This window comes from Vicia villosa, unplaced genomic scaffold, assembly GCF_029867415.1.
Source record: "Vicia villosa cultivar HV-30 ecotype Madison, WI unplaced genomic scaffold, Vvil1.0 ctg.000406F_1_1, whole genome shotgun sequence".
NCBI classification, from domain to species: Eukaryota; Viridiplantae; Streptophyta; class Magnoliopsida; order Fabales; family Fabaceae; genus Vicia; species Vicia villosa.
In genome coordinates this window covers 284,297-356,385 of record NW_026705184.1, presented here as the reverse complement: position 1 = coordinate 356,385, position 72,089 = coordinate 284,297, and the positions used below count along the sequence as shown (strand labels likewise).

Below are 72,089 nucleotides of genomic sequence, written 5' to 3'. Positions count from 1 at the left end.
AACAGGTTTTATTCCGGGGAGACTTATTCATGAGAACATAATTATTGCTAGAGAAGCAATGCACACAATGGAAAAATGAACGGCAAAACTGGTTATTTTGCTATAAAGGTTGACATGTCTAAAGCATATGACAAAACAGGTGGGATTTTGTTTGGCACACTATGCAAGAAGCAAAATTTCCTGAAAACCAGAGTAAAATTATAATGCATGCAATAACAAGTGTTGAAACAAATGTGAATTGGCATGGTAATCAAAATGAGTTTTTTCGACCTTAGAGAGGTATCCGACTGGGCGACCCATTATCTCCGTATCTTTTTGTGATGTGTATGGATAAGCTCTCGCATATCATTGAAGAGGAAGTGGATGCCAAGCGTTGGAAGAGTCTGAACTTGGTATGAATGGTGTGAGGATATCACATTTAATGTTTGCGAAATTCCGGTTATGTAATCTTGGTGTTCAAATTCCTGATAACCTTAGAGGAGCAAAAATGCGTGACTTAATAAATGAAAATGGAGAGTGGAACTTTTATTCACTTTCTGCATGGCTTCCGCGGATGTGGATTGACAAGCTTTGCGCGTGTGTACCACCTAACACGGATCATATTGCTGACTATTTTTGTTTTGCAGGTACAACACCAGACATGTTCTCGATTAAAGCTATGTACAAAGAGATGGAGGAAAGTGATGTTGAGATAGAAGATGGGGATTGGAAAAAGATATGGAAGGCTAATGTCCCTGAGAGGTGCAATTCATACGTTATGGTGGAGTAATTTTTGGATCATGGCATGTCATACGTTATGGATCATGGCATGTCATACGTTATGGTCATGGCATGTCATACGTTATGTCATACGTTAATCTTGACTACCAGAATGTGAATATTCGTTGGTGGAGTGATTTTTGGATCATGGCATGTCATACGTTATGGTATTGGAGAAACTTAGAAGAGCATGATACAACTTTTGAGAGACCTCACAATCCTATTTTCCATATATTCTGCATGAAGCAGGAGTATGCTAGTGCAATTATGACAACAAGACATCACAATGAAGATGACGGGAGCAGTAAGTTCATGGGGTGGAAACCGCCAACCACTGATATGTGGAAACTTAATACTGATGGGGCTTGCAAATTGGGGCAGGAAGCTGGGTGTGGTGGAATCGTAAGAGATAGTAGTGGTACGTGGCAAGGAAGTTTCTGTAAATACTTGGGAAGGTGTAATGCTATTGTCGCTGAATTCTGGGGAGTTTTTGAAGGGCTGAAATATACACTCTCTTTGGGTATTAGACGAGTGGAAGTTAATGTGGACGCCTCGATAGTGGTTAAAGCTATTGAGGAAGGTGTTACCGGATTAGTGGACTGTGTTACAATCCTAAGGAAGATAAAGGAGCTCATCGAGTTACATGAGTTGGTTATCATATCGTATGTGCATCGATCTACGAACATGTGCGCAAATGCTCTAGCTAGTAGGGGTTGTTTATATATGAGAGATTTGATTCATTCGGCTGCACCTGAATTTCTCTAGCCGCTGCTGGCATCAGATTCATTAGGGATTAGCAATCTTTTTGTTGATCTTAGTGTTTCTTTATTTTGGGCTTAGGCCCTCCATCGTATAAAAAAAACGTCAAATATATAAAAATATAATATTAGACGAGTTTATTATAATAAAACAAAAAACAAAAAATCTTAATTTTATCAAAATTGTGCTCAACTATTTTGAGATAAATAATTTTAATGGATTTTGTATAGTGATAACACATTCCTTTTTATTAACATCTATGGAATTTAAAATTTGATTTCAAATAATAATTTTATTATTTTAAGAGTTTTCACATTCTTTTCCTTTATAAATAAACAATTTTATGCTACCACACCGTTGTCATTTAGGCTAAAAAATAATACAACTTTGAAAAACTAAATAACACAATTTATATAAAAATTTGATCGTGTTTTTCCTAGTGGGATTTTGTATCTTGTTGCGAGAACTTTGGTTCTCTTATTAATATATATCTTGCTTATAAAAAAAACATAAAATTAATTATTCTAAAGATTGATGCAAATGAAGCTTTATTTATACTTGGATGGAAAGGTAGTATAATTAGTTTAACCTAGATGGATATAAATTGTTGGTTCTAGTTCAACCTCTAACATTCAATTTTATTTATATTTAAGTTTTAAAAACATAATATATTATAGTAACATAATTAATTACCACAATCGCCCCCAGGTCCTCCAAATTGGATAACATGTCCATATTCACTCCCTTCATCTCCATAGTATTCAGCACGATAGCAATTAGGTGCATCGGAGAATATTCTTGTCGATTCCTTGTTAGGTTCTTGGTTCGTTCTAGATCCATCTTGATATGAAATATGTGTAAAATAACTTGCATGAACAATATTTCTATCAGGATATGATCCAGAACCCATTGGAGGACTACGAGCATTCACAGGAGCTCTTGTCTGACCAGTCCACCCTACTTCAACAGCAGAGGCCAAGTTGGGGACTATAGATGATGGAAAATATCCCAACATCTTATTTGTGTTGTATATCCACCAATTTTTTGTTTTAGGATCCTGGTACCACAACATATTAAATTAGTAAATATATAACATCTAGCCTTTACACACTAACTCTAATATTTTTCTATTGAGTAAATTTTATAGTATAAAGATGACCTGATAAATAGATATTTCAATTTGGATCATCTCTCCATTTTGGGTAGATGTTTTATCAAATCGTCCACCAAGTTGTGAATCACTGCTAGTTTGAACAAAACCCGGACATTGTAAATTGTAACATCCGGTCTTTTTAAAATTATCTGCCTGTCATTTTTTAACATCACGTTATAAAAGAAATAAAACTTACTTTTTCAATTAACATGAAATTAAGAAAATTGAAAGAAAAGTTGTAAATTGAAAAGCCATAGGTAGAATTCGCCAACTATAAATTATAAATTGGAGACATAATTTCCTACCGTCCATACTACATAGAAATGAGTTCCATCATCGTTGTATAATTCGGGAGCCACCTAATATCAATGCACAATATAAAAAAATTAAATTTAAGTGTGAAATATATATATATATATATATATATATATATATATATATATATATATATATATATATATATATATATATATATATATATATATATATATATATATATATATCAACAAAATAAAACTTACATGCCATCCAACACCAATATAATTTGTGTTGTCTGAAGATCCACCTTTAACCCATATCACCGCTGCACTTGATTGACCTTTTTCTACTTTTATACTGTAAACACTACTTGTGGCACCAACTCCATAATAAGTTCCAGGTACAAGAGTTACTTCTGCAACCTAAAAATACGATATATACTTATAATAAATTTATAGTTAAAAAAATTATAGGTGATTAAAAAAATTAAAATGATATATATATATATATATATATATATATATATATATATATATATATATATATATATATATATATATATATATATATATATAAAAAGAAAATCTTACATGTTTACCGGGAATCTCTTTAGATAAAATATTGTCTAAATATAATTTTCCTCGAAATAAATCATCTGATGTTGTTCTCCTAATAGGAATCGTTCCTATTGGACATTGGTCTATGTGAAATCCAAGAGAATTTGATGAATTCTTTCTTCTATTTAAAAAGCTGGGTTTTTTCTACATTTAATAAAAATAATAAGAGACATTTGAAAATAAAACTAAAATATATTTATGTTGTTGTGATTAGAAATAATTGAGTTAAAACCTGCAACTTATGATTCATTAGCAATGGATGATCAAAGGCCGGTTGCTTATTAATATCAATACAATCAATAATGTAACCAAATTGTGTCTGCAGAAACCATAAAACCATAGTCATACAAAAGCAAATTATTAAAAAATGTAACAAGATAAAATTCTAACAAAAAAGTATAATTCATGTAAGGAGTTTGGAATACATGAATACTCTTGATAGGAGTCTTATTGATAACTTTGAGTTCTTTCTCTATCTCCAAATCCTTTTCCAATGTTAATTGCATACTATCAAACCTATGGCCAGTAATACTAGCCACCAAACACATGAGAAAAAAAATGATACTCATCATTTTTTTTAATTATCTTCTAAAATAAAATGAATCAATGTTGTAAAAAAATTTAGTATTCTCTCTTTTATAGATATTTTTGAGGTACGTTTTTGTGTTTCAAAAGTGATAACGGGAATGTTAATATTGGTCAATGGTTTGAACGGCTCAATCAGATTATTTTATCACTTCATTTTGAAATCACATAAAACAATCACTTTTTTAGAAATAATTTTATTCTTAATATAAAAAAAAAAAATACATTGTGATATTTCCTATTACATGCCATCTCCAAGACATAACTTTAAAGCAATCAAATGTTGTAAAGTTAATATAATTGTCTCAATACTAAATATTGACGTTTTTATGATAAAAATAAATAGAGATCATTATAATCCAAAAAAATAAATTATTAATAATAATTACATCGTGATATTTTCTCAATATTTTCAAATAAAAAATAAATTTTATATTAATTTTTTTAAACTTTATTATATACCTTGAATAAGCTATATTTTCTTGACGTGTCATTTTTATCAATTTCTATTCTTAAATACAATGATATCATATTAAAAAAGTTTTTTTCCTTTAAATTTAAAAACGCTGTATAAAAAATAAAAAAATATTCTCATATTCTAATTGAAATTTTTTATATATATATATATATATATATATATATATATATATATATATATATATATATATATATATATATATATATATATATATATATATATATACACTTTTGACTATTAGCTATTATTGTATATATTTAGAAATTATTGTAAGTTTTTTCCTTTGTTTAAACAATATTTTTACATTATTAGCTATTATTGTGTGTATATATATATATATATATATATATATATATATATATATATATATATATATATATATATATATATATATATATACTTTTTAATGAGAATAAAAAATTCAGTCTCTTTCTTATTCTGATTGTAAATAATTATTTTAGCAATATATAGTTAAAATAATATAGTCTTTTTCCTTTGTTTAAACAATATTTTTACATTATTAGCTATTATTGTATATTTAGAAATTATATATATATATATATATATATATATATATATATATATATATATATATATATATATATATATATATATATATATATATATATATATATATATATATATATATATATATATATACTTTTTAATGAGAATAAAAAATTATGTCTCTTTCTTATTCTGATTGTAAATAATTATTTTATCAATATATAGTTAAAATAATATTTAATTCTAAAGTTGTATGTAATATATAGCATTTTCACATTATTATCTTTTAAAAGTATTAATTTTTCGAGAGTTTTAGAGTCAATACAATTGTCTAATTGCTAAATAGTGAAATTTATCTTCTCAAAACAAATAATGATCTTTTTCTTTGTAAATAATTTAAAAAGTGATGATAATTATATTGTGCTATTTTTTCTTTGTAAATATTATTTATTTTGAAGATATAAATAATCAAATTTATATTTTGATGATATTTTGACTAATTTTTGTTTTATGTTTTTAAGTTTATAATTTATAAATAACCAAAATTTATTCACATTAATATATAAAAAAAAATATTGCCATCAAAAGATGAATCACAAACCACTTGTTTACACTCCTTTAATTCATTTAACACGTATTAGTTTAGCTACCCCTCACTTCCGTTTAAATTTATGAAAGTTTATTATTATTTAAGTAACAAAAATTATTTTAGATAAAATAAAATACACTTATGCTTATGTGTCTTTTTTAAGAAACTCTTATTTTTTTAATATTATAATGCAATTTTTCAAAACCTTTTTCCATAAATTTTTATAATGTTATATAATAAAAATTAAAAAATAAAATCCTAATAAAAGCTCATCTAGAGAGAAAAAATTCTACATGATAGATGTAATGTAATACCCTGGGTCTAATGATCCTATTTTAATGATGAATAATCTCTTGCTACCTAGCAAATTGAACCATATTTATATAACCAAGGCATCATTAGAAATATCTTTAAGAATCAAGGATATTATTGTCAATAAGCCAACTATTTAAACTCCATCGCAAGGCTAAAACATAATTCTTGTTATAAATCTTAGGTGCTAAAGATTAATTCTTAACATTGAGGCATGCATTATTTCAAGTTTTACTTTTTCACTTAGAAAATTTTCAACCTTGTAAGTTGATAAATGGATTGGATGGTATCCTCTAAGCCTAAGGTGCACAAGTCAAAAACATGGTTTAGTTCATTTTAAACTTGTTAATATGCATGTGGGTTAGTTTTACAAGTCTAAAATATGGTTTTGGGTGAATATGCATACCATAGGTCGATGCATAGCTCTTGGAGGTCGACCTCCATTGAGCTAGGAAAGGAAAATTTCATGAAAAACACTTCTTCCAGCCAAAGGTCGACGCACAGAAGTTGTAGGTCGACGCATAACATGTTATAGGTCGACCCATGTCATGCAAGAGGTCGACGCATGTTTTGCATTTTCTTTCCAAACCCCATTGCCTTGCATATGTCGACCCACAGAAGGTGTGGGTCGATGCACAAAAGTCCAGAGGTCGACGCATATTGTGTTTCTCACCTCAAGAACCTCACTGCCTTGTAAAGGATGACACGCAAGGTGTTGGCGGTCGATGCATAGCTCATATGGTTTTCTAGTTTTTTCCTCATTTCTCACACACATATAAATACAATCATGCATCTTTTTCAACACTATTTTGAAACCTGGAAGAGAAAAAGTTGCTTCTCATCTTCATTCTTTCTCTTGCTCATTCATCAAATACACATAATCATTTTTTCTTGAGTGATCATAGATTGAGAGTGATAACGACCAAGGTTAGGAATTTGTAGATTTTGATTAGGTGAAGAATTTTGGGGGATTAATTGAATAAAACCATTGTGGTTTTATCCTCCAAGATCGGATTGATTTGTGGGTTTTTGATATAAAGCTTTGGCTTCTATTCAGTCGAGTGAAAGCCTTGAAGAACGGAGGGTTCGATCAAGGGAGTAATGGTAGATGAATGATCATTCAAAGTTCTTAGGTGACAATAATTTCAATTTAGCCGAGTGAAACCTTGAAGAACGATGGGTTCAGTCAAGGGAGTAATTGTAACTGGAGTATCGATTCGATATTGTTGGGAGACTTGATCTTACATAAGATCAAGGGGAGAGAAGATAAATAATCGACATCAAAACTGAGTTTGTTTATTTATTGCTTTAACTTCTCTTGTAATAACATTTTGAAAAGAAATAAGAACTATCTCAATTACCGTTTGGAATTGGGGGCTTTTTTATTTTGAGTCAGCTTGCGTACGTCGCATGACCCTACGGGTCTGTATCCCATTTAGTTGCAATTTTGGTCATTACTCTAATCATTGGAAGCTAACGTGTTAGCTATAGATTGGCTCATGTTTGTTTTTGTCTTCTAGCCACTTAAATTCCATTGACCCATTGATATCACAGTCATTTATTTTCATGTCACGTTCCACATATAAAAATCATAGTATAAAATGTGTGCATGCTGAATGAAATAAATGCTTAATAATAAAAATGATATACTGAGAGCAATGTGGGATATTTTCTAATTCTGAAAATACTTACATAGACACAACCATAACACATGTACTTACACAACCAATCAAATTTTTTTCTTAAAAATACTTCTCAACCACCCCCATGATGCTAATTAAAAACGAAATTAAAATATAAATAAATTTAAATTCTTTCTCTTTTCATTGGTTGTTCCTAAAAATATGGATTTAGGTTCGTATCCATGCAAGTATTTCTCTTCTCTTTATATCATTCCTATATCATGTTTTGTATCATTTTTGTATGATTGTAATACTTGTTTCCTCTCCCACCTTTTGTGGTTCTCTTTCTTTGGGTTTCATTATGGTTTAGTCTCTCTTAGGAGTAGACTTGGTTAGAGGCTCAAAGCTCCATCACAAACCCCTAGACTTGGATTTTCATTTATTTTTCTTCAGTTTCAAATCACACTCTCTTCATCCTCTATTCCCTCCCAGTCTCTCACTTCATCTTCTTCATTTTCTCCCAACAACCATAACAAACTTCTCCAATCATAACAAACTCCTCAGTAACCGTTTCACCACCACCATCAATCTTCTTCATCTTCATCATTCAACCTCCACCACAACCACGATCTTACCTCTTCTCTAGATCATCACCACCACTAAGCTTCAAACCAGCATCATCATCACCTTATCTCTGAGCCATGATCGTCATCATCACTTAATATCTTCCTCATTCGTGAATCATCATCACCACCATGGCTTCATCACTATTTTCCTGAAGCAAGACTTTATCTCTCTAAAGCTGCAAAAACCTTGAGTTTATTTCTCAAGGATTGGATTAAGATTCAAAGCCTTCCATCTTCATCTTCAAGATCTACACATCAAGAAGCAAGTAGAGTTTTCTTATTCCTTTCGATTTAAGAACTATCCAGGTAAGTTCTCCGAATCTTTCTCAGCATGAATAGAAGTATGCTAGGACATGAATGCTTGATGAATTGAGTTTTCTTGCCGGTTCGAATGTATTGATTCATATATGCGAAATGTGTTGTTTCGTTGGATGTAAATGTTGTATCTGGACTCATTGTATTGTAATGAATAGTTTAGGCTAGCATAAATCCAGTGTTGTGATTTCCCGCGAGTTAGGGCATACGACTTTGTGCTCGGTTTTGGTGTATGAAGGCTTGTATGGTGAAACTAAACTTGGATTCGTCTTCTACACGAAAAACCGAGTGGATCAGCATGCATCTTTGCGATTTCTGGGCGTGTTCATGTTATGACGGTGGTGGGGATGGCCAGAAGAGGTGACCGGAGGCGGAGCTCCGGCACCTGGGTTTTCATTTTTATTTTGAGTCAGCCTGCGTACGTCGCATGACCCTACGGGTCTGTTTCCCATTTAGTTGCAATTTTGGTCATTACTCTAATCATTGGAAGCTAACGTGTTAGCTATAGATTGGCTCATGTTTGTTTTTGTCTTCTAGCCACTCAAATTCCATTGACCCATTGATATCACAGTCATTTATTTTCATGTCACGTTCCACATATAAAAATCATAGTATAAAATGTGTGCATGCTGAATGAAATAAATGCTTAATAATAAAAATGATATACTGAGAGCAATGTGGGATATTTTCTAATTCTGAAAATACTTACATAGACACAACCATAACACATGTACTTACACAACCAATCACATTTTTTTCTTAAAAATACTTCTCAACCACCCCCATGATGCTAATTAAAAACGAAATTAAAATATAAATAAATTTAAATTCTCTCTCTTTTCATTGGTTGTTCCTAAAAATATGGGTTTAGGTTCGTATCTATGCAAGTATTTCTCTTCTCTTTATATCATTCCTATATCATGTTTTGAATCATTTTTGTATGATTGTAATACTTGTTTCCTCTCCCACCTTTTGTGGTTCTCTTTCTTTGGGTTTCATTATGGTTTATTCTCTCTTAGGAGTAGACTTGGTTAGGGGCTCAAAGCTCCATCACAAACCCCTAGACTTGGATTTTCATTTATTTTTCTTCAGTTTCAAATCACACTCTCTTCATCCTCTATTCCCTCCCAGTCTCTCACTTCATCTTCTTCATTTTCTCCCAACAACCATAACAAACTTCTCCAATCATAACAAACTCCTCAGTAACCGTTTCACCACCACCATCAATCTTCTTCATCTTCATCATTCAACCTCCACCACAACCACGATCTTCCCTCTTCTCTAGATCATCACCACCACTAAGCTTCAAACCAGCATCATCATCACCTTATCTCTGAGCCATGATCGTCATCATCACTTAATATCTTCCTCATTCGTGAATCATCATCACCACCATGGCTTCATCACTATTTTCCTGAAGCAAGACTTTATCTCTCTAAAGCTGCAAAAACCTTGAGTTTATTTCTCAAGGATTGGATTAAGATTCAAAGCCTTCCATCTTCATCTTCAAGATCTACACATCAAGAAGCAGGTAGAGTTTTCTTATTCCTTTTGATTCAAGAACTATCCAGGTAAGTTCTCCGAATCTTTCTCAGCATGAATAGAAGTATGCTAGGACATGAATGCTTGATGAATTGAGTTTTCTTGCCGGTTCGAATGTATTGATTCATATATGCGAAATGTGTTGTTTCGTTGGATGTAAATGTTGTATCTGGACTCATTTTATTGTAATGAATAGTTTAGGCTAGCATAAATCTAGTGTTGTGATTTCCCGCGAGTTAGGGCATACGACTTTGTGCTCGGGTTTGGTGTTTGAGGGCTGGTATGGTGAAACTAAACTTGGATTCGTGTTCTACACGAAAAACCGAGTGGATCAGCATGCATCTTTGCGATTTCTGGGCGTGTTCATGTTATGAAGGTGGTGGGGATGGCCGGAAGAGGTGACCGGAGGCGGAGCTCCGGCACCTGGGTTTTCATTTTTATTTTGAGTCAGCCTGCGTACGTCGCATGACCCTACGGGTCTGTTTCCCATTTAGTTGCAATTTTGGTCATTACTCTAATCATTGGAAGCTAACGTGTTAGCTATAGATTGGCTCATGTTTGTTTTTGTCTTCTAGCCACTTAAATTCCATTGACCCATTGATATCACAGTCATTTATTTTCATGTCACGTTCCACATATAAAAATCATAGTATAAAATGTGTGCATGCTGAATGAAATAAATGCTTAATAATAAAAATGATATACTGAGAGCAATGTGGGATATTTTCTAATTCTGAAAATACTTACATAGACACAACCATAACACATGTACTTACACAACCAATCACATCTTTTTCTTAAAAATACTTCTCAACCACCCCCATGATGCTAATTAAAAACGAAATTAAAATATAAATAAATTTAAATTCTCTCTCTTTTCATTGGTTGTTCCTAAAAATATGGGTTTAGGTTCGTATCTATGCAAGTATTTCTCTTCTCTTTATGTCATTCCTATATCATGTTTTGTATCATTTTTGTATGATTGTAATACTTGTTTCCTCTCCCACCTTTTGTGGTTCTCTTTCTTTGGGTTTCATTATGGTTTAGTCTCTCTTAGGAGTAGACTTGGTTAGGGGCTCAAAGCTCCATCACAAACCCCTAGACTTGGATTTTCATTTATTTTTCTTCAGTTTCAAATCACACTCTCTTCATCCTCTATTCCCTCCCAGTCTCTCACTTCATCTTCTTCATTTTCTCCCAACAATCATAACAAACTTCTCCAATCATAACAAACTCCTCAGTAACCGTTTCACCACCACCATCAATCTTCTTCATCTTCATCATTCAACCTCCACCACAACCACGATCTTCCCTCTTCTCTAGATCATCACCACCACTAAGCTTCAAACCAGCATCATCATCACCTTATCTCTGAGCCATGATCGTCATCATCACTTAATATCTTCCTCATTCGTGAATCATCATCACCACCATGGCTTCATCACTATTTTCCTGAAGCAAGACTTTATCTCTCTAAAGCTGCAAAAACCTTGAGTTTATTTCTCAAGGATTGGAGTAAGATTCAAAGCCTTCCATCTTCATCTTCAAGATCTACACATCAAGAAGCAAGTAGAGTTTTCTTATTCCTTTCGATTCAAGAACTATCCAGGTAAGTTCTCCGAATCTTTCTCAGCATGAATAGAAGTATGCTAGGACATGAATGCTTGATGAGTTGAGTTTTCTTGCCGGTTCGAATGTATTGATTCATATATGCGAAATGTGTTGTTTCATTGGATGTAAATGTTGTATCTGGACTCATTGTATTGTAATGAATAGTTTAGGCTAGCATAAATCCAGTGTTGTGATTTCCCGCGAGTTAGGGCATACGACTTTGTGCTCGGTTTTGGTGTTTGAAGGCTGGTATGGTGAAACTAAACTTGGATTCGTGTTCTACACGAAAAACCGAGTGGATCAGCGTGCATCTTTGCGATTTCTGGGTGTGTTCATGTTATGAAGGTGGTGGGGATGGCCGGAAGAGGTGACCGGAGGCGGAGCTCCGGCACCTGGGTTTTCATTTTTATTTTGAGTCAGCCTGCGTACGTCGCATGACCCTACGGGTCTGTTTCCCATTTAGTTGCAATTTTGGTCATTACTCTAATCATTGGAAGCTAACGTGTTAGCTATAGATTGGCTTATGTTTGTTTTTGTCTTCTAGCCACTTAAATTCCATTGACCCATTGATATCATAGTCATTTATTTTCATGTCACGTTCCACATATAAAAATCATAGTATAAAATGTGTGCATGCTGAATGAAATAAATGCTTAATAATAAAAATGATATACTGAGAGAAATGTGGGATATTTTCTAATTCTGAAAATACTTACATAGACACAACCATAACACATGTACTTACACACAACCAATCACATTTTTTTCTTAAAAATACTTCTCAACCACCCCCATGATGCTAATTAAAAACAAAATTAAAATATAAATAAATTTAAATTTAAATTCTCTCTCTTTTCATTGGTTGTTCCTAAAAATATGGGTTTAGGTTCGTATCCATGCAAGTATTTCTCTTCTCTTTATATCATTCCTATATCATGTTTTGTATCATTTTTGTATAATTGTACTACTTGTTTCCTCTTTCACCTTTTGTGGTTCTCTTTCTTTGGGTTTCATTATGGTTTAGTCTCTCTTAGGAGTAGACTTGGTTAGGGGCTTGATTAAGTCACCAACCATGGGTTTCACTTGCGATTATATTTTTCTTTGCTTATGCTTGCCATGTTCCCTTAGGGTGGTGACTTCAATCTTCATTAAGATTAGTCACATAAAACGACTTAGGTTAAATTTTATGCATGTTAACATAGGTAGAGATCCCCTTCATCCTCGATATTAGTGCCACCATTGTATGATAACATTAGGTTAGAGATTCTCCTTTGTTAGTCATTTCCCTTCTTCATCTTTTTCTTTTTCAACTTTAAAACATCTAATCAATGTCGACGTGAATCATACTACTATTTCTTTTATAGTAGGAAAAAAATGATTAGGGTGTAGACCCTAGTCTATTTCTTTGTTACTTTCTACTTTGGTGGGAGAGAAATGATTGGGGTGTAGACCCTAGTCTATTTCTCTACTACTTAGAGAAACAAGTGGGGTGTATATCCTAGTCTGTTTCTCTAATACTTCAACTTTTTTGTATGATTCAAATCACCAATTAATTCCCCTTAAAAAACACCTAATAAAAAAAAACATTGAAAACACTTAATAAATATTCAAAGTTTAAACAAAGTAAGGAAGTGGTGTGAAGCCTAGTAGTGGATTCCGTTCATCGTGGATCTACCTCAAAAAACATAAACCAATGTTCCTTTTGCATCTAAGAGCACAATTGTAAATAATTCTTTCTTTTCCCCGTGTTTCTTTTGCATGCATTCGCATTTAGGATTTAGACATAGTTTCACACCCTTTAGATAGAAACAAACATAGTTGGATCCCGTCGAGTACGACGGACGTGAGAGGTGCTAACACCTCCCCCTCGCGTAACCGACTCCCGTACCTAGTTTCTCTGGTTGTAAGACCTTATTCTTATTATTTTCTAGGTTTTCTTATATTCCTTTCCCTCGATGGGATAAATATATTAGTGGCGATCCTGTTTCATTTTTCGCAGTAGCGACAGCTGGCGACTCTGCTGGGGACGTCGACCTGTTGTGGGTCCGTACTTAGCGATTCGATCCTAGCCTTTTTTTGTTTGTTTGTTTATTGGGTATGCCTATATATTGCTTATGTGATGCATCATTCATTGTATATCTTCATATCATGTTTATTTTCTCTCGCATTTTGGATATACCGTTGTGCCACTGTGGTGGCTTGTTTTCTGTTTGGCGGGTGGGGTGTTACTGTGAGGTAAAAGGTCCACTACCTAGACCAAGTATAACTTATATTAGCGTGGATAGTTATGTTGGCTCTCGTGGCGCCTGGCACGTAGATTTGGCATAACATACCACAACCAGGAGAGAACTCGGTGAGGCGATCGCTGCCCAGCATGCTTATTGTCCTAGGCAGGCGCTCTCATTGTTTGTTCGAAATTCTTGGCGACCATTAGGGACATCCTGCGTGTGTTTAGGATTCCTACCTGTGAGGTTTGGGATGGGACAAGAAACCTTGGCTCCTACATACCATTGCTTCTTCAGATTTGAGGTCGGATCTTTATTTGGTATGTTCTAATTGTGCTTGATATTCTGGTATTCCAAAAGGCGTCGAACCTTTGATCCTGTGACATTTGACATATACAGAGGTGTTACATCAGTTATTCAGAAGAGTGCTCAGTGGTTATTAAGATTATGTGGACCGTTGATCCCATGCTTTTGTACTGCATAACATCATTGCTTCATCCACTTGATTTGTGGGGATCCTAAAGTTTGTTTCCAAAGGAAAAAAAGAAGAAGAAAAAAAATTCTATACAAAACAAAGCCTTGATTTAAAAAAAGAAAAAGAAAAAAGGAAAGAAAAGAGAAACAAAAAGTGTGTGACAGGACGTTAGGATCCCTTGTAATTTGGCTAGCATATTTTAGATAAATTAGTAACCATGGATTGGGCTTATTTAATTTGCATCGAACGCTACTATAGATTAATTATTTAATAATCAATTAGAATCAAGATTGAAGAAAATATCACTGTTGATTGTCAGAAGAAATAGAGTGACAAAAATCTATCATTTATAAATCATAAAAAATGAGTTGCATTGTTGATAGTTATGAACTCCATTTCTCAAGAATTGTATTGTAGTCCAATTTCAAGAGTGTTAAAATCAATATAAAATCAGATTTGCTATTCCTACACTTATTCCTACATTACACCGTATACTGTTGTTAATTTCTACCAAAATATTAATTAAATAATCATGCTTCCCATACGTGGGGCTACCAATATGAAATCAATATCATTTATGTTTCTCTCTCTTAACAACAATCACATGTTCACTTTAATCATGCCTTCTACTTCTTTCTCTTCCGCGTCATTTTATTACTCTTCTCCCACCATTCTTTTCTTTTCATCTCCAAACATACTCAATCCAATATATATTGTATCAAGAAAAATCATTAAGAGCACTGAAGATGAAGATTTAACTCATTCACCTTCTACGTATCATTTTAGTTTCATCCAATAATATCAATTTTTTTTAATCATATTTTGTATTGTTTATAATGAAAGATGAATAAAGAATGTTATTGATTTCATGATTGTTCAATAACTATGTTCTAACCTGTATTGACCAACTTTGATCACAATGTTAACCACATTTATTCACTGTCAAACAATTTCATATATTTACTCATATATTCGTTAATCATTTTTGTAACTATATTGACCAACTTGTGTTACACTATTAACCAACTTTATAATAAAGAATGTTCTAAACTTATAGTTATGTCTGGGCGTTTATTAACCAAATTATACATAACATTAACCATCTTTTTGCATACTGTTAACCAACTTTATTATAAATTAATATTATACATCTAATTGACATATTTTATGCAGTTTTTGTGTCATAATGGACACTTCAAACATTTTGATAGATTATGCTAGTAGTCAAAGGAAAAATGTAGAAGTTGATCATAGTGATGGTGATGATGATTCATGTTGGATTCTTGCAATTGAGATGTGTTTTTCTTGATACATAATAAAAATAAGCATATGAAGTTGATTAATGCACTGCAAAAAGTTGATTAATGTCATTTAAAATTTAGTTAATATAGATACCGACTTAAAACTAGAGTTGGTTAATATAGTGCATTATGATTTTAGTTCTATTTTCAAAACAAAATACCAAATATTATCCATTTGTTTTGTTTTAGGTTAAATCTAACATTCAAGTCAAAACTACCCATTTGCCCTTATTTATTAGGTGAATTACATAAAAACCAGTATTTAAAAACAATATGTACAGTGTAGGACTAAATGTCAAGATATCATTTCTGATATAAAATAGGTTGTGTGCAATTGGATTTGGAAAGATAATAAATTAATTATTAAAATTCAAAACTTAAGTTAAATATGCGGTTCAGTTCGGTTTGGTTCGGTTTTGTGAAATAAAAACCGCAAACCAAACTGAACCGCGCGGTTTAGTCCAAAAATCATCCAAAATCATCCAAACCAAATGCGGTTTTTTGCGATTTCGGTTTGGATTGGTTCGATTTGCGGTTTTGCTTTTAGATTGGTTCGGATACGATCACCCCTAGTTGGTCATATAGGAGTATAAATACACTTTTGAGAATAATATATTATATTGATTAAAGCTAGCTTTTGACCCCAGCACCCAATGATTGCATCAAATTTAATGTCTTCATGCACTACAAATGCCACACATAGCTTTGTCAATAGCTTGTCATTAAATTCCCTAAAAACCTTAGCACACGTGACCATAAACACAATAAATTGTTCTGTTTCAAATTCATTTTTATTTTGATTATGCAATTTCTCTCAAGTCTACTTGCATGCACTCATTGTAAATTAGTCACCAAAAATTTCTAGACTTCTCATATATGTAAAGTAGTCAATAATATCAAGGGAATAAAATGCATTTGTTTTATGATTAGCAATCAAACAAGATTTTGCAATTTTCCAGCAATAATCTATACTAAGTAATCTTCCATCTTAAAAAATACAAAAATCTCACAACGTTTCCCGGCGACAATGAATATTAGCAACAATAGTAGCAACTCAACAAGGAAGAAAGGCAGAGAAATAACAACGGTGATTCAAAAAGACAACAACCATAATTTATCTTGATCCGGTGAATATTGAGTTTTAAGATTACTCGATTTCTAGGAAGAGAGAATTTAGGGAAGATGATTGTTTTTATTTTAAACAAAAAAATATTTATTTTTAACTTTTAATCCCAGCCGTTGAATTTAAAGTTCACACATGTTATTCATCTATAATGTAAACGGGAAAACTAGACATATGTGTGACTGGAAGAGATCTAAACTCCCCAAAATTAAACACATTCCTCATTCATAATTCATAGAGAAAACAAATATAAAGAAGACAGTGAACAACAAGCAAAATATAATAAGTCAATTAACATTGAAGAAAAACTTCTATTACCCCATATCTCAACCTTTGCATGAATCCATCTTCCAATGTTAGACATTTATAATTGATATCCATTTGATTTGGCGAATAAATTCTACCTAACGTTTAAGAAAAAAACTATTCAAAAAGAAATTGACATAAATTTTTATAGACTAAACTTACACAAATCATCAACAATATCATAATATTTTCACTGTCTTCCGGATGCCCTTTGTTACATATGAAGTAAACATTGTACGGTGATTGAGAAAATAAGAAAAGAAATCCTATCGATGAGGTGGAGATAACACAACCTCCGGTGGCCGCTCGATCACCACCCGGCGTTTTGGTGGGTTGTTGACCCGGTAGATAATCCATGCCACAAAACTAAGCAGGAGAAGTGCCACAATAACTGCAGCAATAATGATCCCTTGCATGGGATTGCTTTGCTTGTGGTGGACCGGAAGGAGGGGGTTGGTGGTTTGGGAAGGAGTAGATGTATCCAAATCCATTTGGATACTTGATCAAGATTTCTGGGTAACTAACAGTCTGTTTGGTACAAGAGAAGTTAGAAAGAGAGAGAATGGAGGGAGAGAAGTTGAGAAGAAAGGTTGAATTTCACTTGCTTGCTTAAGAAAAACAGAAGAGAGAGACAAAAACTTGTGGACCCCACGCCTATATCTTTTTTCTTCAAAATAGCGAAGAAAACAAGTAGAGACTCTGTGAAATATTTCTTTTCCGTATTTGTCCCTGATGCTTACTATATGTATACTTTTATGAGAAATGCTAGCAACACTCTCTTTTGAACACTCTCTTAAACACTTACTCTTTTATTGGTTGAAACATGTGTGGGTCCTACTACTTTATGTGGGACCTATTTTCAAAGTGGTGGGCCCACACATGTCTCAACCAATAAGAAAGTGAGTGTTTGAGAGAGTGTTCAAAAGAGAGTGTTGCTAGCACTCCTCATACTTTTATTTTCACCGCGCATACACGTTATGGTTGGGGAGTGATAAAGAAGCTCCATCAGATATATTTCCCTCTCAATTGGTTCCTCATTTTAATTGTTATGTTTTAATTTTCAAATATTTTTTTATTAATTGAAGCATGTTAATTAGGTTATACGTCCTAAAAATAAATTGTATAAAATAAAAGTAGATTAAAAAATGTATAGTAAGTGTTAACTAAAGGAACATTATTGTTATTTAATAAATAGTTTTTCTATATTTTTTCACTATTATACTTGTCAAAAACACATTTTTTTTGTTGAATATATTTTGCTAAAATATATTACCATAAAAATCAATTAATTAAAATAAATACAAAATAATTTTCATTTAAAATTTTTTAATTAGGGGTATTTTAGTATTTTTAAAATTAATCAACACCTCTTTCTCTTCTATTTCTTCTATATCTCTCTTACACCAAATAATACATCAAATCATCTTTATTTCTCATTTATTTCTCTCTTCTCACTCTCTTTTTCATCTCTTTCTCTCTTCACAACTTCTCCTCACTTCCAAACATACCCTAACTAAAGATAGTTGATGGAGATTTCTGGGTAAATAATTAAGAAGAGAGAGATATTTTCAATTTAAAAAGATATCCTAATGAATATGCATCTTTATTCCTTTCCTTTTTCCATTTTTTTTGATATATTTCTTGTTGGAACATTATGTCATTATTTCAAAATAGGGGGATGAATTGAAAAAGTTCATAAGTCAAGTCTCACATTGTGTGTTAATTGAAAATACTCTTTAGTCCCACATTGCTTAGATTAGAAATCTTGGTTAGTTTACTTCATTATATAAGGAAGACACTTGTTTCATTCCAAAACACATCAAAAACTTATTTTAAGTTTTTTCTTTCTCACTCTCATAACTCCGTGTCTTTCGAATTGTCGAAACGCCAACTTCTCCCCCTTTCTTTCTACTAGTTGAATTTTCCGAGTACTTTCTTGAATTCTCCTTAGAGAGTAATGTTAATTTCTCCTCGTTTGAGTTGAGAAATTATCAAGTATAATTTTTTCTTGGATTCTCTTTAGAGAATTATTGAATTTCTCTTGGTTTGAGAAATTACTATGACTGGTCGTTATACCAGCTACTAAGATGGTATTTATACCATATTTGGTCCTAGTGCCATCTGAGGGTATATTTCTAGAGCGATTGTTGTTGGAATTAGACTCTCAAACCTTTGAGTAATTCCTTATCCTTAAAGATAACAATGAAGAAAATAAGAACAAAAGTAGGATTAGGGTTTGCGGAAATTAAAAGAGAAGAAGAAAGTATTTTTTGCAGAGTTTCTCTCTGTCCACAAACTGTGCAAATTTTGTTATTCACTTGCAACTGCAACTTTTGTGAATACAAGTTATTGACTTGATTACAAATAATGAGGGTTACTTCCTATTTAAAGATTTAGGTTAGCTTTCTCCCTAAGCCAAAGCCCAAAACTATAAAAGCCCAAAATACCTATTTTGGAGCCAAATCTAATCTAATCTATTTTAAATCTAAATCAAATCTATCTAGATCTAAAACAAAATTATGTGTAACAAACTATTACACACTTCGAGACACCTTGTGTTCGAGTAACAACCTACTTCGACACAAGGAATTATAAATTAACACACCACCTAATTCATTGTGTCTAAGTTATCTACATTCATCATAGCTCTTAGTCTTCTGAATATTTCAACCAGCACTCCCTTCGTCATGATATCTGCAATCTGATTCCCAGTTCTGCAGTATTCCAAATTCATCTTCCCTTTAGCTACATGTTCTCGAAGATAGTGGAACCTCATTTCGATGTGCTTGTTTCGACCATGTGCTATCGGGTTCTTCGCCGGATTAATAGTTGACATGCTGTCGATCTTCATGGTAATTGCTCCATGATCTTTACTTGTTATCTCTTCGACCAAGTTCATGTTGCTTGACATGCACAAAGAGAAGCAACTATGTACTCTGCTTCGCACGATGATAGTGCCACTACTGGTTCCTTTCTCAAACTTCAAGCAACTGGTGCACCACCTAGCATAAACACATATCCAGCTGTGGATTTTCGATCCTTAGCATCACTACACCAACTCGAGTCGGTGTAACCCACTAATTTGCATTCTTTTCCCTTATCAGCTGCAAGAAACAGAATGCCATAGTCGAGAGTTTCTTTCAGATACCTCAGTATCCTCTTCGTCGCTGCTAGGTGCGATACCTTTGGCTTCTGCATGAATCTACTTATCATACCTACAATGTATGTTAAGTCAGGTCTTGTGTGACAAAGGTATCTCAATGACCCAATAAGTCTTCTGTATTGGGTTGGGTCGACATCCTCTTCATCTAGGTTCTTCGACAGTTGCAATCTTATTTCAGCAGGTGTCGAAGTCGAATTGCATTCTTCCATCTCAAATCTCTTGAGAATTTCACTTGCATATCTTCTTTGATGCATCATCAAGCCTCTACTACTCTGGTAGAATTTGATGCCAAGGAAGTATGAAATTTCGCCCAAATCTGACATTTCGAATTCCTTGCTAAGATCACCTTTGAAGCCTTCGATCTCTTTCTTGCAGCTACCTGTTATTAACAAGTCATCAACATAGAGACATAGTATAAGCAATTCACTCTTGCTTCTTCTTACATATACCCCATGTTCAGTTGTGCACTTCACAAATTCTTTCTCCCTTAGGAAAATGCCGATCTTCTTATTCCAAGCTCTTGGAGCTTGCTTCAGTCCATACAGGGCTTTATGCAGTCTGTACATTTTTCTCTCTTCGCCGTGTTTCACAAATCCAACTAGTTGTGCAACATAGACTTCTTCGTCCAAGGGTCCATTCAGGAATTCACATTTAACGTCCATCTGACACATGTGCCAATTGTTCATGTTCACCAGACCAACAACCAACCTGGTCGTTTTGATCCTGGCAACAGGTGCAAAGACCTCATCGAAGTCAATTCCTTCTTTCTGAAGAAAGCCTTTTGCCACAAGCCTTGCCTTGTGTCGAGTCACTTCACCTTAGGGATTACACTTCACCTTGTATACCCACTTCACATCAATTTCCTTCTTGCCTTGAGGCAATTCGACAAGTGACCAAGTATTGTTGTCTTCGATGGACTTCAATTCTTCATCCATAGCTTTCACCCACTTCGAATCCTTCAATGCGTCAGTTGCATTGACAGGTTCGACACTTGCATAGAAAGCGTAATGTACCAGCTCAGCTTCATCATTGACTACATCATATGATGTAATCACACATTCTTACAACCTTGCAGGCACGTGTCTTGTTATCTGAGGTCTGCTTGAATTAATCTTGAAAGATTCTCACCTAAACATAAGGTATTAATGCAATTTATGTCTGGTTATTAGTTCTTTGAAATGTTGTATGACTATTTTTTTTGTTATTCGGTTAATAGAATATTTATCTATCTATATTTTAGTTAATAATATTGTTTACCGATTAATTGACAAATGATATTCGGTTAATAATATTTTTTACTGAAATATTTGTTGTGTTAAGATATTCGGTTATCTCTGTTTTTTGTAACCGACAAACATAATGGATATTCGAAGGTACAAAAACATAGGTACCATTTACAATTTTGAGATGTATACACCACTAGTTTGTAAAGAAAAAGTCAATAAAAGTCCACGTGGAAGCATCTTAGCAGTTTGAGTAATCCTAGGTTGAAAGTAATTAAAAGTTGAGAATTCATATCCGTAGTTTTCTATCTTTTCTATAACATACTAGTATTTTTTAATTAATTAAAATCCATGGGTAAATTAAAAATCATATTTCCTAACAACCGATTAAAATATTATTATAAGGTTACATTTTGAATGTAGGTTTTGTTAAACCATTATAGTTATCTCGAAAGTTTCAATATCCATACATTTTATAAAAATATCAACTTCATTATGGTATGTTCTTAACTATTTATCATTTTATTTTTATTATTCATTCAAGAATTTTGAAAATTGGAAGGAATTTATACTCCCACATATGTGTACATAATAACTTCTAAAAATCACACCAGATACATATTTTTTTTACCGGATAATTTGAAATATATTTATCTAGTGTGTATTTTATTTTTTATCTAGAAAACTAATTGAGTAATTATCCAATTTTTTATTTACTTTTAGCGTACCGTACCGAATTAATTGACAAATGTTATTCCGTTAATAGATATTGTTTACCGAAATACTTGTTGTTAAGTTATTTGGTTATCTATGTTTTTGTAACTGACAAAACACAATGGTAAGATACCCGATAGTTATTTTTATAAAACAAAATCAACTTTTTTATTTTATGTTGTATTTATGGAAATTACATTATAAATATGAGATAAAAATTAAATATGTGTAGATACATCTAATGCATTTTCAACTACACAAAGATTTGATACACAAGAAGAGTTGATAATGAGAAAAAATATTTGTCTCCAAGAAAAGTGTTGGTTGAGGATCGAGCTTCATTCCTCTATGGAGAAGATGTTGTTTCAGTTTTGTAGATGGAGACAATGGTATTTTAATTTGTTAGGTGGAGAAGAATGGTGTTGTATTTGCTATGACGTAAAAAGTGAATGAAACTTAACACTCTATTAAGTTGGTGAAATATTGTTTAGAGTTTACATCCCAGTGTTCTGAAAATCGGAGAGAACATAACCGAGGTAAAATTTGTGTTCATTTTAATTAAATAAAATATTAATAAACATTTAATATCTATCTATCTATAATGTGAATAATATAATACAAACGAAAGAAGCACATATATCTTAATGGTTATTAGAAATATACTTAGAAATGTTAATGTGAAACGTCATTCTTGAAAATGAAATCACTAGTACAAAAAAGGTTTTTTAAGTTGGGTAAAAACAACTTGTTAAGTCGGTTCCGTACCCGTCCTAACAATTTCTGACATAACAAGTTTGACTTTTTAAGTCGGGTTTGGACCTGACTTAAAAAGAATGTTTCTTAAGTTGGATATTATTAACCGACCTAGCAACTTGGTCTGTTTTTTAATTATAGCACTTTTTTATTTTACCCGCACCTATACGTGTTCATCATTATATTATGTTTCATATCTTACCCAAATTTTAATATAAAATTATAAAAATAAAAATAATGTCATACCAAATTAAAATATCAAATTTCACCATGTTTCAAATCAAACTATCACATTTCAACATGCTGCATTACTAAATAATTTAGTCATACTATTTAGAGTTTTATGGTTTCAAGAACTTCTAAAAATTCTAATTGTTGCAGTCCAGGATTCGCAAGTATAATGGACAAGAAATAACCAAATGCAAATAACTATTTCCCTTATGAGCAAAGGACAACATACTTACCACAAACGGAAAAAGCCCAAAAATTTCAGATCCACATTGTATAGCAGCAATGCTAGTGGGACCACCCAAAGAAGGGATCCATAAGAAGCCTTCTGTTAACAGCCCCTTCAAATTAAAAGTTTACAATAGTTTATTTGATTAATTACCTCGTTTGCCACATTAGAAAAAGTTTGATATAAACCAAACCAATCCATAGAATAGTAGTCAAAGTTGGTAAATAACTAAAATGATGAAATCATCTTCTATAAGCACATCTCTAGCTAGGTTATGATTATGCATAAGTTTTAAACCATAATAATTATATTACTAAACATAAATAATTCATTGGATGAAGTTGAATTAAGCAACAAAACAGGGTAAAATTAACAGAATTAAAATCTCATTAGTGATTAATTTAATTACCGTAGTTTTTAAACAATCAAAAGTTGAGATAAATTCTTCAAAGATGATCTAGGAAGCCTTTGAAGCAGAGGAACTCCAACACTGAAACAATTTCAATGCATATAGACATATAAAATTAAGATTAGACCAAACAAAAATTAATATTTAACTAGTAAGAAACCCGTGCTATCGCACGGGTTCCGTCTGGATTCACACCACTTGTCTACTAAACCATCATTTATAAAGTTTGATTTCATTCTTCAATTGGTTAACATTGACATAGTTACAAATATATTCTAATAATATGCATCAACTTTTAAACATTGATTCATGCTTATAATAAATCGTACAGCCGATTCTCTAACTTCAATTATATAAAACAACAGCAAGAGAAATATTTAAAAGATGGATATTAAAATAAACACTCTACAGCTGGTATCTCAGAGATACATTTACATCTACCCGTGAATCTAGATGAGTTAACAAAACTCAGTTGAATCCAGATGAGTTAATTTTAAAACTACAAAGTTGAATAAAATTATTTTTCCAATTCAAATAACATTACTTTTTACATATTAGTCAATTTTTTCAAACCTAAAATTTATGAGAGCTTCGCGTCAAGTATCAGTTTTAAATCCTTCTTATTATATCATATTTATAATTTTTACAAACTTGCTGTATATGACAGCTCCCCGTCAAATTTCAGTTCTAAATGAATATCTACACTCCATGGTATCTTCAAATTTCAGTTCTAAATTAATATTTTATCTATCTCTTTTGTCTAGGAGAATTTCATAATAGAAGTTTAACTGTACAAAATCTTAAAATTTTGTAGAATTGAGTTGAAATAACATTAAATAATATAATTAATATACTATATATTACTTTAATAATTCAAAATAGCTATAAAAGCAATATTTATTTTTGGTTATATAAAAATTAATAGACGTAAATAATTAAGGAAATAATATATTTTTATACTAATTAAGAAAAAAAAGTTGATTATTCCTAATTAAGAAATAAAAATATGGACATTAAAATGAAAAGTCTATAGTTGTATCAATATTAGGTTTTTTAACGTTTATAAAAATATTTGAAACTTATTCTCGTATATAAAAAAAATTGTAACTTATTCTCGTTTATAAATATAATTGTATCAACATTAGACTTTTTCCAGTTTATATAAATATTTGTAACTTATTCTCATTTATAAAAATAATTGTATCAACAGTAAATATTTTCGCATTTATAGAAATATTTGTAACTTATTTCCGTTTATAAAAATAATTAGATCAACAGTAAATTTTTTACCGTTTATAAAAATATTATATCAATATTATAATTTTTCCCGTTTATAAAAATATTTTTTTTACCAATAATACACTTTTTCCGTTTTAATTTATGACAAACAAATATTAAAATTATATTATATCATTCACAAAAGCAAAAGAAATCGTATATTATTGTGAAACTACATTATACTTTAAAATTATTTAGTACCACAATCAATAAATGACTCTTATGATATTTGATGATAAGAAGTTGTATGACAATGAAAAAAATCAATTTAGAGAGATGTAAGACAAAAATCATGATATATCAGCCTCCTCCCGATCGTAGTTGCGGGGGATTAGTATAATTTATTAAACACTAAAATATTATAAGAATAGGATCCAAATTTAATATTATTGTTTATTTAGATAAACACTAAAATATCTTTTATATTTTAAGAATAGGATCCAAATTCAAGTAGTATATTTATTACTTGAAAACTTAATGAATGGAGACAAGAAAAACTACACGTGGAATTAACTTGGAAATTGGTGACAAAATGGGGCCTGTTGGTGGAGATAGTGATAAAGTAAAAAAACAAATTTGGTAATCAGGTTAGATGTTATTACCATAACATTCTTCCTCAACACAAAGTTTTCAATAACATAAACAACAACTTCCAAGTAGCATTCACCTTCGTATCTTCATGAAGCATTATTTACCTTGCTCATTCCATCAACATATAAGATACCCAAACTAAAATATATCATATTTTAATCAAATATATAATGTATTGTGCTTTATAATTTTGTTGTCCTTAGACCGAGATATTAGAGTGAAGTACAACTGTTTCAAGAAGCTCAACCGTCATATTAATCAAACATCAATAAAAGAGCGGCATAGATGGTTGCATAAATTTCAGTTGTCAAGGATCTGCATTCTTGCTGGCACCCATATTCGAGCTATTGTAAAGAAAAATACTTATAAAGTTTTTGAAGTTTATATGAGTGAAGATAAAATGGATAAAGTTCTACATACCTCACCTTTCATATAAGTTCCCAATGATTTAGGGATTCTCATTGTGAAAGTAACTTAAGTTACATGACAAAGCCGTAAGAGACATGAATTTAGAAATCCAACAAATATCAACAACAAAGCAAACACAAACAAAGATCTATCCTCACGAGAAAAATCAAACAAAACTATTCAGAATAAATTAAATTCAAACTAAACAATGTGTAGATAGAAAGAGATTAAACATCCTATTGGGAATCAAATAGGTCATCAATTATTTAAGTAAATCAAGAAAAAAAATATAACAACATAACAACCTTTAATTTCTTTTCCTTTAGTTTTATCTCAGTTTGCGCACCAACCTATAATCAAAGCAAAACTTGCACTACTTAACAACAGAAAATAAACGGTCCACTTTGAATGTATCGCCAAACAACAGAAAATTATCCAAACTCTTACCAGTATTAGCCCAAGGCACATTTGGCAGAATCCAGGAAAATAAATGGTGCATCATTCAAATTCTTACATGTATTAGCTCAAGGCACATTTGGCAGAATCCAAAAATAAATGGCGCATCTTCTAACACGAACATGGCTGCATACTGTAGAAGCTTTTAAGTTGCGTTTAGATATCTTTCTGCTACACCACACTGTATCAATATTACGAAGCACACCCAAATCAAAACTAATCACTGCTAGTTAGAGTAGAATATTATCACAACATGCACCATTTAATCGAACAACAAACATAAGCTAATTATTCACGTACTCAAGTTCTTGACAAAGCGCATCAAAAACCTCTCTTTTGGTTTGTTTCTCAGCCCATGGAAAATTCACAATACGAATGGAAGTATAAGGCTGAAATCACTCACCTCAATAAAATGGTGACGCACACGACGACCAAGTGGTTCTCTGGCGGCGGCTAGGACTGCGTTTCTGAAAAGAAAAAAGACACAAAACCAAAAACAACAAAATACAAATAAAAAGTAAGTTTCAGAATCTATAAGCCCAAAACCTTGACTGAATCTAACAAAAAAATAACATCAACGACAACACATACATCATTTGAGAGTAACCCAGACAAAACCCTTTTAAGTGTTGCGCTTGAAAATGATGGTGAGTTAGTTAAGAAACGAATCTAATTGTAGCAAAACCTAATACCGAATATTAATTAGGATTAGAATGATTCAAAATATTAATGAATACATTAACCGATTGAAATAACACGATGACTTTTCTAGTTGAATCAACATCCAAAATCAGAAAAGTTATAAACGAAGAAATAGCAAGATGGGATCGTCGATGGCGGTTCAGAAAGCGGTGGAGTGATGGAGGTGAAGGTGTTGTGATGGTTGAAGAGAAAGAGGAAATTTGAAGTGGAGGTGAAGGTTGAATAAAAAGAGATGGAACGGCGCAGGAATGAAAGGAAATTAGGTTTTCTGATTTGTGTTTTAATAGGGTTGGGTGCATGAGTTATTTGTTGCATCTTGAAAAAGAAGATTTTTTTGTTGTAAATCGTGAGTTATCGTTTCAAGAAAAACATTAATGTTGGCTGTTCAAATTGTATGAATAATGATAATGTTTTTTTTACTGAATAAAAAAACAAATATTGTATGAAAATGTAATGTGTTGACACATCAGATGCAATAAATGCCAAATCAATATGGTGATAGTAGTGTTACAAAATGTCTAATTTGCCCATTGTAATTAGTTTAATTGTTAATTTTAATCAGGGGGTAATTAATGGATTTCATAGTACTTAGATTTTTATAGATGTATATTAGATTGAAAGAAATGTAGGAATCAGCTAGCTAGTTAGCTAATAGAGAATTAATTTCAAAACCCTATGAGCACTCATACAAGAAATTAATTTCAAAACCCACTTACACTATAACATAACTGATGCATGAAGCTCATTTTCCCATAATCAATAGTTTGAATCTCATTTGTTCGCACTTAACCGTGAAACTCAAATCGAACCACAAAACCGAAATTAAAACAATTCAAAATTTTCACATAATCAATAATTTGAATCTCATTTGTTCGCACTTAACCCCTTTAACATACTCTTATAAGTTAAGCTATCAATGCATAAGGTTTAACTTTAAACAATGTAATAAGTGTATATTCTAGGTTATGTTAGTGTTATAGAAATGATTGATATGTAATAAAAAGTGACTGTTATGAAAGCTCAAATATTTTCAATGTAATACAAATAATCTTAGAACATGTGCTAAATGAAACTTGACTATGAGTCAAAGCTACTAATACATAAAACATCATGATAACATTGAATTTTCTTCAAACTTGATTCACTGTATTCTCTTCAGTAGACACATCTCGCCGGTTCTGATTCTGGTCCTGGAGCTGGATCAACCTCGGTCGTGGCATTATCACCAGTGGAGGAGGCCGGGAGTAGGCCTTGCGGACTGCTTGCCAAATACAAACCATACCAACTATAACCAACAAAATGGCAATGGCGGCTCCAACGGTAATGTTGCGGGTGTGGTGGGTGGGGTGGTAGACTGGAAGGAGGGGGTTGGAGATGTTTACCCCGGTGTAATCGGGAACGGTGGTTGGTGGTGGTGAAGTTGTGGAGGAGGAGGAGTTGGTGGTGGTGAGGGGACGAGGAGGTGTAAAGAAATCCATATCGTGGGATACTTGGTGAAGATTTTGATAATTAAGAAGAGAGAAAGAGAGATTGTAATTGTTAAATATATATATATATATATTGATCGAATGAATGTAAGCTAATAAAAACTTACAACAATGATCAAGTTTATATATATTTAACTTGATCAAAATCTACATTGCTTCGATCAATATATCCTTACATAAACAACGCGCTTCTGTTTGTTTTTTTTTTAATAATTGTTGTCCTGCATTGCTTCTTTGTCACAAAATATATATACATATATATTTAGGTTATGTATATATATATATATATATATATATATATATATATATATATATATATATATATATATATATATATATATATATATATATATAAAATGTATATAAAAACAAAATTGATAAATATATGTTGTCATGTATACGATTTAGACTGTAAGCCAATTTAAATTTAAATTCTTGTGATTTTGAGAAAACAAACTCTTATTTTTAAAGAAAAGAGAATATTGCTATTTAGGTTATATATATATATATATATATATATATATATATATATATATATATATATATATATATATATATATATATATATATATATATATATATATATATATATATTACAGTCAATTTAAATTTAAATTCTTGTGATTTTGAGAAAAAAACTCTTATTTTTAAAGAAAAGAGAATATTGCTATTTAGGTTATATATATGCTGTCATATAAACAAAATTGATAAAAAAAATGGTGGATTCTTATCTACCCATTGAAAAATGTTGGGTAAAGTTACCCTTCTAAATTGTTAAAAGTTCATTGGTCCATTTGTATCCTATTTGTTAATGTCATTAAAAATTTTAGTTTTTAATATTAGTGATTTATTTTATGTATTTGCAATCCAGTCCCTTTGCATTAATGGTTACATTTAGTACCTTATTTAATTTTAAGTTATTATTTTTTAAAAGTCCCATAATACATTCTATTTCACGTTAGTTCCAAAGTACATTGTTTCTCTGCATTTCACCTTGCTTTCTACTTTACATAATATTATTTAAATAAAGTAGTTATATTTTATGAGAATATGAAGAAATTGGTTGGAATTGAATTCATGGACTAAAAGCGATCAACAAATCATTTTTGCTTTTAGAATAATTGGTGATTAATCATTTTTGTATTTAAAATGAGTGATGATTTGATAATGTTCAGGAAAAAATAATTTTAAATTAACTTACACAAAAATTTTTTTATCAAGCTTCCTTACACAATTATTTTCATATATTAATTTTTGAAGAATTTTAGCAATTCTTGTTAAAACATTTGCAATATATATATATATATATATATATATATATATATATATATATATATATATATATATATATATATATATATATATATAATAGTAATAGTATGTATAATAATTAATTATGTGATTAGATAAATTTTAATATAATATATTTATTTATTACAAGGTAAATTAAATTTATTTACAATTATATAAAATCTAACTTTATAAATAGTCGGCCAAATGAGAATTTTTTTAAAAGAAATCTTACATTACACTTAATAATAATAATAATAATAATTATTATTATTATTATAAAATAATTTATACTTAAAATAATAATAATAATTATTATTATTATTATTATTATAAAATAATTGATAGCTAACATGCTATCGATCTTCATGGTAATTTTCCCATGATCTTCTGATGTAATCTCTTCGACCAGATTCACCACCCATGTTGCTTGACATGCACAAAGGGAAGCATCTATGTATTCTGCTTCACACGACGATAGTGCCACTACAGGTTCTTTTATGAAACTCCAAGCAACTGGTGCCCCACCTAGCATAAACACATAACCAATCGTGGATTTTCGATCCTCAGCATCACTACACCAACTTGAATCAGTGTAACCCACTAGGTTGCATTCTTTTCCCTCATCAGTTGCAGGAAACAAAATGCCATAGTCGAGAGTTCCTTTTAGATACCTTAGTATCCTCTTCGTCGCTGCTAGATGTGATACCTTTGGCTTCTGAATGAATTTACTCACCATACCCACATTGTATACTAAGTCAGGCCTTGTGTGACAAAGGTATCTCAATGACCCAATAAGTCTTCTATATTGGGTTAGGTCGACATCATCTCCATCTGATTCTTTCGACAGTTACATTATTGGTTCTGCAGGTGTCAAAATTGACTAGAATGCGTCAGATATCAAAGTTGGTCGTTATGGCGCGAATGAGCAGTGGAATCGTGGAATTGGGAGCACCACCAGGGAGCTCTTCTTTGTAGAACGTGATGGGTGCGGAACTCCCTCTAGTAAGGTCCAGTGTGGCTGTCTTTCCCGAACTCGCCAATATGAGCTCTTCGAACTTTCGTTTGACAGAACCCACAGTTAGTTTGCTGAAGCCTCCTCCAGATATGACCATCGTGGATGGAAATGAATCCCACGGGCTGTGTGAGGAAAAGAACGTCGGGACACTGGCCCAATTCGGGACGTAGAAATCTTCTGGGCGGGTAACGCTCATAGCGACCTAGAGTGCGGACGTATCCTCGGTGGGCTTCTCTTCGGCCACTGTCTTCGCTTCTTGCGGAGTCTCTTGCTTTTTCGCATATTGTTGGAGGTGTCCTTCCCTGATAAGTATTTCGATTGCGTCTTTAGATGGATGCAGTCCTCGGTGTTGTGTATGTGACCTTTGTGGAAACGATAATACTTTGACTTGTCCATATTCGGTCGAGCGGGCATCGATTTTGGGAAGCGAACCTTGCCTGTTTGGAACTCGGCATTGGCGCACTCGGTCAAGATACGTTCCCGAGACGCGTTTAGAGGGGTATATTCCCGGAACTTCCCTACCAGGCCCTTGTAGTCTTTGGCCTGGAGAAGGTGAGTGTTGACGAGAGCAGTGATCTTCCTTACTCTTCTTGGCGGAGGAGAATGTTGACGTTTCTTGGCTGCCAAGGTATCCTGCTTGGAACGTGGGTGTTTGCGAGGGGGAGTCTTGGCGCGGTGTTTCTGTTCTAGTGCTCCGATTCGATCATTCTACTGTCCGATGGCAAAGTAAGAGAACAACAAGGTACCACAGAAATTATGAGATTTTGGGCAAAGTTTGGATTACCTTGCCCTCTAGAGGTAGAGGGCTATTTATAGTGTTCTCGTTGGAGTGGATCTCCTGTTTTCATGGGTCTAGGCGTGATTTACGGTCCAAAATATAAGGGACTTTTGACTAGGTCTTGACTACTCGTGCTCGGGATACTAGCAGTTGTCGGGGACAGGGTCCCAGCGTGTTCTGCTAATCTTTCGTCATGCTCGGTCGAGGGGAGATGTCTTCCCCGTTGGCTTTTGTGGGTTGGGCCAACGCTTATTGGGCCTATTTATGCCAAAGAGTGGATTGGGCCAATTTGAACAATTGGGCTAGTCCGGAATAAGTAGTATCAATTTGAAGCTAAAGAACCTCCGGTTTACAACTTCTCACTTAATCCCTACCCAATGCAACTTCTACCTAGAAACCTCCTAGATATGAGAAACCCCTCTCACTTTCAATCACCGTGGTGATGTCTCACAATAACAATCCCAATTACTGATATTGACGACATTTTCCCTCAATCTTCAATTACAAACAATCCTAGATTAAGAACTACATTAAAATGCTAAATGTACTTAAAAAACAAAATTTACAAATAAATTAAAATAGAAAATGTTATTAAATTGTTTTTATAACTAATATCAGAAAAAAATTTACCTACTAAATTAAATTTTTTGAAAAAAAACCAACTATTTTGTAATATAAATTGATTTTTAATTTTTAAAATAAAAAGATTTTTTTTTTATTTTTTAATTTTTTTTCTTAAAAAACAAATTAGGCAGGATATATAACATTGTATTTACCGCAAGTACATATACATAATAAGATAAAGATAATAAGTTGATTAGGAAAAAAAATTTATAGTTTTTTTTTCTCCCGAATACTACTATATAGTAGATATTTACTTATAAAATTAATTTTGACCATAGTGTATTACTAAAATTTTCATATTTTTACTTATTTTAAAATTTAAGATTAATTAAGTAATTAAATTATTAATTATATAATTTATATATTGCACTTTATGTTTATATAGTTATATATGTTCACATATTAAATATTTATTAAAAAAATAGTATTTACTATTAAATAGTAATGTTACTTTAGCTTTAATTTAATTTCTACTTCTATATATTAATATTAAATTATTTGTATCAGAATTTATAATTTAAACTCATTTATGTGAACTATTTTGACACAATTTAAAGTATTATAAGTATTTTGTTTTTTTAATATCACAGTAGTACGTACAACATATATTAGAATTTCACAATTTTAAAATTAAAAAAAAAAAGAGTACAAGCTAAATATTCTCTTTTAACAGCAAGTGGAGAGACAAAAATAAGTTCATCTCAATTTATTGCATTTTTTAATGTCATTATTCATGAAGCTCTTCTATTGGGGACATGGTGCATTGGGAACTATTACCTCGTTAATGATATAGGGGTAAATTCATAATTATAAAAAATATGTTGCCATAATTAAAAAATGTTGACTGTCTTAATGACATGGCAAATTGTATATTCTTAAGCCAATATAAATAAGACAACTCATATGGGTAAAGTTACCCAACTATTTATGGAGGGTAATGAAGTTGTCCCCTAAAAAAATATATATGCTGTCATGTATACAATTTAGAATGTAAGCCAATTTAAAAACCTATAGTTACAGACAAAAATTTACATGGTTCTTATGAATATGTTATACTTAAAAATTTAAAAAAAAAAATTTTAAAATTAAGTTACTTTTAATTGTTCTCTTAACAGAAATAATTTCGGTTAGCCGGTAATAAATCAATAAACCTCAAGAAAAATTATAATATATTTATCTTTTTATTCAAATATATTGAAAATAAAAATAAATTAACTAGTGGGTCTATGTTTATTTTTCCGTCTTTTTATTTTTAAGATTAAAAAAAACAATAATAAATTGAGATTGAATGAAAAGTTTTAAGTTCATGAATGAGTTAATTAAATTTTTCCAAATATGTTTATGATTAATGTGTTGATAATTTTTTAGCTCATTTTTTATAATCTTGATTGAATGTAAGCTAACAATCATATTGACATCCAATACTGATCAAGTTTGCGAGTGGGAAGTGGTGAGATTGTAATTGTTTGTCTCGACACGGTTGATGCGTGTAGCGGATATCGGGGTGTTACAACAATTACCTTGCAACGGAAGCTAGCAGAGATAAATGGATATGACATTATCGACTTGGCCACCTTAACTCCAAAGACATCAGAGATTTTAAAAGAAGAAATATGGTTTCAGAATTATCAGAAATCAACATTTTAAACGAAGTGTGTGAGGAATGTGTGCAAGCGAAGCAACACAAAAATAACTTCAACAAGGATGCATGCAGCAAGTCGAAGGAAATCCTTAAAGTCATAGACTCTGATGTATGTGGTCTAATCCTTGCTAGTAAATTGTCATCATTGTGTGAAAGCACAATGTTACTGCTCCAATTTATGATTAACTACTTTAGATTGTCCATCAGATTGCAAATGGTAAGCATTTCTCATGGTCAATTTTTTTACCACTACGTTCAAATAATTTACGCCAATAGTTGCTAACAAAAATGGGCTCGCAATCAGATACAATTTAATGAGGGTACCCATGACGGCGAGACCAATGACATAAATAACTCGTCCATTTTAGATGTTGTGAAATAAATGGGAAGAAAGGTGAAGTGAGTTGTCTTGGAAGACAATCTACAACATCTAGTATAGTAGTGGACCCTTACGATGTAAGAAGGTCGGTGATAAAGTCCATTGTGACATCTTCTCAAACTATTTTAGGATAATCTTATATACAAAATGGCTTAACCATCTACTCAAGTATCTTATATACAAAATGGCTTAACCATCTACTCAAGTATCTTATAGGAATATCTCCATCCAAATGTCTAGCTCTAATAGGAATAAGATATGTAATATAAATGTACAAAAGGCATATTAAAATTGTAAGTTAATAAACATGAGCTAATAGCCGCCCTCACGTTAGACTATGTATACTATAAAGTCCCTACTTGACCAAGATGAAAACTAGAGCATGAGAGTGTAAGGCCTTCGTGAACATATCTGCTAACTGAGCATTAGTTGACATAGGTAACAAATGAATCATCTTGGAATGTAACTTCTCACGAACTACATAGATATCGAATTCAATGTGTTTACTTCATTTGTAGAAGGTTGGATTATGCTCCAATTAGATAGCTGATTTGATATCACAATACACAGAAGCAGGTTGGGAAAAAGAGATAGTAAAATCTTTAAACAGTTATTGTAAACATTGAAGTTCACATGTGAGAGAATCTAAGGTTTTATATTCGGCTTCAGTAGAGGATCTGGAAACTGTATGTTATTTCTTTAATTTCCAGCACAGGAGGGATGAACCTAAAATGATACAGTAACCAGTAACATATTTTCTTGTATCATGGCAGCGAGCTCAATCCGAGTCAGTAAAACCAAACAACTTCAATGAGCTGGAAGCAGATAATAGAATGTCTTTAGCATGGACAACTTTCAAATACCTGAGTATTTGTGTAGCAGCTTGATAGTGAAGCAAGAGAGGCCGAGACACATATTGGTTTAAGTATTGAACAACATAAGAGATGTATGACCTTAAATTGGTCAGATATATCAATCTACCAATCAATCTTCTATAAGAAAATGGGTCCTACAATTGTTGACCTTCATTAACAGAAATTTTGATGTTTGGATCAAAAGGTACAAATAATAGTTTTGAAGTAACAAAGCCAGTGTCCTCTAAATGCTCAAGGGTATATTTCCTTTGATTGAGGAAGATGCCTGTTTTGGAATTGTTGACATCTAATTGCTCAAGATTCCATCGTTGAATAGCTGCAAGAAACGATAATTTCCTAACAGTGGTAAGCTTAATTAGCTATAGGAGAAAAAATGTCAAAATAATAAATTCCTTCCATCTGTGTATAGCCCTCAGCTACCAGCCTTGCTTTATACCTTTCTATTGAACCATCCAACTTATGTTTAACCTTATAGACCCATTTGCACCCAATAGGGGACTTCCCAGCTAGTAAATTAACTACAATCCAAATTTGATTTTCTTCAAGAGCATGTAGTTCACCATCCAGGTATGCTTTCAACAATCATGTTTAATGGACAGGTTATAGGTATTTGGTTCAGATATCGATGATATATAATAACATAAATGTTTATATGTTGGGGAACATTTTTCATAAGAGATGAAAGATGATAAAGGGTATGCAACATGAGATGTATGATGCTTAAAATAGAACTTGGTGGAAGCATTACAACAATGATAATCTGCAAGATAGCTTGGGGGATTAGAAGCACGAGTGGAATGTCTTGAGGGTAATAAAGAAGGGTTATTGGGTGGTTCACTTTCCAATAAAGAGGAAGTATTATCAGAGGAAGTTATGTTGGGAGAAGAGTTATGGTTGTGGTAGCCGAGTTGGGACTAGGTGCAGAGTTGTTGGGTAAAGGAGAAAATTGATTATTACTGTCACCAGTAGGGTGAATTGTACTTAGAGGACTTGTGTGTAAAATAGGATTGAGACTAGAGGTACTTTATGAATGTATAGATGTATCTGTAGATGGGATATTCATGGTAATAGGACTACTATAATAAAGTTGTGAATGGTTAATGTTAGGAGAGAGAGAGAGAGGGGGGAGAATGAATTGAAGTATCATTAACAAGGCTAGTATGAGGATGACTAACAGGTTGTCCTTAAGAGCTAGAGTCCAAGGATACAAGTAAATTCAAAGAACTTGTATTATCATTATGACAAGAAATATTAGTAGATGTAAATTGGGGATGATGTTCAGCAGGGTTATCTAGGTTGGAGGAATTAGGACGTGTAGGTGTGGTTTTGGATGATAGTGAATTTGATTGGAAAGGAAAGACAGTTTCATAAAAGATCACATTCCTAGATGCATAAATGTTGTGATTTTGTAAATCATATAGGATATAACTATTGGTTCCATCCTTAAAACCAAGAAATACATACTCTTTAGCTCTAGGATCAAATTTTGTCCTATGTGCCTGAAAAGTAGTGGCAAAGCTTAAGCATTCAAAGAATTTTAAGTGGATTAATGAGGGTGGTTGAAGATATAACATTTCATAAGGGCATTTGGACTTTTGAAGGAGGTAGACAATCTGTTTATAATGTGAATGGTATGTTGGATGCAGAAATTCCACATGTTAAGAGGAACAAGAGAATGGAAAAACAATGTTCTAGCCATATTCAAAATGTGTTTATGTTTCCTTTCCACCATCCTATTTTGTTTGGGTGTTTCAACATAAGACATTTGGTGTATAATACCTTTGGATAATAGAAAATCAGATAGAGCAACAAATTTGTTACCATTATCTGACCTTAAACATTTTAGATATGCATTAAATTAAATTGATTCTCAATGTAAGGTACAAACTGAATTAAACTTGTTTTAGTTTGATCTTTAGTTTTAAGAAATATGACCTAAATATATCTCAAGTAGTTATAAAAAAATGTCAAAAAATATTTGTGTCCTAAAAGAGAAATGGTAGAGAATGGCCTCATATATATATATATATATATATATATATATATATATATATATATATATATATATATATATATATATATATATATATATATATATATATATATATATATATATATATATATATATATATACCTTATTTAACGAGGATCTCTATTTTGGTTATCACTTATTTCTTATTAATGTTTTGTATTAATCCAGCCCTATGCATTAAAGTATATTTCATCACTTTTGTAAAATTCATATCCGAAGAAAATTAATCTCTACCACAATGGAATGCAAAACGGAATTTTTTAAAACTAAATAATTTCCATCTGTCATTTCTTCCCTTTGATCCTGCTTCTTCTGTCTTTGTTGATGATATTTGATTCTCAGATAGCACAAACTTTCTTGTTCTAAAAGTTCCTATGGGTGCAGATGGACTTAGAGCTGTTCCCAAAACAAACAAAAATAATCCTTTAAGCACTTATTTGAATAATCTTTAAACACTTATATCTCAACAATTAAAAAATAAAAAACATACAATTAATAAAATGTGTGTACTAGACTAATTAATAATAATAAATTAATTTGATTAAAAGTCAAAATATATAATTTTGTATATGTTTTGAGATTTATTTTCACTGTAACAATATATTAACACACCAAAAAAACGTAATTGTCATATGTATTTGGTCCAAAAACATTTACCAAAAAGTAAATGTGAACTCATTCATATTTCTTTTATAAGTTAAAAGTCTATATTGAGTAAAAGGAGAAATAATAATACTTAAATCCTAACCCATAAAATATATTTGATGGGGAAAAGTGAACATCTAGAATAAATATTAATTTGATTGTTTTGGGAATAGAAATCAATTTATAGATAAAGGACGTTCTTAAGTAAGAATTTGAGTTTAAACAAGGATTATTCATAAGAAAAATTAATTTATTAAGAGAATAAAAGGTTTTAAGAAAATAAAATGTCACATATTTTTAAAAGTTCAATAAAATATCTCTGTAATAAAAAGTAAATTAAATATCATTTTTTTGTTTACTTATTTTATAGTTCATTTCTCTATAATAAAATATAAATAAAATATCAAACACATTTTGTATAAAATTTACATCAAATACATTTCTAAAAGAATAAATTGTAAATTTATTAACTCTAAAAATTATATAAACATTGTATAAACATTATCACTTAAAATAATTTTAATTTTTAAGATTTTATAAATAATTTTTTTCTTAACTTCAAAAAATAAGTAAAAACAACGCATAAACATGTTTTTTCAACACTCGTTCGAATGAAGAGACTTTTTAAAATCACTTCTAAAACCTCATCTCCTAAAATCAAAATATGATATCAAAAAGAAGAAAAAACATGTAATAGATTAGAATGCTCACACATAATTTAGCATAGAAAATAACAAATACAAAATGAGAATAAACATAAAAAAAATTCAATAAGTAATCATAATAAGATCCATCAGATTAAAGTAAAGTATTAATCATTTTCTTTAAAAATCAAAAAAATTAACATACAAAACTAATTATCATATCAAAATATCTTACCAGCAGAGACATCATTTGAACAATATAAAACACAATCAGATATATTAGATTTCAAAGCAGGTAATCTTTCTTGACGTGCATATAATTTGAAAGCCTTGTCAATAACATCACAAACAACATCATCCTCGTTAACCATAATTATTAATGGCCCCGAACTACCGACGATATTGATTGATATCAACATCTTGTTGGTATTGTTGATGTTGTTATTCTTCTTCCTACTCTTCACTTCATCTTTAACGCTCCAACTTTTGTTTTTGTACAACTCCACTTTCTCATTATTTCGTAATTTTGTAGTCATATATCGGTGTTTCTTAGGAAAAATGAAAAGCATGTTTTGATTATGTGATTTCTCTATAATTTTATTTTGTTGTAAGGATGAAAGAAAAAAACTGATAAGAGGCTTCCTACCTAATCTCCCTTTTTATAAGATATTTTGAATCTTTTTGTGTTTATCTTTTTAATTTATTTAATTTAGACATTTTACTTTTTAAATATTATATTTTAGTAACTTCTATTACACCACAAGCAGGTCAAAAATAATTATTATTTATTTATATTTAATGTTTGAGATAAATATAATTATTTTAACTTGATAAGTTAAAAAGTGTGTGTTTTGCCAGATAAGTTCTGAGTTAAAACCCATAATAGCTTATCAAAAGAAAAAGGTTGCAAATATAATTATGGGCTATAACTATTCATTTAAAACATTTTTAATTTTTCTAAAAGTGGTGGGTTTATCAGATTTTTTTAGTCTACTTTTTACAAATAAATACATATTTATTTTGACAATTTTCGTTAATTTACAAAATTTTACGAAAAATATGCATTTTATCAATATTTTTGAAATGTCCGGTAAAAACTCATGTTTCTCATGTCTTTATATCAAAAAACTTAAAAATTTCGGTAAAAACTCATGTTTCTCATACATTTTTATATGATATTTCTGAAAATTTCAATTAAAATGCATGCATTTCTACCTGTTATTTTGAAAAGTCGGGTAAAATTGCATACAAGCATACTAAAATTTTCAAAAAATCGGAAGAAGAAAATGTTAAGATGGTTAACAGGATATTTCAAAAAATCTGGAAAAGTAATGATGATTTCTGAATTTTAAAAAAAAAAATCGATAGTTCATGTTTATTTATTTTTTGTAGTGAAGACCAGAGGATCAGATAAGACGATTGCTTATAGGAAGCTTGGCAGAGTTGCAGCACAGGCTAATACAAATGTCGATGACATAGAGGCTTCCCATATCCGGTCGGGGAAAGTTTCCTCGATCAGTTCTCACAAGAGGCGGGTGGTTGAACAGGCTCGCGCACCCTGGAATATTTGACATACAAGAGCTAGAGTTGATGGATGGATCCAATATCTTGATTATACCGTTGACATATCTAAAAATTATCACATAAAACTTGACTGGTTCCTTTGTAGACCTACAATGATATGTTTTCCATGTAACCTTCAAATATTCATCAGCCATGAGCTCAGTATGGTTGAATTTCACCTTTCCATCAGTATTAATTCATGGTGCCTGAAACTCGATCTTACTCGCCGCTCTGTTCTCCTTGTCAAGCAACATATTATTCAATTTGGATCTAAGAAGAGTGAGGCATGTGGTGTCCTATGGGATTCCAAAATAAACAGGAGGTTTCACGTCGTTGAAGTAAACAACGACCATATACGAATAATATGGCATTCTAAGATATTTTTTAGCAACACATAATCCCTATTTACACAAGTTTGGATTTATTCTAAAAAACATACAACTATCGGTGCAATCACAAATATACAAAACTGACGACAAAATCTCAACTGTTTAAATTTAAACAACCAAAAAATTTGTAGCTTATCTAAAATTATCTAAAATTCCGATAAATGCGTGAGATTTTTAAAAAAACGGATACACTATTGGATTTTTCAACATTTTGAAAAAATTCGGCAAACTATTTTTTTTATGATCCTTTTTTCTTTTAAAAATCGGTAAAAATGCATACTTGATTTTTAAAATGGACTACCGAATTTTTCAATTCACATCGAATTTTTCATTTTCATTATCAGATACTCTGTGCTATGTTTTGGAAAAAAAATGACAAGAGTATTTTGAGCATTATCGAAAAATGGGGTGCTAGGTATGGGAGGACAAAATCTAATATGTTCTGTTCCAAGTCCACCAATGAGTCATTTTATTCTAACCTAATATTTTTCCATTTTCTTTTCTTTCTTGATAATCCTGAACGCCATGTTAGGTAGAATAACCAAACTCGTTTCTTAACCTATACAATAAATAAAACTCATAACCTAGTCTTTCCAAGGGTATATAGTAATACTTAATCAAAGGTTTATTGATATGGATCAGATCAACATTGATGGGCCATTTGAGAAAATTAGTATCAAACCCAAGAGAAACATCAAAAATACCAGCTTGCTATAGTTAATGGAAGCATCTAAACTTAATTTTAAAATTCAAATAAAACAAATTGTACTATTAACATTTGTATTTTCATCGGAATAGAAAATAGTAATAGGTGAAAAAAACGGTTAGATTCTAGCTATTTAAATTACTACATTGTAATTAGAAAAGGTAGAAAAATGATTAATTCCAAATCCCTCTTTCCTCTTTATCAGGCTTTCCCGCATTGGAAATTCAATTTCTTAACTTTCTACCTAACATTCATTCTTGTGTTTTCATCCCCAATTTTGCCTAGTTTTTTATTTTTAATAATCTTGTTTTATTACATTTTTATTCAAAAGAAAAGCTCTTAAAAATGTGCTTGTTTGTTTTTTTTTGCATTTATTTCTTTTATTTGTAAACAAATAAAAGAATATATAAAAATGCTATAGGTCCATTTGATATCTAACTTCATTATTGTTTTTCTTTTCAAATTCTTGAAAGAAAAAAAAAATTGTGTCAATTTTAGTTGCATTTTTTTATTTATTAAAAACAATTCTAAAAAATGTGTGTTACTTTTGACTTTTGTCTTGATTTTTCATCTTTATTTTGATCATAAATAAACAATATTTAATAAATGTTTTTTAATTGATTTGATTTATTGTTGCCTTAAGGATTAAGAATAGAATCATAAGAAATTTGTGCGACTTTTTTCAAACATTCAATTGGATATCAATGTGTAATTTGGTTTCCTTTTCATTTGACCTATCTTTTTGGTATAAATAAGGATTAGAATTACACAATAGGGGGACCATAACTTTGACCGATTCCATACATAAAAATTTCAAAAACATTTCTCATATTTTGGTAAAAAAAAAAAACATCTAAGTCAAACTCTCCCTCACATATTCCAGAAAAAACCACACCTTCACTAACCATTCTATCAGGGGCGTCCTGACTTTTTAAAGGTCCGGGACAAATAATAAAAATGGACCCCTAATAAAAGACTGAGCAATTAAATTTGAATTTTGATTTTCTTTTTTTGAGTTTTATTTTTAATGATTAGAAAATGATTATATATAAATATAATAACGCATATAGGAAAAGAATTTGATTACCTTGGTTGGTCATGGTAGAACTTGCATTTTTCAATTGCATGGGTTCGATTCTATTTGACATTATTTATAAAATTCTCTATCATTTATTCTTTCAGATATTCTGCTGACCAAAACTTCTTCATCATTCTCTTTGATGAAGTTTCTTCATTAGAAGATGATGGTACTAGTACCCATACCAATGATCTTCCCTTTATATCCTCCTCCAAACCCCACACTTCCTTCCTTTTTCAGAGTTAGGGTTTGGAACATATGTCTTTCTCCTATCATATGTCGTGACCGACTACTGTCCAGATACCTGTTAGAGGCCAAATTGTAAATATATTTGTTCATGCTTTTGGGGTCTTTTGCAACTTATAGTATGAATTTTAATGCTTAAGTTTTCAATTCATGTAAATAAATAAAGTTTAAGTTTATGTTTGTATGTATGTAGTTTCTTTACTTTTCCTTTGCATTTTGTAGGAATTTTTGGAAATAGCAAGTCTTGGGATTTAAAGTATGAAAGAGAATAGCTTAGAAGAAGCAAGAAGTCTAAAACAATCAAGCAAAATTCAGCAAGCTCGCTAAGCGAGCTGCTAGCGCGCTAGGAGAGGCCTTGGCAGAGAGGAGTCGTGTTTTGGAGCTCACTTAGCGAGCTGGGCTGACTTAGCGAGGTTAACTTTGAAGACCAGATATTTTTTGTTGGCTTGCTTTGCGAAGTAGGTTGGATAAACGAGATTTCACTTTTAGGCACTTGTGTTTAGGCACTTAGAGATATTTTTATTGGCTTAACCTTATCTTTTCCACTAACTTTTTTCATTATAACTTTCTAGGGCACAAAATAGAGAAAGAGAGAAAACATCTTCAGAGCTTTTATCAAGATTTCCAAGTATCATTCATCTTCATCTTTGATCTTTGATGCTAGTGAATCTTATTTTGTTGCTTGTTGTTGAAGCTACCATGGCTACCGCTAGCCAAACCTCTTTTGTGTCAAGATTAGAGGTAGTTAACTTGTATAATATGTATTTCTATTGATCTTTTGTGTATGAACTTACTTGATGATTAATATATGGTGAATATCTTGGTTTTTATGTTCTATTTGTTGTTTTGAGTCACTATTGAGAGATATGTGTCAAACCTTGACCTAAAGATATTCATCTATCAATAAACAAACTCTAGAAATATATTTGTGAGTTGATAATCACTTGTATCAAGCTTTAAAGATTATCATGTTGATATGGAACCACTTGATGCCAGAACTCGCCCTCGAACCGGACTAAACCGGTGGTTATAAAGCCAAAAAAAGATTATCATGTTGATTGTTGGAATGAGAGATCATCTAGTAGTTAATGTGATAGTACTCACGATATGGCTTTAGGGATAAACAGTATCGAGAGGATACGTGATTGTATTAATCATTAATAAGTTCATACGTTTGATTAATCGAATATTTATGAAGCAAGTTAACGAAACCTAATCTTGACATACTTTTCTCAAATCGTTCAAAACTCTATTTTACTGTCCTTACTTTATTTTCATGCAATCGAAACATTCCATTACTAAAACTTTTCCAAAACCCTTACTCAAAACATTTTAATTGTAGAATGGAGGTAATATCGCATCAATCTCTGTGGAAACGATAAAACAAATACTTACCCTGTAAAGTGATTTCAACAGTACCATGACTGTTACTTTGCTTCTCCCTTTAGGCATATATGTAGCAAACACAATCTAATATATAAGTACCCATACTCTCATGGGTCCTCTACTGTTAGTTCTAACACCTTTTTCGTGTTTTGTGCTTTTGCCTGATAGTAATGCATAGGCTCAATCCAGAATTTTGGTTTATGAATTTTTTGTCTTAGATGAGTCTTGACATTACTTTCTGAACCCTTTAGATTCTTTGGTCCATAGGTTCTTTGTTCTGGTTTCTTCACACCTTTTGACTTAGAGGTCATTGATCCTAGATTCCTCATAACTTTTGACTTTTGAACCTTAGGTTCTGATCTGATATGAACCTTTGATTTTTGATTCTTGGGAACTGAGTTCTTCAGAACCTTTGACTTTGAAGTCTCAGGTAGGGTGGCAAAATAGGTCGTGGCCCGCCAAGCCGGCCAGCGCACCCGCTAAAAAATGACGGGTTGGATTGGGATTTTACACCCACCCGCCCCGCAAAAACCCTCCGCCCGCCAAAGTTCTCCCCATCAAAATCCGCCGCCCACCAAAGCCCACCGTGCCTACTCATTCAGCCTGTCCCACCTTAAGTCCGCCTTTTTTAGTTAAGTCTAGTAATTCCAATTCTTGGTGGTTTTAATTTATACATCTATTTGTGAATATATGTAATATTTTTTATGTGAAATTTGTTAAAAAGATGCTTTATAAAAAATTATTCTAAAAAATATGAAAAATTTAATTGAAAGGTAAAAAAGTTAATCTATTAAAAAAGAAATAAAAAACATAGGCGGGAAAGCTCGCCGTCCACCAACCCTCCACCTTGGCGGGACGGGTTTGATTTTTATGCTCATTTTCACTTGGCAGGCTTAAGGCGGAGCGGACGGCCCCTTTTGCCACCCCTATTCTCAGGTGCAGATTTATTCAGATCTTTTGAATGACTAATCTTGGGTTCTAATTGGGTCTGAATCTTACTCTTATTAGACACAGGCACAAAATAAGTTTTTAGCATTGTTTGAGCATTGCTTATAGAAGAAATATCCGAGTGTTTCTATTACATATATATATATATATATATATATATATATATATATATATATATATATATATATATATATATATATATATATATAAATATGTATATAAAATATATAAATGACAAAACTACCCTTGCAAGAAAATATATTTAATTTGATAAAAAATAAAATTAATATTCATATTTTTAAAATTTTAATAATTAGTTTATTTTGAAATATTCTAATTTATTAGGTTTTAAGTGTTTTATATTATATAAAGTTACAAAATTACCCTTATGAAAAAATCATACATATGTATTAAAAATTATTTATTTATATTTTTTAATTTAATATTAAATTAATATTTATTTATATTTTCTCATATTTAATTTTTTTATTTAAATTATATTTTATAGGGGTAAATTAGTAAATTAAGTTTTTATACTATCCTGCCGGATTCTAACCCAGCTCATATTCAGAATAACAATTTGAACTAATGAGGCAGGATAGGATAAGTTTCATGATTAACTTATCATATCATGTTGTGTCATCAAACACTAGATTGAGATAGGATATAATACAAATATCCTATCATGTCTCTTATCGAGCGCGCCAAACGGACCCTAAGTATTTTGTTATCATCAAAATCTAAGGAGTATGAACATATTTTGTTCCAACAGACTGCATGTCAAAACCACCGCCCTCACGCATCAGCTTCGTCATTTAAGGCGTCGGCCAACTCTGTCAGCCTCGTCGGAATCGCGATTCGTGTCGGCCACCTCTCCTTTCGACAAAGCAAAAAAACTCGTAAAACCTCTCGAAAATTGATTTTAAGTGTCCTAAAGTTTAGAATGCAGAACTAGACATAGGAGTTAAGGTTCCTAGTTTTGACATCATGCAAAATATTTTTAATAGAAAACTGCACTCACATATTCTCATATTCTAAATCAGTGAAAAAAAGTAAAGTCCTTCCTTTCCACCAGTATTTTGTATCTAAGGTCAACACAAATGCCCATATCTACATGTACACGAACGAAGTGTCCAAAAATTCTATCAATCATGAGCTTGATTAATGCTAAATTAAAGAAAATAGGCGTACCTATGCTACTTGTTATTGCAAAAAGAATTTACAGGCATGAGTTGGGTTGCTTTGTTACAAGTTAGGAATAAAATCCTTAGACCAAGGATTAAAATGAGTAAAACTCCACGCCCATGAAGCGCGTGACATGTTCCAGAAAGGTGAATGAAAATTTGAAGAATCGCTTGCCCTACAAGATCACTCCTCATTCTCCAACTCTTTCCACGGTGTAGCAAGCTTTGAACGCAACCCCCGTCACTGAGAGAGGTGTGGATCCCTTTGGCCACATAATTCGACCATGAAAGTTGTGTTTGCACGCTTTCACCATTGCAAAGTATTCCTCTTCTATGATAGTAATAGATAAATATACCCCCTTTAAATTGGTTAAGGTAACTCTGAAGTCGTGATGTCGCGTACTCCATTTAGAACTTGAGCGGAAATTTTGGAGTTGGGCACCACAAAAGAGAGGTTGTTGACTCTTTCTTTAGGTTTCAAAATTGGGACAAAATAGTTCCACGAAATATTAAAAGGTTTCAACGAAGAATATAAAACCATCAATCCTATTAAAGTGAAACATTTATTAAGACGATGAACAATATTAGATTTGCTTCCAGTTTTCTTTTTCCAATCAAAAGAGAGAGCTTCATATCCTATTAAACTTGAATTCAACTATTGACTTTCTCAAAATTTAATTTCAAATATATAAGCTTCAAATGAAAAATCTGTTTGAATAGTTATTCTTAAAATGTGATTTTAGGTATTTCATCTATTTATGGGAAAAAAAATTGGATATCAAAATTTCAAAAAATCACTTAATTTTGAAGCTATTTCAAATAGATTTTCATAAAAATCATTTTTGAAATACAACTTTTTGAAAAAATTATGATTTTGACTAAGTTTTGGTCTTCAATTATGTATGTTTATGTTATGGGATGTCAAATTAAGTGTTTCATTTTAGAAAAAACGAATATAAAAAAACTTGTAATATTTTGAAAAACAGTTTTAGAAAATCTATTTTTGAAAATACAAAGAAAAAATCCATTTTTTTAAAGCTGAAACAAACTGGCCCATAATACTTAACATTACTAAAAGACAATTTCCAAGCATCCAATACATTTAAGGAATATTTTATTGACCAAAAGTAAAGTATTTAACAATCTATATATTATTCATCACTTATTTCTTATTCATGTTTTGCTTTATTCCAACATTTACATTAAAGTGTATTTCATAACTTCTTTAAAATGCTGAGAAGAAAATTAATCTCTACCACCACCGATAGGTGCACATTGCATTGTGAAACAGAATTTTTTGAAACTAAATGATTTCCAGCTACCATTTCTTTCCTTTGATCCTGCTTCTTCTGTCTTTGTCGATGATTCTTGATTCTCAGATAACACAAATTTTCTTGTCCTAAAACTTCCTATGGGTTCAGATGGATTTAGAGCTACTCCAAAACAAAACAAAAAATCACTTATTTAACTTACATCTTTAAGCATCTATGTTGCAACATATAAAAACTAAAAACCATACAGATAAAATGTGTCAGTCTAACTAAGTACTAGACTAATTGATGATAATAAAAAAAAACAATTTAATAATCATATAAAAATATTGCGTAACATCTTTTTTAAAAAGTCAAGATATATTATTTTGTACATGTTTTGAGACTTACTTTCCACGTAAGAAAATATTAACACAAAAAAATTAAAATGTCAAATGTATTTGATAAAAAATTTGGACCAAATACATTTAACAAAAATTAAAAGTAAGCTTATTCATACATTTTTTATAAGTTAAAAATCTATTATGAAAAAAAGAAATAATGATAGTCAAATCCTAACCAATAAAAGAAAAAAAAAGGAAAAAAAAAAAAAAAAAAAAAAACATGTCTATAGTTATTTAATGGAAAACAAAAAGTAAACATCTAGAATCAATTTATAGATAAACAACCCTATTTAATAAAAAAATAATTTAATTGAGAGAGAGTAAAATATCTTATAAAAACAAAATATCACATATTTTTAAAAGTTAAATTTTCTTCTCTTTATTTTTTATTTATGTATCTTTACAATTTACTCTCTTTATAATAAAATATAAATAAATAAATAAAATATTAAATGTATGTTGTTTAAATTTAGATCAAATACATTTTTAAAAAACTATTTTTATTGACTTCATAAAATAAGTAAAAGCAACGTATATAAATATGCTTGTGAACACTTACTCGTGCGAATGAAAATGCTTTTTAAAATACTCCCTCTGTTCCAAATTATAAGAAAAATTTTCCTTTTTTTAATTCATTGAATAATTAATGTATCTGATCTATATACAGACCAGATACATTAAATATTCAATGAATATAAAAAGTGAATTTCTCTTATAATTTGGGACGGAGGGAGTAAATTTAAAAAAAAAACATATAATAGAGTATATTACTCACGCCTAATTTAGCAGAGAAACATTTGCATCAAAACAAGTACAGCAGCCAGAAACATGAAAATTCAAAAAAAGAGAGAAAAAAAATACATCATATTAGAGTAAAGTATTCAACCATTTTCTTGAAATCTTACCATTAGAAACATCATTTGAGCAATGTAGAATATAATCAGAAGCATCAGATTTCAAAGCTGGCAATCTTTTTTGACGTGCATAAAATTTAAGAGCTTTGTTAATAACATCACAAACAACATCATTCTCATTAACCACAATTGTTAATGGTCCCGAACTACCGACGATGTTGATGGATATCAAAATTCTATTGGTATTGTTGATGTTGTTATTCGTCATCTTAATTTTCACCAAATCATCAACACTCCATCTTTTGCTCTTGTAAAACACCATTTTCTTAAACTATTCTAATTATTTAGTTGTATTTCGACGTTTCTTATTCGGAAAAAAAAAATGAAAATCACGAATATATATGATTTTCACTAAACTTTTAATTTATGTTGTATAAATGAAAAGAAAAAAAACAGATCAAAAATTGATAAACCTTTCCTACCTACCTCCCTTAAATAAGGTATTGTGATTCTTTTATTTATATTTCATATCTGAAACATTTTGAATATAATTATTTTAAATTGATATAATAAAAAAGAAAGAAAATTCATTGGATATGAATAATTTAATACTAAAATAAGTCAAAGTGATTTATATATATTATTGAATTTATTTATCGAGGATCCATTTTAATTAAATTGTTAGATAAAATAATATTTATCAATTTTTTTATTAGTCTTGTATACTTAAAAAGAATTTGGCAATTTTTTTAAAAATAATAATGAATAATTCGTTATTAAATTATATATATTATAACAAAAATATACAAGTCACATACAAAAATAATTTTTTGATGTCTCCCTTGTTGGCCTTCTGGTGCTTTTTTAGGGACTTCAATGTGATCCTTGGATCTCATGAGCACAAAGGGGGGGGGGGGGGGGGGGCTCATCTTCCTTCCAAAACATCTATGAGAGATTTCCAAGAATGGAATAGCTCATATGGTCTAATGGTCGAAAGGACAAAGCTTGTCCAGAGAAAAGATTGGATAAGCCATTTGTAACCAGCCTTTGTTTTACCTTTTCTCCCAACTCACAGTCTCTTCCTTCATCAGAACAAGATCTAGTCACCACCCCTTGCTTTTGGAGGTTCAATTGGATAGAGTAAAACAACATCTTAGTTCAAATTCTTCAAAATATGGTCTCTACATGATAACTGCATGCAGCTCATCTCTGACACTTAAAAATACTGTGCAATTTTGTTAGAAAATGATCCAAACATATTTGAATCAAGTGCGTTATTTTTGCGATTTTTTATTTAGTTTGATATGATTTGCAGTTTTCTATTGAACCAATTTATTTTTAAACACCCTTAAGTAAAGTAATTATTAATGTATAAATCAAATATTCATTTATCTCAGTTATAGAGATTAATATTTCAAAATAAAAAGTTCTAAAGTGAATAATAAAATTCTTTAAAGCAGAATGAGTTAAATATATGCCAAAACCCTCCCTCCCCCCATAATTTTTTTTTAATTCCCCTTATAATGTAAAAATTATTTCAGTTGAATAAATGACATGGAATCTTCATGTTTGATGACATAGTCTGTCCAGCTGGCTTTTCTTTTAATTTTTTTAAAATCCACGTGGTTTATTTATTTATTTTTTAAAAATTTTCAAAAACTTTTTTACACAATTTTTTTATTACGAGGGGTAAATCAAAACTTGCTAACATTGCAGGGGGTAACATATACATATTTTTTTGTTTTGGATATTAAAACAATGAAAAATGGTCCCAATAGATTTTGAACTGAGGGACATAATGAAGGTGAAAAAAACACAAAAAAAGGGTTGAATTGTGTTAGCTTTTTCTTTCTTTTGTAAAAATCTCTTACTAGATTCTGAACTCAAAGTCTAGAATATGATACATAGGCAAGTGTTTGCAGCGAATATAAATAGGTTAAAGATATAGAGTGAAATAAAGAGAGATAGGACCGTGTTGGCTGTAACGCCCCAGACTGCTTTCGGGATGATCGACTGACCCCACAAACCAACACGGGTCTTTTCAGCATGCTTTGACCTCACTCGCACGCTTTCCGGGAAACTTCCCAGAAGGTCACCCATCCCAATACTACTTCAAGTCAAGCACGCTTAACTATGGAGTTCTTATGGAATGAGCTACCGAAAAGAAGATGCATCTTGTTAGTATAGGTAGTACCTATCAATCCTTATAAGCTTTCCTTCGACCATGCATTCCCATACCTGCACGGCTTTAGGATCCCTCTCATTCCGATGTGGCGACCACCCTAGCCCCAATTGGCCCCAGGTGTTCCATGCGGTGCAACCACCCCTCGCCTTCTTCGGCCTCGGGTGTTACATGCCCACCAGCTTCCGCATGGTTCGTCCTCGAACCACATCGTACTGGGAGAGGCCTGGCTCTGATACCATTTGTAACGCCCCAGACTGCTTTCGGGATGATCAACTGACCCCATAAACCAACACGGGTCTTTTCAGCATGCTTTGACCTCACTTATCCCTTCACAATTACCACATTGTCCTTAAAACCTTTTTTATGTTATTTCAACCTTATCCTCACTTATTCCTCCCAATTTTACCAACTTGCCCTTAAAATCTCTACTCACCCTTATTTTAAATAATAATAATATAGATAATGCAATCTATATTGTTATTATTATTATTATTATTATTATTATTATTATAAATCCCACAAAATATAATTAAAATTATTTAAATCTAAATAACTCTAATTATATTTGCCTCTCACTAATACTCCACAACTTATCGTCATACTCCACAACATATATCAATGAAACCACACAACACGTCATATAATTCATCACAATTCACCAATAATCATAAATAATTAATTAAAGAATTAAATATGAATTTTGGGGTGTTACATTGGCTACCATGGGCTTCAAGTATGAGATCATGAATTCATGTTGTCTTTCACAAGCATGTTAATCCAATGGATCAGATTCTATGATCAGAGGGTATGCCTTTGGTTTTCGTACCATTAGTCCATACAGGTTTTGTTGACTAGTAAGTCCCCAGCATTTGACCAACTGGTCAAGTGGGCTTTTCTGGCCTTTGGACTTAGAAATTATACTAATTGGCTCCTCCTTTTTAGTTTCCACCACCCTTTTTTTTTATTCTCATTTGTTTTTTATCTCATTGCTGTTATTTATTTTGGTTAAGTTTTTTTCTCATTTTTATTCTTGGGTTAGCTTATTTATTTATTTTTTATTAGCTTTTTTTATTTGATCTATCTTTGTTTGTTTTATTTATCATATATCCCCATGAACAAAATGTATCCCCTCTCCTACTTATATTTTATTTTGCTTTGATTCTCGCTTTTCCACAATAAAAAATGTTTGATCAACATCAAGCCGTTTAGTTTGAAAACCTTGATCAACATCAAGTGTGTTTTTCTGAAACCAATAAGTTGATCCTCTCGCATCCGTTCATTTTTGCTAATAAAATCAACCATCGCAATTCAAAAAGTATTTTTTGTAATTAGTTTCAAACCAATGTGAATAAACCCTTGGTCAACGCCAAGTTTCTTTTCCCACGCAATTAAACACTTGGTCAACACCAAGTTCTTTTCAAATCTTTTTCATAAAAAATATAATTGAATGCCACGAGCCCTAAGTGATGAAGGAGGAATGATTAGATGTACGTCCCTTTGTTTCGAGTCCTAAGATGCTTGTCATGTGACTTTTGTTTGAATGCTCACATTCATCCATGAACTTTAATTCGATTCTAATAAAACCTTTTTGCAATAAAAGGGAGGAAAAAGGACTAGTTAGGCGTATGCCCCTCTTTTCCCGAGTATTTAGATACCTACTATATAGTTTGCCTTTCAAATACTCATCTCCCACTTAAAATCAATATCAACCAGTTAAACCTTTTTTTCTCTTGCCCCCGTGCGACTTCGAAAACCTTTTCACAAATAATGATCCTAACATTGTTCATTAAAATCAACCAACACAGTTATTTTCTACTTAGAACTACGTAGTCTTGAATTCCTCATCGCACCAGAGGATATGTTGGCTCATGGGTTGTTGTTTTTGGATTTACCTTGACAACGGCCCATAAGGTCTTGAATAAGAGTAACTAAATTAGAACAAGATGGTTTAGAAAATACCTCATATTCTTCTTTAGAATTTGAGCCAAAATCTGAGTCAAATTCTGTGTTTGAAGATGTTAGAGCCATCAAGCTTAACTGGCTTCTTCCTCATCTTTATTAGATTCTTCTTATATGTCAAGTTCATCCCGTGTTTCCATGAGACTCTTCTTAACTTTGTTTCTGAAGTTGTCTTTCTGATAGCCTCCTTTCTTTGACTTGTCATTCTGCAACTCTAGACAGTCAGCAATAAAGTGACCAAGCTTCTTACAATTGAAGCATCCTTTCTAAAGCCACAACTTTTTCCTGATGAAGTTTTATTCTTCTTGGTCAGATACTGCAATCTCTTGAATATAAATGCAATCTCTTTCTCATCTGATCCTTCCCCAGAACCTCCTGTATGAGCAACTTCGTCAAATTCCCAAACTTGAGGAGACTTAGGAGATTGACCAACAGATTTCAAGGCGAGAGACTTGGATTTATTTGCAAGTTTATCTCCCATGAGCTCCATCTCATGACTCTGAAGATTGCTTATCAAACTTTCAAGACTTATTTTATTCAAATCCTTAGCATTTTGGATGGTTGTCACCTTTGGTCTATATTTGACAGGAAGACTCCTAATAATCTTCTTGATATGATCAAAAGTTGTATAGCTTTTATTCAGAACTTGAAGTCCAGATACAAGAACTTGAAACCTTGATTGTTGGACCAAAAAATTAGTATTTTCCTCTTTCACCTGCTGAATGCCTTCGTAGGTAGCACACAAGGATTCAAAAATGATTTTTGCAATAGACTTGTCAATTATCTTAAGGTACTTATAGTGAGGTAGAGCATCTACCAAAATGCCACACACTCTGTGATTTTTTCTATATGTCTTCTTTTGGCATGTGTGAGACTTTTTCTATCAACAACAATTCATACTCCATCAACTGAAATATCAATTCCATCTTCAAGAATATCTCACAACTCATCATCATTGCTTATGATGTGAGTGTACATCTTAATTTTCCACCATTCAAAATCTGTAGAATCTCCACTGAAGTTTGGAGGTTTAGCAGTATAGTTGTTATTCTCAGAAGCACTATAATCATAGTTCACCGAATTGTTACTGACACTAACACAAGAGCTATCACTAGCAGACATGTTTTTCTCTCAAGATCTTTTTTGTACCATTGTAAAGTGTTTATAGCTCAGAGCTTGCTCTGATGCCAACTGAAGGTGAGAAAAATACAAGAAGGAGAGGGTTGAATTGTGTTAGCTTTTTCTTTCTTTTGAAAATATCTCTTATCAAATTCTAAACTCAAAGTCTAGAATCTGATACAAAGGCAAGTGGTTTCAGCCGATAAAAATATATTCAAAGATATAGAGTGAAAGAAAGAGAGACACAAGAAATCTTATACTGGTTCCTCCCACAAAACAAGAGTAGTCCAATCCCCTTGCACTTTCAAGGGATTTTGTAACACCCTGATTTTATTGATTATTTTATTATTAATTAATTTTTTTTTATTAATTATTATGCGATATGATAATTAATTAAATTATGTGTTTTGTCATATATTTTGATATGTGTTTTGGGTCAGTAAGTGTGAAAATGAGAAAATAAACAATTGGGCCTAATAGGGTATTAGGATGAGTAAAGGTGGGGGTTAATATTTAGTAAGTCCACTAAGATAAATTTAGATTGTAAGGATTTTAATAAAATAAGAGAAAAGAGAAAGATAGTAAGAAAAGAGAAGTGAAGAAAGAAGAGAAGAGAAGAGAAGAAAAAAGGAGAAAAGAGGAGCAGAGAAGGAAGAACTCTAGAAGTGTTTTCATCTAACGTAAGGGTGTGAGTTCCTTGAATCATGGGTTTATATAATGATGGGTGATGGGTAGAAGCATAAAAATATGAATTTTGTTCTTGAAATTGCTAGATTTGAAATGTTAGGGCTTGGATTTGGATTCAAAACGTTTGTGTTAGAAATAATGTTTTAAGGTTCCTAATTATTGATACATGTTAGATATAGGTTACTATGTATTTAATTTTTATTATATTCATGTTTAGATGAGATTTTGAGGGGATTTGAGTGGGAACCCGAGAGCTGCTCGCATAAAAATGTTGGATTTTTGTAAAACTTTAAAAATTCATAACTTGAGTTCCCAGTGTCTGTTTGACTCACCGTTTGAACCTGGAGAAATCTAATACAGTTTACTTTCTTGTAAAAATAGTTTCATGTTCTGGAAATAAATCTATTTGGTGTGTAATAAGGTTTTGTGGAGTCAGTGCATGATGTCAGTGTTTGCATTTTTTTGAAACTGTAACAATTCATATCTTTTGAATCGTAACTGTGTTTGAGTCCCCATTCAAAGTGTTAGGAAGCTAATGACATGTTCTTTTCAATAAAAATGATCTTGTTGGCAATAAATGATTTAATAATAATATGATTAGGTAAATATCTTGTAATTGTGTTGTTTGATTTGAGAATGGGTGTTTGATGTGAATAACATTGTTTGGCTTTGTATGCTATATGTTATTTGTGATGTGTTGAGATGGTTAGTTCGATGTGAATGCATTGTTGATGATGATAACATGATACATGTATGTTTGTGCAAATGGTGGGATAATTCATATGTGATGGATTATTGTGATATGCTTGTATGATTAAGATTGAATGGATGATCTTAATTGCATATGTTTGTTGGTATTTGCACATGCATTCATAGGGAGCTTATACTCCGGGTTTTGGTCTTATGGTGGGGATCTGGAAAGATGAACTATATGTTCATACTTATGGCTCTGATCTTAGTGGGGATCTGGAGCGAGGTGAACCTGATGTTCACGATTGGTACCACATGTATATTCCATTAAATTGCATTTGAGTCACATGAGTCGATGTGAAGGTTGTGTTTTGATATGAAATATGTGATAATTGATTTAACTGTTACATTGTATTATTGTGGTTGATTATCTTTGGTATCTTGAATTATGGAGCAATGTTGCATATGTGAATATATGAAATGTATTGGAATATGTTGAATATACATGAATATGTGAAGTGTGATGAATTTGGTTGGTGAATGTTTTTATACACTACTAATTATTATATATTTTCATGATGATATGAATTATCACCCTTCAGTTGGAATGATGTTTTGCACGACATCGCTCAGGTACTCAAGATAGCAGTGCTTCTCGCGAGGATTAGTCGAAGGAGTTAGATTTTGCTTAGTTTTATCTTAGGTAGTGAGTCATGCTCTGGTCATGTAACACGGAGGTTATTTGAACTCATGTTGTTGTTTTGAGAGATACTTATGATACTCTCTTTTATTTGGTATTGTATTTTGAGATTATGTGATGATGTGGCTTTAGTGCCTAAGCCATGATACATGGTTCATTTTATGAGATGAAATGATTGGTATCAATTGAGAAAAAAATTATTTCGCTGTAATATGCAAATGAAACATGAAGTTTAAGTAAGTGTTATGATTATGAACAGGTTTATGTTTTGTTGTTTTTGAAAATAAAAGTGGAGCCCTTTGAGATATGTATGCTAATTTTACTCTCATCTTGCTATATAATTATAGTATTTCCTTGGGGTTACAAGGGGTGTTACAGATTTCACTATAATCACAACTGACTACAAATGCTCAAGCACACAAATAAGATACTTCCAATGCTCAAACACACAAGTAAGGTACTTCTAATGCTCAAGCACACAGGCAAGAGACTTCAAATTCTCAAGCACACAAGCAAGAGACTTTTAACAATCTAACTTAATCAGATAAGAGACTGTTTGACTATTACACTTGATATACAATCAGAGGTGTAAATAGAATACAAATTAAAATGAATCTTAAGACTTATAAATTTATAAGATATAAAAATAATAGTAAATTCTAATTTAAACTTGTGCTTTTGATTTAACAGAGTAACAACTCTTTGATTGTCAAGGATTTGTTATTTTCCTTCAAGTCTTCAGCTCCTTATATAGAGAGGCAGAAAATAGTCATTAAAGAAAAGAGCTTGCACGAGTGAGTCTTAGAGAAGATTTATCATAGACATTGAATTTTTTCTTGATATGGTTAATGTTATTGAAAATATATTTTAATTCCCTTTGCTACAAGAGAAATTATCGGTTACATCCCAACAGTCTGTGCGTATTTTTGTTTGCATCTGCACGTGATCAGAAGAAGACAAAATGATCTATGAATTTGATAGTGACCTATTAGAATATTCTTGATCCTTGCGTTGACATGCTTTAGAGTCAGAGTCTTTAGAGTTTGGATAATTATAGGTTGACTTTCTTCAAAGTCTGGTCTTCACAAGTTAACCTCCTTCAGAGTCTGAGTCTTCAGAGTCTAGTTATCAGATTCTGATCTTTCCGATTTTGGGTCTTTTAGCTTCTCTTTAAATGTTAATTTTCAGTATCAGTGCAAAGCTTATGTTAGAAATTTTAGTCTAGTGGCAGAAGCGCCTTACCACTAGGCTAACTGCTTTAGCTTACCAATATTGATTTCCTTTTCATTAAACTACTCAAATTGTTTCATACAAAAATAAAAAAATCAAAAATATTTTTAACCATTACTATTTCAAAAAAACCAAAAATAATAACATTTTGCAACAGTTGTAGCTCGAACACATGAACCTTTATAACATAATGCACAATTTCTACCACTCTGTCACTTGTAATTTGTGTAACTTTACTCCCATTGTATATTGTTATCTTATAAATTTTACATTTCAACTCTCCCATCATCCTTCCAACAAACTCTTCTACAACAATAACTTCATCAATGGAGCCAAATCCCAGTCACTTCAGGATTTTTCTACTAACAATGTTAATATAATGGGTAAGTTCTTGTATTTTTCTACTAATAATGCCAAAGTGTTTTTCTGGTTTATTGGTTGAGTCCTTGTGGTTGAATGTTCACAAGAGTGATGTTAAGCTTATAATGGGTCAATTGAGGTTTTGTAAAATATGACTTATTTGACTGAGGTTTGGTTGCATTCTAACGGTTTTAATGGTCCTTTATCTGATTTTGAAGGATCGAAAGATTTAGAGGTTTTGAGTTTAAGGGATAATTATTTCAATGGTGTTGTTCACAGTTCAATAGTGGGCAGCAATGGAATAATTATTGTAAAATTGATGATGTTCATTTAAGAATTTTTTTTGTAAGAAAATATTTGAGTAGTTTCATTAAAACGAAATGAATATAGACAAGCTGAAGTTGAAACAGTTGGCCTAGTTGTAAAATGTCTCTGCAAGAGGAAAGCTTAGTCCTTGGTTCAAAACTCATGTGAGCCATTTTTCATGTTTTTTCAATTTTTTTATATAAAATAAAATAAAAATTTTGTGGAAACCGAATCTCGCTAACATTACAGAGGTTGACCTACATTTAACCCAAAAAGAATTAACATTTCTTAATATTTAAATAACACTAGTAAGATATCCGTGCTATCGCACGGGTTCTGTGTGGATTCATATTACACATTGTGATATTTCATTTGTTAGTTCTGAAATTTGTTTTGCAGTCCATAAATATTCATATAATTTTAAATATAGACTAATAATGTGTACCAACTTTGAAGCATTGATTCGTAGTTACAATAACCCATAAAGCCGATTCTCTAACTTCAATTATATAAAACAACAGTAAAAGAAATATTTAAAAGATGAACATTAAAATGAATAGTCTACAACTGGTATCTCATAAATACATTCACATCTATCCATAGACCTATGCCTGCAAGAACCTTCATTACAATGAACAATCTACCGCTGTTAAATTGAGAAATACATTTTTTTCCGTTTATGAAAATATTTGTATTAACAATACACAGTAATATATTAAAAAGTAGTACATGTGCCAAAGTAAAATAATTATTTGGTTCATCATAACACAATTTTCTCCTATTCTATTCTATCTAGGTGATTGCAATTTACCTCTTTAGGTCTATTATTGTCCAATAAGCATAACATCACGATCATAATTTTTTAAATCTTGGAGATAAAAAAAATTAAGTATTGTAGTTCTTAAATGTGTATTTTGGGTTGAAAAAAAGAAGAGAAATTGCTACTAATTTATCAATATATCAGGTTTGATGTTCAAAGTAAAACGTACCCAAGAGCAAATAATTACATCTCATTATATTTATCATTAATAGTACTGTAATGTAACTATTTTTTCACATTAAATTATTTTTGTATTAACTTATATTGTGTATAAAAAAATGTGTTACTCCAATCCGTTGAATATATACTGTTAAATTGAATTTGTGAAAAAGGTAAATAAATACTATTTAATCCAAACACATAGCATCCAACACATCAAAGCAATAGATAATGATTGAGTATATCTTCCAATCAATACAACGGTAGCCATGCTAGAAAACTGATTTGATGAAGCGATCAATTCTGGACAACCATTTCAAGCTTTGTAATCAAGTTCTGCCATTATTTTGGTACCAACAATATCATGAAACCTTCAAAACTTCACTTTGAAGTTTGCTTGTTATGGCCAATAGCATGGATCTCTTACACAAAATGAGTCAGCTTGGAGACTTGTGATTCAAAAAAAGCATTCTAATACAACCTCAATCCTATCACAATATTCAATTGCTAACTATAATAACCAATATGTGAGTAACATGCAGCTACTTCTCAATCACACTTTAACAATAAGAAATTTGTCAACTTCTTAACTCTGTTAAGAAATGCCACAAAAGTTTGCAGAACAAATATTCTTCATACTTTAACAATATTAGCTCCAAAAACATGTAAGAGTGTTAAGTAGTTGCACATTGAAATAAAGGTTTATTGAGCAAATGGAAAATCAAATGAAGGTTCATCACAAAAAAACTAATGATATGAGTAAGTAGGAATCCTAGCTTCTTTATTAAAAACAATTAATTTCAGTTTATGAACAAATGTCCTTTTTTTAAACCTTGCTCATAAAGCTTTGTTGCGCTTCCAACAATCTTTCACAGGAGACCAAACAAAATCCAAATAAATTTCCTCATTCCAACAAAAGTACTAGCATCTAAAAATTGTTTTCACAGTGTGATTGTTCAGAGATTAATTGCCATCAAATTAAAACCAGTTTGTTTAAAAACTATCATTGCCTAACTGCTCTAATAATAAATTGTTAAGATGTTTATGTATTGAGCCATTAGACACTTCATATTTAGAAACAGTTCATACTAAATTCAAATATGCAACTGAGAACTAATCGACAAAAAACATAACCAAAAAAGAATTGAAATTATGGAAGTCCATAAGTAACATGGCAGTAGATGATAAATTGATCCTACATCATTTTCTATATTTGAAATGTAATGGCATCTTATTATCAAGGTATGCTAAGAATTTTGGTTCAAGCACATCCAGACAAACCTGTTATAATATACGCACATGAAAAAAATTCAAGCAGATTATAATCACATCCTATTATCAGTATAATAGAAATAGTGTATAAAATACAATAACTTAAGCTTAGATTAAAACTTATATAATTAAATCTCTAATAATAGAGAGGCACGTTTTAAGTAATAAAACTCCAACCTCAAGAAAACTTAAAAACCATCTCACTTGTATTCTCACTGCAGCACTCGAAGCATTTTCTTGACTTCTTAACTTCTTGAAATCGATTTCTTGATATTCCAATTGTATTATATATATATATATATATATATATATATATATATATATATATATATATATATATATATTAGTAAATTATTTATTGTGCCAGCAGAACTGCATCGTTATACCTCTGCATATCATATACAAATTGAAATGGTTGTGCATCAATGTCGTGAAAAGAAGATTGTTGCAATCATAGAAAATGATACATTAATTGACAAACAAACAATACCTTGATAAAGATAGTATCACCGTGAAAGATAGTACATCCACTTAAGGAAACTATAAAATATAAAATTATTTTCTCAAAAGAATAACATGAGAAAGATTAAACGCCATTCAAAAAACCTAAGATAAACTCATATATGTGATAGATAACTTCAAAATTCTATCATAAAGTTAATAGTGCATAAACTAAACTAACAGATAAAAGGTGGTACACAATTTCTCATCAAAATCTAGCCACCCACCCTAATGAAATTTCCTACTTGAAAATATATGCCGCACTCCAAATTGGCTTCACCAGTAAGGGTTTCAAACTTTACCTTTTGGGAAATAAATCGAGAATCAATACCTTTTGTTTCAAAATCAAGGCGTTTCATTTGGATAATAAAAATCAAATCTAACATCAACAGAACTTGAAATATCACTAGTATCCTTACATTCAATATTTGTTATTGTCCCAGCTTCATCAACCTCTTGATATTCTGACTTAACCCGCCGTACAAGCACTGCTTCGTACAGTGGCCATGTTAGAATGCTTTGGAGTGAATTCCACCTAATAAACATGAAAATTAAGAGATGAAACTTTCTATCTATTTTCAACATTTTATAAATCTTGTAAAGATTTTTATTTGCAAAAACATGAACATTTATCAACAATGTAACATTTAACAAGTCGAGCCTCAACTAACTAAAACAATTTCAACCATAAATATAATTGAACCACATTTTATAGAACCTTTTTCACTTGATCCAAGTAATAGGATTGTTACATTTTCAACAACTAAAACTTCTGAGTTCAATTTTTAGCAATTATGCTAACAAATGTGCTAACAATTTAGATTCAATTTAAGGTGAAATTGAAAGAGCTTATATACAGTTTATTTGAATCTATCTTATAACATGTGTAGTTATTTAAGTATTAAGAAAAACTCAACAAATAGTTTATGTTATATTCATATGTTGAACACTGAAACAATCAAAATAACAAAGAATATATCATTCATAGATTACGAATAAAATTATCCGTAATTAATTGACGATACCTGAAACAAATTCTCTTAAGATCATTTCCACCATTAGGAAGAGACACCCTGGTAACATGAACTCCTGTCTTCAACTATTTCATCTTCATCTTTTAACACAACATCACAAATCGATGCAAGTGAGAGCTATTTCCTCTAACAAATACTGATGAGTTAGAAAAATCAAACCCTTAAAAATGATTTACCAAGTTGAAGGTATGAACTGTTTCATCCATATCTAACAACTTCCAACTTGTTTCATATAGTGAATTCATCAGTAGAATTCAAATTGTTTAGGTTCATGTCAACTACAACAATGTTTCGTGATTCGGCCTAGAAGCAATTTGGTGACAAATTATATTGTGGCATTTCTTTGACTATGCAACACCAACACAAACACAATAATATGAAAAATTAGAAATAACTCAATATAATCACATGAATCGGTGTTATATTGTTATGGGAAAAGCTAACATGTGCCCCAAGGGCACAAGTTAATGAGATATTTATAGAAATATTTTTTTGGAATGCGTGCATTTAATGTATCGAAACTTTAAATATGACTCTATAGCATTTAATTACATTTAACTTTTTCTAATTATAGTATACTTAACATGTGCCCTTAGGGCACACGTTAGCATGACCCTATTGTTATAACTATAAGATACCATATACACCTTCAATTTGAAGTGTCGATACTACTTAATTAACAACCTCTCACAATCCATGTCTTTCATCCAAGTAAAGAAGCATAAAAACCGCCAGCATGTAAGTAAAGAAGCATCTGTAGCCATTTGAACTGTCCCTTGAAGATCAGTTTTTCCAACTTTTCTGAATTAAACATTTAGAGCAAAATAATCGAATCGAAAGTAGAAAATTGGAAATTATGAACCTGCAAAGATCGTTGAGGAGTTCTTGAGATGGAAGAATGGTTTTGTATGAAGAACCTGAAGCATTTTTGGTAACCATCTCTATGTTTTCTCTCACCCAATGGCTTATTCCTGTGGTCACAATTTCTTGTTCTATAACTTGTGCGAAACAAAGCTCCTGATCCAATAGAAGACCATAATCAGATAAAGTGATAATCCATAAGAATTAATCAGATCACAAATTAATCGCTAGTTATCCACGATCTACTCTATCTCAGTTACGTAAATCCAGTAATAGCAATTACAATTATCAATCAGGGAACCTAAACAATCAGGAGAAAAAGAACCAAAAATTCATATTGTAAAAATAGAGAGAAAATGGATGGAAGAAGAAAGAAAGAGAAATTCTCTTCAAGCTTCTCTTTCTCTCGGCTACACAAAGTGGATGGAAGACGAGGGAAGTTAATATGTTGTTGTTGAAGGTATTGTTGTTGGATTGTGAGAAAGATATGCAAATGCATTTGTAATATTAATTTGTTTTGGTGTATACACTTTTCTTTTCCCCATGTGATTTTTCAATTCATATGCATGCTTCGAGGATGGTGAACTTTAATTTTCATTTAAAATATTAAAAGTGGCTTTTGAATCAAAATCGATCCTAAGCCACCCCTCCAAATCGTTCTTGTTTCTCTATTAGTTAAATAAGTGATTTTCATATATATTTAGTGTTTTTTTTTTTGTGTTTTCGTCATTTTAATGTGTCGTTGTTTGTTTTGATTTCCCGTCTTTGTGCGGTGTATTTTGTTTTTCTATCTTTGTGCGCAGTGTTCATTTGTTTCAGGTTGAAAGATGAGTTTCGATCTAGTGCAGATCCTATCTATGACTTTGGTGCCATTAACGCTATAGATCTGGAGACATGAATATTTCAGACATTTTAATATAGTCATAGTTATATTCGTAGGCATATGCAACTTGCCGTTTTATGCTATTAACATGGATGTTGTGAGTTTGTTTGCAGATTCATCCTTTTTGTTTTTGGCGATTCTTAATTTGTATTGCAACAATGTACTCTATCGATTGGAATGAATGAATATTTTATTTAGTCAAAAAAAATTAAAAGTGGCTTTTGAATTCTGCACAGCTTTTGTTAAACGTAATAATGAGCAATGGTAAAAAGAGAGTAATTGAATGAAATAGTGATATTAATTATAGTAACGGTAATTAGTCCAACCAAACTAATTAGACATTTTAATAAAATAAAAAATGGTAAGAAAAATTAGTGGAGTGACATGTCAACAATATTAAATGCCAAGTGAATGAGGTTTAAGCAAGACTTTAAATAGTCACTTTTATCTCTGAAATTAAAAAAATTTTAACGTGAAATCAAAACGGTATGTTTGATTTTTATAAATGTATATTAGATTAGATGTTAAATTATTTTAAATAGTCGTTCCCGATAATTCAATATACCTCATTTTATTTTGTTTTAAAAATCTATATTAAATAATTTTAAAATTTTAAATAACTAAAAAAAATTATATTTTTAACACGCGTGTTAAAAACATAAATAATACGACTGAAATATATTAATAGTAAATATATTAATATTGACCTCATTATAAAGGGCTCAAATAAATAAATGTCAATTTTAATCATTTGTTTTTGAATTTGTATAATTTATTTAGCATTAGAAACATACCGTAATATAAAATATATTATATTTAAAAAACATTATTTTATAGATTATAAGCTTTTTAAAATATTTTGTTTGACTAGTGAGTCGTTCTTCTGAATCACAAAATCAGATTAGTCGGTTTATTATATGTGGATTGAAATTGGTTGTCTAAAAAAAAATACTTTAAAATATTTTTTAAAACACAAATATAAATTTTTGATAAGTAATAGTATTGACAAATTTTATTACCTCTCCACCAAATATTTTTGGATTCGTTATTGACACTGCTAAAAATGATGAAAATATGATTTACATGTTTTATATTATTCCAACCATCTCAATATTAATTCATAACTTTTGCAAAATGTATATCTCAAGAAAATTAATCTCTACCACCACCTATAGCTGCACAATGCAGTGCAAAACTAAATTTTTTGAAACTAAATGATTTCCAGCTACCATTCCTTCCCTTTGATCCTGCTTCTTCTGTCTTTGTTGATGATGCTTCATTTTCAGACAGCACAAATTTTCTTGTCCTAAAAGTTCCTATAGATTCAGATGGACTTAGAGCTGTTCCAAAACAAAATAATCCTTTAAGCAATTATTTGAGTAATATATATATGTAAAGTAAAAATCATACAGTTAAAATGTGTGAATCTAACTAACTATTAAACTAATTGATAACTAAAAAAATCAATTTTATTGAAAGGAAGCAATTATATAAAAATATTGTGTAATATTTTTTTAAAAGTCAAAATATATTATTTGTACTACGTTTTGAGATTTACTTTCCCTGTAAGAAAATACTAACACAAAAATAAAATAATTAAAATGTATTTAATACAAAATTTGGACCATACACATTTAATGAAACTAAATACTAAATGTAAACTTATTCATATTTTTTTTATAAGTTAAAAATCTATTGAGAAAACAGAGATATAATGATAGTCTCACATCCTAACCTATATAAGAAAAATAAAATAATTTTTTTCTATAGCTATTTAATTCAAAAAATAAATAAACATCTGGAATACATATTAACTTAATTGTTTTGTGAATAGAAATCAATTTATAGATAAATAATTTTTTAGATAAAAATTTGAGTTAGAACACGGATATTCTAATCATCCTCGTATATTTTATCAAATAAGATGGTAAATTATAAATTAATCGTATGACATAGTTAAATGATAAATTTTTATTAAATGATTGTTTAAAACTATTTTACACTAAGAAGGTAAATTATAAATTAATTGTATGACACACTTAAATGATAAATTTTTATTAATTGTGTAAAACTATATTTTATACTGTTAATAAAATATAAATAAATAAAAAAAGATATCAAATGTATATTAGACTATTTTGTATTTTTTTTGGGCTTTTGCAGTTTCTAATATATTATTTGATCATTAAAAAAAACAATAAACATGCTTGTGAATGTTTTTTAAAATAACTTCAAAAAAGTTCTCTCTTAAAATAAAAATGTTGCTATAAGAAGAAAAAAAACATGTAATAGACTAAATTACTCATACATTATTTAACCTAGAAAAAACATTTGCATCAAAACAAATACAGTAAATAACAACTATAAACACAGGAAGAAATATGAAAATTCCAAAAAAAAAAAAAATCAGTCGGATCGTGTTTTTCAGACAGTAGATACATCAGATCCAATTAAAATATTCAATCATTTTTTTAATTTTAAAAAAATTAACTCACAAAATAATTATCATATTTGAAAACCTTACCATCAACAACATCATTTGAACAGTGTAGAACATAATGAGATGCATCAGATTTTAAAGCAGGTAATCTTCCTTGACGTGTATAAAATTTGAGAGCTTTGTCAATAACATCACAAACAACATCATCCTCATTAACCACAATTGTTAATGGCCCCGAACTACCAACAATATTGATCGATATCAAGATCCTATTAATATGGATCTTATTATTCTTCTTATTGTTTTTCACCTCATCACGAACACTCCAGCTTTTACTCTTATACAACGTCATTTCCTCAAATTTTTGTAATTTCATTATCATATCTCGGCGTCTCTTACTTGACGCAGGAAAAATGAAAAGCATGTTTTGAATATATGATTTTCACTAAACTTTAATTTTATGTTGTAAAGATGAAAAGTAGAAGAAAAAAATAGATGAGAAGCCTTTGTGACCTAACTTCTCTTTTATAAGATATTGTGATTATTTTTGTGTTTAATTTTTTAATTTGGACATTTGACTTTATTAATATTATATTTTGGTAACTCCTATTACACCATGAGACAAAAATAATAATTTCAAGTTGATATATTAAAAAAATGAAAATTAATTGAATATGAATATTTATATTATTGAGTTAATTTTATAGAGACTAGAGAGTCGCTTCAAGTAAGTTGTAGGGAAAAAAAATAGTAATTATCAATTGAGGAGTGTCATATATTGGGAAAGAATTTGTCAACTTTTTTATAAATAAATAAATAAAATAAAAGACTTTGCTTACAATGTACGTATATTGCCACAACAATATACTCGTGTCAGATATAAAAACATTTTATTTTTTATTTTTTAATAATGAATCTGATCTAACTTTTATGCTACATACATTTGATATTTTATTTTTTATTTTTTAAAAATGAATCTGATCTAAATTTTATGCTACCTACATTTTATATTTTATATTTTATTACATAGAGTAAACTGTAAAAATAAAAAATAAAAAAAAAATGAAAAGAAATTTTATTAAATAAACTATAAATATTTACATAAAACATAAAATAAATCTTATTTGTATAAGTTGAAATTAAAATTATGACTATATTGATAAAAAAGTTTAAAGAATATATACTTAGAATAATTAAAATGAGCACATATTTAGGTGGCAAAGCTCTCCATCAAAAGATTTAACACAGTTGGATACTCAATGCAGGATTTTAATCCATGACCTATAATTAAACTGAAAGAAATTCTTATCATCTCAATTAAGTGCTCTTGAGTAAATGAGCACATATAAATATGCAATTATTTTATTTTAAATTAAAAGTATATTAATCATTAATTTTATAGAAATTAAATGTAGACTTAATTATATCATAGAAATTTAATTACAATTGTTTAATCATTCAAAATGAACTATAAATAAATTTAAAAATAATAGTTGTTTAATAGTTTTTTTTATAAAACTATATCCTCTATGCGCAACTAATCCCTCAAATATTGTAGAGAAAATGTTAGTGTAGTCAAAATTTAAATAAATAAGAGGTTTAAATGCATTTTTGGTCTTCTTATTTTAATAGTTTTAACTTTTTCTATCTTCTAGTTTCAAGCTCAGATTTACAATCCCTCTATTTTACAACTTTTTTGGATTTTTAGGTCTCCCTCTACTTTTTTTAGATGTGGCTTTTTATTTAATCAATAGCACTTACGTGGCAAAGCTACGACATTGCCATGTAAACAATCTTTGCCACGTAATATAAATTAATTGGATAATATTTTTAAAAATACAAATATTCAAAATTTATATTTCATATTATGTTTTGAATCTTAAATCGAAATGGTATCCAGTTCCAGTTCTTCCCCTTGTATGAACCATAAGTTCCTGATCGAACATTCATGCAAAGTAATTTTTCACCTTTCAAGTCTCCTCAATTGCCCATCATTTTTGTTTGTTTTTTATTGTTTTGACTACTTCAAAAGTAATTGAAGATCAAGCACACCACAACTTTTCAACTATTCGAAAATGGCTAAAGTACTCTGACTTCTATTCTATTATCTATCTATTATTAAGAAATTGACCAAACTGTCAAAATTACCCTTCCCACTAAAAAACATTACACTACAAATTGGACAAAATAGTAACTAACAAAATCACTCAACCACTTTTTTATTGTCCAATGAAAATCAACTTTTTTGCCAAGTGTCAATTGCATGTTTATGATTCAACTTTTTCTCCCAAACACACATCTTCTCTCTCTTACTTAAAATTTCAAATTTCTTTTACATTTCATTTTCCCACACTTTCTTACTTTCATTTTAATTTTTCTTAATTTATTTATTATCACAAAAAATATTAATAATCTATTTTTAAATTTTAATCTTACTAAAAATTTCAAATTTCTTTCACATTTCATTTTTCCATACTTTCTTACTTTCATTTTAATTTTTCTACATTTATCTATTATCACAAAAAATATTAATAATCGATCATTTAATTATTATCCCTAAAAATATTTAATTATTTCACGGGCCACTATCAACTCAATATTTAATTTTTTTAATCGATCATTACACATTTTCTCTATCTTAATTAAAATTTAAAATTTCTCTCACATTCTTTTCACACTTTCTTACTTTCATTTTAATTTTTTTCTCTATTTATTTATTATCTCACGGGTTACTATCAAATAATGTCTATTTTATTTTAATCAATCATTGTCTTTATTTGAGAGATAATATCTTTATTTTTTTTATTTTTTTCTCCATCTCACGATTTTTTATTATTATTTAATACAATTAAATTTCCATGATTATTAATTATTTTACATTTGTTTTTAAATATATTTTATATCGCATCAAATAATTTTTTTATTTCACGGGTCATCATTATCAACATAGTAGCTATTTTATTTTAATCAACAATTACTATTAATTGAGAGATTATTTTTATTTTTAAATGTTAATATTTCATTTTTATTATCTCCATCTTATAGTATTTTTTTTATATGATTATTTAATATAATTGATTTTATATGATCATTTTTCATTTATAATTAAACCATTCATTTTTAATTTATACGTATCTAATTAAATTTTATACAATATTAAATAAATTTACCCGTGCGGAAGCACGGGTATCTTACTAGTTGGGATAACAATGAAGAAGTAAACGCACGGGTATCTTACTGGTTGGAATAACAATGAAGAAGTAAAGTATTGTGACAAGTATGTATTTGTGGTCTATTTTCTGATTTGTTATTATCTTGTCCCACTTGTCTCATGGTGCATGTAGTGGACCCAAGTATTTTCAGTTGTTTATATTTTCTTGTTGCCTTACTTGTTTTGTTGTTTAACAATTATGTAATGGTCTCAACGTGGTTAAGTAAATCAGTTTATTTTTTATTTTTTTGCAGGCAAGTTCAAAGTCAAAAGGTTAGGTTAAGGATACACCGTAAGATGGAATTAGTTAATCATTTATTAAATGGTGTGTTAATAGAAAGGTATATGAAATTAATTGGAAGATGGATGTTGATTATATATTATATATTCAATTGGAGAGTTTAATTAAAAATGAGGGTTATAAGAACATTAAGTGTATGTGGTACTATAACCATAACTTTAGTTTTTACTGTGGTTTTATACCTTATAATAATGATGTTGATGTTCTTCGATTTTCTAAAGATGTGAATGAGAATGAGTTAGTAGATTCATATGCAGAGCATATTATCGACAATTTTGAGGTTGTGGATGAAAATTAGTTAGGACATGTTGATGGAGGTCCTAATGTTGATGATGTCGTATAATGCACTGGTTTTAGGAGTTATAATTCTGGTGCTAATGGTGTTCAACTAGGAAATAATGTTGATCGAGGTCCTAATTTAAGTGGTAATAATGTTGATGGTGAAGAAAATATCCAAGAAGAAAGTGATTAAGGGATAACTTAGGTGATAATGGCGATGATACCCAAGTAGAAAAAGATATAAGATAAAGTTATTTTGGACATGGCGATGATGAAGATGATGATTGTGTTGGAAGTGAAGGTGAAATGAACAATTTTGAGGACAATGAGATGAATGCAGTGAAGATTTTGGTGAGATCGGTTGGGCTACAGTTAGGGGTGGAAATAGGCCAGGCCGATAACAGGGGCCTACAGGCTAGCCTATATAGGCTAAGGCCAGGCCACACATTTTTGTTAAATAGAAAAGGCCTAGGCTTTTTTTATAAGCCTATATAGTTAAAAAGGCTAGGCCTCAGGCCCTAAACAAAACCTTTTAAGCCTATCAGGCCGGCCTATTTAAATAAATATGAACAATTTTTTATTATCATTATGTTATATTTTGTACTTTGAATTAAAATACATAAATAAAACTCGATTATCTTGAAGACCTTGTGAAAATAAGATGAAAACACGTGATGAATATTGTTTTCATAAGTTCTCTTAAACAAATAGTATCACAGAACTTATGCTAATAGATAAGTTAAAATAAGTCAATACAAACAAATTTTTAGTCTCTTACTTTTTTAGTTAGTTAGTCTATTTAAACATTATTTTAATTTCTTATTTACATATGTCTATTACAAATAGGCTTTTATGTAGGCTAACCAGGCCTTCAAAAAGGCCAGGCTCAAGCCTAAAAATAAGCCTACGACAGGCTGCAGGCCAGACTTAGGCTTCAGTTTTTTTGACAGGCCAGGCTCAGGCTTGGCAAAGCCTAGCTCGGCCCAGCCTATTTCCACCCCTAGCTACAGTCCTACCCCACGAGACTTTAGGGGGTATTTCTAAATTAATGGCAATGTTGATAAATAGACTACGGGTGATTTAAAGCATGAAGTATTTGATGACTCAAACCATTTGTATACCCTTTATGGGAGTGTTGTTGAAGAAGAATATGAGAAGTTTACAACATGTTTCGTTCGGGTACCAGAAATGATGAAGGATGAAATTAACCAATTGGGAGTTGCCTTATCTACTTTGTATTTATGAATGAAATACCCATTCCGCAATGGGCGAGTTGGAGTTGTTCGAGGAGATCACTAAATCGCCATGAAGTGTTTCGCATAAATTCTCAAGTTAAAGATGACGCACCTTTCAGGAGTAAGGGCAAAAAAGGTCATTCATGGGATAACACCACTCGGTGAAGCGGGCGAGAGCAAGGAAGCTTCCCATCCGACCTCACAACCCGAGGGAGCCTGAAAGCAACAAGGAATCTTCCTTTCTTCTCTAGAAGCATTTATGCAGTCATTCCGTTTCGTTTGTTCATTTATATAGTTGTTTTATCTTTTTTATTTAACTAATTAACATTTTCCATAGGCAAGTATTAAAACTTTGCTGATTGTAAGGACAAGTTGTTAGTTGGGATGCATTGTTTTCCCTCTGTGCCTTAAGGGGAGCGAGGATTTTTAATGAGGCATTTCATCCTTGTTTATTTATATTTATTTCCTACGTCATATCTTTGCAAAAAGTCTAGAGTCACGAGAAAGCCTCTCAATAAAGGCAATTATATATGATGGATCCCCCAAGGGAGGATCCTTTCCGCTCAAAGAGGCAATTATATATGCTAGATCCCCCAAGGAAGAATCCTTGCTGCCCATGTAGCCAATTATGTATGCTGCATTCCCCAATGGAGGATTCTTGCTGCCCATAGAGGCACTTATATATGTTAGATCCCCCAAGGGATGATCCTTGCCATCCATTGAGGTAATTAGGCATGTTGGATTCCCAAAGGAGGATCTTTGTCGCCCTTGGATGCAATTATATATGTTGGATCACCCAAGGAAGGATCCTTGCTGCCCATAGAGGCAATTATATATGTCGTATCCCCCAATGAAGGATCCTTGCCGCCCATAAATGCAATTATGTATGTTAGATCCCCCAAAGGAGGATCTTTGTCGCCCATATAGGTAATTATGTATGTTCCTCAAGAGAAAAACCTTGTCGCCCATAAAGAAAAATCTTGTCGCCATAGATCCCCAAAATGAAAATGCCGAACAAAATTAAGGTACGACAGCTACCCTTTATTTGATTATTTTTTACTTAGATCGTATGAATGACAATGGTCTTCATATGATCTTTGTGAAATATGATTAAATAA

At 30.8% G+C, this 72,089-nt stretch overlaps 3 protein-coding genes across 3 annotated transcripts; all 3 read right to left on the bottom strand.

Annotated features, from left to right (window-relative positions):
* Nucleotides 1-2,130: 2,130 nt before the first annotated feature.
* Nucleotides 2,131-3,862, bottom strand: LOC131627869 (protein neprosin-like). The gene is made up of 6 exons (XM_058898730.1): nt 3,779-3,862; nt 3,520-3,690; nt 3,193-3,351; nt 2,977-3,030; nt 2,678-2,824; nt 2,131-2,575 (listed from the first exon to the last, which is right to left on the bottom strand). Exons 1-6 carry the CDS (start codon nt 3,794-3,796, stop codon nt 2,204-2,206), a joined length of 921 nt encoding a protein of 306 aa, XP_058754713.1. The 5' UTR covers nt 3,797-3,862; the 3' UTR covers nt 2,131-2,203.
* Nucleotides 3,863-37,625: 33,763 nt separating this feature from the next.
* Nucleotides 37,626-39,274, bottom strand: LOC131627871 (uncharacterized). Its single transcript, XM_058898731.1, has 2 exons — nt 38,967-39,274; nt 37,626-37,838 (listed from the first exon to the last, which is right to left on the bottom strand). The coding sequence occupies exons 1-2, from the start codon at nt 39,265-39,267 to the stop codon at nt 37,666-37,668; spliced, it is 474 nt and encodes a 157-aa protein (XP_058754714.1). The 5' UTR covers nt 39,268-39,274; the 3' UTR covers nt 37,626-37,665.
* An 8,122-nt stretch (nt 39,275-47,396) lies between these two features.
* LOC131627868 (uncharacterized) lies at nt 47,397-49,088 on the bottom strand. Its single transcript, XM_058898729.1, has 2 exons — nt 48,791-49,088; nt 47,397-47,664 (listed from the first exon to the last, which is right to left on the bottom strand). The coding sequence occupies exons 1-2, from the start codon at nt 49,059-49,061 to the stop codon at nt 47,477-47,479; spliced, it is 459 nt and encodes a 152-aa protein (XP_058754712.1). The 5' UTR covers nt 49,062-49,088; the 3' UTR covers nt 47,397-47,476.
* Nucleotides 49,089-72,089: the final 23,001 nt, after the last annotated feature.

Bases quoted from the DNA above. Each gene is read 5' to 3' on its own strand.
- LOC131627869 (XM_058898730.1), bottom strand. The intron at 3,352-3,519 runs GTAAGATTTTCT...TCGTATTTTTAG, and splicing joins AAGAGATTCCCGGTAAACAT to GTTGCAGAAGTAACTCTTGT. The intron at 2,825-2,976 runs GTAGGAAATTAT...AAAAAATGACAG, and splicing joins ATTTCTATGTAGTATGGACG to GCAGATAATTTTAAAAAGAC.
- LOC131627871 (XM_058898731.1), bottom strand. From the start codon at position 39,267: ATGACTACAAAATTACGAAATAATGAGAAAGTGGAGTTGTACAAAAAC. The intron at 37,839-38,966 runs GTAAGATATTTT...TTTTGGGAACAG, and splicing joins TTCAAATGATGTCTCTGCTG to CTCTAAGTCCATCTGCACCC.
- LOC131627868 (XM_058898729.1), bottom strand. From the start codon at position 49,061: ATGGTGTTTTACAAGAGCAAAAGATGGAGTGTTGATGATTTGGTGAAA. The intron at 47,665-48,790 runs GTAAGATTTCAA...GTTTTGGAGTAG, and splicing joins CTCAAATGATGTTTCTAATG to CTCTAAATCCATCTGAACCC.